General features: G+C 41.7%; 2 protein-coding genes across 3 annotated transcripts in view; one reads left to right on the forward strand and one right to left on the reverse strand.

Moving 5' to 3' along the window:
* Window positions 1-16137: 16137 nt before the first annotated feature.
* Window positions 16138-44516, forward strand: IL31RA (interleukin 31 receptor A). 2 transcript variants are annotated; one of them, XM_086629205.1, is made up of 15 exons: window positions 16138-16207; window positions 18295-18591; window positions 19995-20115; window positions 21587-21768; window positions 23147-23298; window positions 29020-29185; window positions 29795-29877; window positions 30589-30805; window positions 32293-32475; window positions 34821-34922; window positions 36301-36447; window positions 40161-40301; window positions 41650-41743; window positions 43281-43377; window positions 43926-44516. In XM_086629205.1, exons 1-15 carry the CDS (start codon window positions 16156-16158, stop codon window positions 44514-44516), a joined length of 2625 nt encoding a protein of 874 aa, XP_086485331.1. In that variant the 5' UTR covers window positions 16138-16155. The 2 variants fall into 2 exon arrangements, with proteins under 2 accessions (XP_086485331.1, XP_086485330.1); XM_086629204.1 differs by having other exon boundaries at window positions 16156-16207; window positions 43299-43377.
* Window positions 44517-71061: 26545 nt separating this feature from the next.
* The window catches only part of IL6ST (interleukin 6 cytokine family signal transducer), a 23111-nt gene continuing 22338 nt past the window's right edge, over window positions 71062-71834 (reverse strand). Inside the window, exon 11 of the mRNA XM_086629419.1 lies at window positions 71062-71834. This exon is cut by the window's right edge and continues 1396 nt beyond it. The gene's annotated coding sequence lies outside the window, so the exon portion shown is untranslated.

Genomic DNA, 71834 nt, shown 5'->3' on the forward strand with positions numbered 1-71834 from the left:
GCGCAGGCTGCTTCCCTGCAGTCACGGCTTCTTAGGGAGCTGCCACCTGCTTCGGTGTGAGGTTCTCCATGGGCTTCAGATGCCTTTCTGCCTCGTCATCAGCCTCCAGCAGGTCATGGAGACCATTCTCTACAACCTCCTTCAGGCACGGACATCTCTGCTTCAGCATGGGCTTCTCCAAGAGCAGCGAGTGTATCTCTGCTGCACTGTTAATCTCCATGGGCTGCAGAGGGGCCGCCTGCCATCTCACCACGGGCTGTAGGGGAATGTCAGCTCTGGCACACCTCCTCCAGCTCCATCTTCAGTGTCCTTGGTGTCTGTCTGGCCATTTCTTTCAGGTGTGAGTCCTCTCTCTGCTGCAGCCATGCCAGGTCTGATGAACCTCAGTAGTGGCAGCATGGGCAGCTGCCCGCCCAGGAGTCTGAGGGGGCCAGCCCTCTGCTTCCCCTCTCTCTTCAGTGTAGGTCCAGCCTCAGTTTGGGCTCCTTTGTCCCTGTCTTAAATATGGCATTTGCAGAGGCGTTGTTTGCCTCGGCCCTGGCCTGAGGGGATGGGGGGGTCTCACCTGGCCAGAGGTGTCCTGACCAGTTTTGCAGCTGGGGAAGACTTTCACAGTTACTTACAGTGGCCATCTCCACAGCCTCTCCTGTGCTACCAAACCCCATCACATAAACCCAGCACAGTCTGGTGCAACTTTTCATCGCTTTGAAATATTGAGCAGCTGTCTTTGTTTTCATTGACTACTGAATGTATAAATCTGTCAGCACAGGCAACTATTGGACCAAGCCCAGAATACAGGTCCGAATAATAATAATTAAAAAAAGTCTACTCCTGTGTCCTGGTTTCAGCTGGGACAGAGTTAGTTCTTCTTTTTAGCAGCTAGAAGAGCCCTGTGTTTTGGTGAGGGCTCATTTGTTGTGAGAAGAGTGTTTATAGTGCACTGAAGTTTGTAGTTGGCAGTGAGCCATCAAGGACTTTTCAGCTGCCCGTGTTTTTGTCAGTGTGCAGGAGCACAACAGGCTGGGGAGTCGGGGGAGCATAGCCGGCACAAGGGGTCCACAACTCTCCTTAGGATTTGAATTTAGACTTGGGATTGAGGGCCTGTTGTGGTTTAGGCTGATCCGGCAACTAAACTCCATACGTCCGCTCTCTCACTCCTTCTCCAGTGAAATGAAGAGGAGAAATATATAATAAAAGGACTGAGGGTTGAGACAAGAACAGAGGGAGCACCCACCAACCATGGTCCTGGGCAAAACAGACTTTGCTTTCTTAAAGCAAAACAATTTATTAACAGTTACTTAAAAAGGACAAAGGGAAACAAAACCGGTTACTTGAGAGGATAAAGAGAAAACAAGGCCAGATCTTAAAAACAACACCTCCCCACCCCCCTTTCCTTTTGTTCCTGGCTCTGCCTCCCCCCAGTGGCACAGGGGGACAGGGAATGGGGGAGTGCAGGTCAGTTCATCCATGTTGTTACTGCTACTCAGTTCTTAAAGGAGGAGTTGTAGGAGTTGTCCTTACACCATTTTCCCTTGCTCCAGTGGATCCCCTACTCACGAGGAAAATCCACAAACTTCTCCAGCATGAGTCCCATCTGCAGGATGCAATGCTTCCCCATCGAATTGCTTCAGTGCGGGCTTTACCACAGTCTCGGATTCTTAGGGAGTTGTTGCCACTCGCTCCAGCGTGGGCCATCCCATGGACTCTAGATGCCTCTCTACCATGTCGTGTGTCCCATGCGTCACGACCTCTCTCAGGCCCAGGCGTCTCTTCTCCGACGTGGGCTTCTCCACGGGCTGTGACCGGGTCTCTGCTCCACCAAGTCTATCCTGGCTGCAGGGGGGCTGCCTGCCATCTCACCACTGGTTGCAGGGGAAACTGAGCTCCGGCACACCTCATCCTGTTCCATCCTCACTGACCTGGTGTCGATGTGGCTGTTTCTCGCAGATCTCAGTCCTCTCTGGGTGAACTCGGCCCAGTGAGCACCCCGGGAGCGGCGTGCTCCCCGAGTTCCCCAAGCGGCTCTGTTGCTGCCATCTTGAGTGGGTGGCATGGGTAGCTGCCCAGCTGGGGGTTAGGGAGCGGGGGCAGTGCCCCCCTCCCCTCTCCTCGATCCTGGGCAAAGGCACACACCTTTCCAGTTCCTTTGTCCCAACGTAAATAGGGCAATTTTCAGAGGTGCCAATTGGGTCAACCCCGAGGGGGGATGAGAGTCCGATCTGGTGGAGCAAATTCCCTCTCCTGCACCAGAACCCCCCCCCCCCCCCCCCATCAAACCATCAGAGGGCTAAATTGGCCAATGAAGCATTCCATATTATGCAGCGTCATGCCCAGTATATAGATGAGTGTTGACTGGAAAGAAGGGCTTTTGCTCTTCCAGGGCTCCCACTCTCAGATTCTTGGAGTGCTCTCTCTCTCTCTCTCTCTTACTCTCTTTTTGGGCCTCTCGCTTGTCCAGGATTGTGGCATCGGGGCTTACTTCTTTCGGGATTGAAAGAAGTAGGACTGGCCAGGCCTTGGTCAAGGGGCGGTGAGCAATTACACTGTGCATCACTTGTTTGCATGTATTATTGTCATTATACATATATTAATATATTATTATAATTATTACCACTATTATTATTAAATTGTTCTTATCTCAACCCACGAGTCTCCTTCCCTTTTCCCCTTTGATTTTCTTCCCCATCCCCTGGGGGTGGGGGAAAGTGAGCGAGCAGCTGTCTGGCGTTTAGTTGCTGGCTGGGCTAAACCACGACATCCTGCCCTCTCATGCTCAGGAAAGGAAAAAAAATCTGGTATGTCAAGGAGAGTTTAGATTACAGTTTGGGTCTGTTTCTGTTGAATCATATTTCTGTTTTTTGTTGTATTGAGTAGTAAAATAGATGGAAGTTTTCAAAATATTGGTATACATGCTAATTTAATACAATCCTTCTAAATAGCAGAGGGAATTTAGAAACATCAGAGGAGTTCTCAGTGTAGCCTTATTCTGAGGTCATGAATGGTGAGGAGATGGCACCATCATTCAAAAAATGAAAAGGGTATCAGCAGGCTACCTGGCTGAATCTGATGATTAGCTAAAGAGGATGAAGACTAACGAGAGTTCTGAAAGTTGGAGTGGGTACTGAGCTTGTGTGTTCAAATGGTTTCTGTGACAGAAGAGGTGTTCAACATCACAAGCTGGACAAGTCACAGCAGTAGGACTGAGTCAGTGTAGTGGGCATCAGCCCACCAACAGCTTGGCCTGGAACACAGGGCTTGTGCTGGGGGGATTTTGTTCTCAGCCAGCCTGCTCATTTACAGACTGCAATCAGCAGGGACATGTCAGATTGGGTAGTTGTGGTAGGCAAAAAAAGGAAAGTGTAAATTGTGAGTGCTGACAGGTAATTACCACAAGTAATTGTGGTGCATGTGTAGGGTGAGGGTCTGAAACTGAACTTCTGAACACTCCAGTACAAATCTGCTGCTTGCTAGGTACATGTGTGGGCTGCTCGTGACTTCTTGTAACACCTGAACTAAATAAAAGGGGCATTTTCTGAATCCTTACATTCTAATGAATAGGCACGAGCCAGTGAGTAGGCTGCTGATGCTTTGGGCTTTTGCATGATGATGTGGGAAAGCCAGGGGCTTGGGGAGCAGAAAGAAGGTGAACATCCTTCAGGGAGAAAGATCTTGGAAGTGAGGAGAGATCCTGGAGGTGGGAGAGAGACATGGAGACAAGTGCTGGGAGAGCCTGGGAACCTTGGCTGGTAATGCCTGGGGCTGGTAACAGTGAGGAGCTGTGGAGAAGGGAGCCAACAGAACCTTCCCAGACTAGTGGCCATCTCCCTGACGGGAAGGGCTGGTGGGCCAAAGTGAGTGGGTGAGATAACTGATTAGAGTGACAGACCAGATATCACTAGTTTTAAAATAAACCTCTGTATCCAGCCCTACAGCTTGTATTGCCTGTGACGCTAGTGTAGGATAAACACATCTGTTGTCTATTATGGATCTCTTCTTGAATTGGAGCCACAACCTCTGGATGACATCTGTGTTGATGAAGGTACTAAAACGCAGTGTCTGTTCTTGGAGATAGTGCTTAGTAAGAGGCGCATTACTGGGGAATTTGGATTTCCGTTTACTAACTTCACAGTATCTCTTAATTGCAATATTCCTTCTAATTCTCATTCCTTTTTGTGCTGCTCATGGCTACAGTTTTCTTCTAAATCATTAATTGGAATACATTTGTTAGCTTTAAGAGGGATCATAACTTCAGCTCACAGTGCTGATGCCATAAATTATGCATGAGGTGCATACGTGTGAGTGCTCCTCGGTGATGGCTGTTACCCAACACGCTTATTTCACCGTGCACATTTATGCAATTTAAAAGCATTGTTGAACTGTCTCAGCCGCATCGGAATCTTCCCGTGTACATCGTTAAATAGCCGACTGCTTTGGAACTGCTGTGAGCCTTGTGCCAATGAATCATAGAATGGTTCGGGTTGGAAGGGACCTCAGAGATCATCTAGTTCCAACCCCCCTGCCACGGGCAGGGACACCCTCCACTACACCAGGTTGCCCAAAGCCTCATCCAGCCTGGCCTTGAACACTTCCAGGGATGGGGCATCCACAGCTTCTCTGGGCAACCTGTTCCAGTGCCTCGCCACCCTCAGGGTGAAAAATTTCTTCCTTATATCTATTCTAAATCTGCACCAATCATCTAATCAAGGCACCTAAAAATCTACAGATGCGGGAGCTGCTGGGGACAGCGAGGCTGGGGCGGCCCGGCCCGCCGCGCCCCCCGCGCTCCCCGGCGGCCGGAGCCCCGCCCGGCAGGTGGGGTCGCCGCGGGGGGCGGGCGGGCGGGGTGTGCGAGGGGCGGGCGGGAGGCGGCCCCGCCTCAGCCTCCCACAGCCCCGGGCGCGGAGGGAGGCGGGATCCGGGAGGGGCGGGGGGCAGGCGGGAGGCTTCGCCCCTCGGTCCCGCTCGGGTCCCCGCGGCGGCGGCTCAGCGGGACGGGTGGCGCCGGGGTCCCTCCGCCCGGCCGGCCCCTTTCGAGCGGTTCCGTGCCGGCAGCCGGGGCATCTGCCCTCGGTAGACCTCGCGGCGGCATCTCCGCCCGGTGGCGGTGAGGAGGCGGCTGGAGTCGGGGGGAGGCTGACACCGCTCCCCGGGAGTGCTGGCGCCGGGGGCGGTGGTTTCTGTCTCTCAGAACTACGGTAAAAAGTGTTACTTCTGCTGAGCTTAGTGACTTCCTATTTCCTTGCATCCCTTGGCAGCCGCGGGGAGGCAGAGCTCCCTGCTAAGAGAAACCCCCCTTCTGCCGCTGCGGTAAGTGAATTTTTTTTTTTTTTTTTTTTTTCTTTTTTTTGGCAGAGGTCCCTTTGCTCGTTTTTGTTAGTATGGAGCGTGGGAAAGTGTTAAGTTCTTCCCCAGAGTGTTACGCGAGTGGGTCTTTACCAGCGCTGATGCGTGCCTGCGTTTACATCTCTCCAGATGTTCAGCCCAAACTTGAGGCAGTGTGTGCTTCGTATGTCTCTCTAGGCCAAGCAACTGCTTTCAGTTTCTTTTTTTCAAGTCTGTGAGACAGTAAGGATTGAAACTTCCAGTTTAGCTGATTGTGTTTCTCTCTTTTTGGGGACAGTACGATACGGATGCTTGGCAGTGGTTTTCCTTCTGTGTGCAACGGTAAGACTTAGTTTTCAAAATGTTTGCAATATATGCATTCGTCAAAGGCAGTAAAAGCTTATTCCTAAGTGCTGACTTCTTTAATTGTTCGCATCCACTCAGATTTTCTCAAGGTGGTGTATCGGATTTAAATACGCTGGCCCTATGCTGCTGCTATGCTTGCACAGTTTCTGCCTCCTGAGAAAAAAATAATTTTCTGTTTTGTTTGTGTACACATCCATCCTGCGTATCACCTACATGCACTCGTGCTTAAACTGGGGAAGCTGAGCTGAACTTCTCATCTGTAATGGACTGTGTTGTCTTTTGAAGATGATTTTCTAAAATAGTTGAAATCCAAATTCCAGCCTCTGTGAATTAAGATGTTGGGCAAGATAATGTTTTCATGCTTGAAGAAATCTTTGCATATTAGTTAAAAGAACGGAGTGGTCAGTTCAGTTTTTTCTGTTGGATAGAGGCTAATCAGTAACAAAATAGGTCTCAAAAATGATAAAAACGGGGGAAAAAAAACCTTTAGGTTTATATCATAGAGTTTGCAGTACTGAACATTAAAGATCTTGATTTTTCTATGATAATCATGTAAGTCTGGTCGTTTTTTACATTATTGGAAGATTTTCAATTAAAAAATGCCATACTGGGAGATCTCAAAATGTGGCTGTTTTTAGTAGATCCCATGGAGTGTGGGAAACCCCCCTGGTTTCACACTACCATGACAAATTTCAGCTAGCAGTTTCAACTAAGATATAAAAATATTGCTAGTAAAGTTTGCAGTATAAGTAGTAAGCAAAAGAAAAACAGCATATATAACCTTTACAAGATGATCTAATTTAGTAGGGTGGTAAACAGGTCAGGTTTACGCAGGTCAACACCAAGATAAATATATTTGGGATCAAAGAATAGAGAGTATGCTCAACAGGACAAAAAACTCTTGGAAAGCAGTAACACAAAGACCATTTTAGGTGTCTTCGTCCTCTGTTGAGGAAGAAAAGGGCTAACGTTCTGCTTAGGTGTATAGTAACAGGAATAGCAGGTAAGCGTCTGGTAGCGATCTCTAGGTTCTTGTAGCAGGGTACATGAGGTGTTAAGCAACGAGCGGTGAAAGGTGGTGAGGAATCGGTTGAAGGTTAGCCATGCACAGTCTTCCCTGTCATGTTATACCTTCACTGCATCAATGCAATGGAGACTATACTCGCTTCTGTAAATCTAGCTCTGACTGTTCAGATACTGTGTCTGCACTTCAGGAAGGGTGTGAAATACTAGAGAACCTTCCAAAGAGAATATAAAAAAATAACCAAAGGAAATGGAAAGCAAACCTTTTAAAGAGGACTTAATGTATACTCTTTACATCTTTATAAGGTTGAGATGACTATGGAGAATATTCGATAGTGGAAGTGTAAGCAAGCTTATTCATCGTTGTGAAAAAGATAACGAGATTAAATGGTGTGTAGGTATTGTCTATATTCCAAATTATTTCCTAAAAACTGCAGTAAGTGGTACAGTAGTAGTGTAAGCACAAAACTGAAACTGAGTCTGTAATAAGTCTGAGTTTCTGATGTTTTCTAGAATATGAATTAAATCTCATTTTCAGAATGGTGTATTATGTGTACAGGTAAGCTGCGGGGTCACACTCATCTTTTCTGAGTAATAAGAAAGTATGAAAGTGAGGTTTTGTGTTCATTTTGTTCTCTTTCCTTCTTGTGTCTAGGGGTACACAGGACTACCTGCATAGTGCTCTTCATTCTTTTAACATTTGCAGCACTGCAAAAGGACAGGGATTATAATTACATCCTGCATTTTGGAGATGTAGCTGAGTCCCTGAACAATCCAGGAAAGTTTTTATTTGCTTTCTTGAGAAACACAGTTTGCTAACATTGTTTAAGTGAACGTGTGTTTTACTCTGGAACATCTGGAATTGGTCTTAGTTTAAGAGGCAAGGCTAGACAAGGTGAACTAATGCTCTGAACTAGTACTGAAAATCTTCCTTCTGATTTTCTGATGGGTGTGCGTTCTGTGCAAACTTCAGGTTAAAACCACCCGAATCTGGCAACCGTAAGAGATATGGATCTGACCACCCTCTCTTGATGAGAGTTCTACGTTTCTTTAAAGCTCAGTGCATGGATCTTCCTGCCCTGACCATGCATTTTTCTCACCCAGTTGCTTACCTTGACAGAGGCATCTTGTTCTCCACCTTCGTTTGAATAACTGAACTCAAGGGAGGCACACAAAAGCAGTCGTGCTATCTAATAATGTCTTACTAACTGAAAACATCTAACACAAAATAACCTCTCAAAGTAGACTCTTGTAGCCAAATTTGTAGTCCCTCAAACACCAGTGCTAAGAAGAAAGCTCCAAGACCAGACCGGTACATGGAGCCTGTTTAAGCCCTAGCTTGACTGTTTTTTTTCTTTCTTAGTGAAAAACGATGGTGATGTTATGAGAGCTGTAGTTCTTCCAGGTAGTATCACCAACATTCGGCTCTAGTGATGTTGGTGGCCTGGCCTTTATTTTAGTGAGCATTATTAAATTGGATATACTCATGTAGTTAAAATGAAAAAAGTGAACAATGTATAAAAATTAAGAAATGAAATCTTGTTTTGTGTTTGTAGCTTTAATCTTTCTCCTTAAAAACTAAGGTTTTATTATGATGTATAATATATTAATTAGCAAACAAATATTTGTTTTGCAGCTTTTTTATTTAGCTGAGCATTTCATGCCTTAAGATATATTTAAAGGCTTATTTGCTATGCTTGTTCAGAGAATAATGAATTGTATTCTATTTACTAAATATCGATTAATTATTTATCTGTATTAGTATCAAGCTACATTTAGGTAAAAATTTAAATTTAAATATAATATACAGCATTTTATATTAAAACATATTAATATTTGATATGCTGTTAAATATTGTTCTATAACAAAAGAAAGGGTTTATCAAGACACGTTTTGTAACTGTAACTCTAGGGTATGCTAAACAAAATAACTCTTATCAGCGGTTATTAACTGAACTGGCCTTTCCTGCTCACTGTGTCCTTCAGGATTTTATAACAAAAGTATCTTATCGTTTTGTGCCTATTTTTTTTATTTAGAGACTGAAAGAGGAAAACGGCTTTCCTGCTTTTTCAATTTCCAGTTGATTTGCAACTTTTAAATTAACAAGTCATTGAACTTGATGATAACAGTCTTTATTTCTATTTTTTTTTCCCCCTCTATGGCTTTTTTTGAACAAAGTTCTGTGGTCAAAAGTTGGCACAGCATTTTGAGGGGTTCTGCCCCATGCTGCTCCTTCAGATATGTCTGTAAGCTTAGCGGTTTCTATTTTCTCAATAAATATAAACTGTTTGAATTTACTTCATAGAATCATAGAATGGTTAGGGTTGGAAGGGAACTCAAAGATCATCTAGTTCCAACCCCCCTGCCATCGGCAGGGAAACCCTCCACTACACCAGGTTGCCCAAAGCCTCATCCAACCTGGCCTTGAACACTGCCAGGGATGGGGCACCTACAAGTTCTCTGGGCAACCTGTTCCACTGCCTCACCACCCTCTGAGTGAAAAATTTCTTCCTTATATCTATTCGAAATCTATCCTCCTTCAGTTTAAATCCATTGCCCCTTGTCCTATCACTACACGTGCTTTTAAAAGTCCCTCTCCAGCTTTCCTGTAGGCCCCCTTTAAGTACTGGAAGGCTGCAATAAGATCACCCCGGAGCCTTCTCTTCTCCAGATTGAACAGCCCCAACTCTCTCAGCCTGTCTTCATATCAGAGGTGTTCCAGCCCTTGAATCATCTTCATGGCCCTCCTCTGGACTTGCTCCAGCAGCTCCATGTCCTTCTTGTGTTGGGGACTCCAGAGCTGAACACAGTATTCCAGGTGGGGTCTCACGAGAGCAGAGCAGAGGGGCAGAATCACCTCCCTCGACCTGCTGGCCACGATCCTTTGGATGCAGCCCAGGACACGGTTGGCTTTCTGGGCTGCCAGTGCACATTGCCGGCTCATGTTGAGCTTCTCATCCACCAGCACTCCCAAGTCCTTTTCCTCAGGGCTGCTCTCAATCCATTCTTCACCCAGCCTGTACTTGTGCATGGGATTGCCCTGACCCACGTAATCACATACTTAAGTTTTGTGATTTTAGTAGATTATGATAGCATTATGTTTTAAGGTAGGCTGTCATAATTTCAAATTTAAATAGGCTTGTTTTTCAAAAGAAAGCATACCTAAGTCCTGTTTAAATCAAGTTCTATTTAAATGTTAACATTTTCGATCTTATCCATTCTGGTCTGAAGTTCAGCTGACTATTTTTAGCTCAGTTAAAGACTGTGGGTCATGAAACCATTATGCTTAGAATCTTTCACTACAGTGTCTGTCATTTTTCCCATGGATTAGCTTGTCAGTGCATGATTTATGGGGATTAGAGAGCTGGGAAAAGCCATTAACTGTCCCTCCTTTCTCCATATTGCTTTTTCCAGTATGTTTACATGTCATTCTCTTCTCTGTAGAGAAACCTCTGTATTCCTCTTCTGATGCTCACTGGTACTTGCCCTTGATGGAATCCTTATCAATCCTGGAAGCTGATGCTTCTACACCCTGTTGTCTAGGAAGGAGACTGATGTTCATATTTGGATCATTTACCTGAAATGTCCTCTTGGATTTTAATCTTGGAACTCTGAAAACTTGATGGTGGCTTGTCTTTTATGTGTGTTTAAGGCTTACTGCTTTTCCATTTATAGACTTACTGTGTTCTTTATTCACGGTGTAACAGTTACACTGTATGCAGAAGTGTGTGTTTTTGTAGTTCAAAACTTAGAACTGGATCTGAATGGAAAAAGCTTTTCTGTCCCTAAATTGGAGGAGATGGGTGATTAAGAAATAGGCCTAAGTAGAGTATGGGGAAAAGTTACTTTGGGTAATTCTTTACTCTGACTTCTTTAAATTTTCAAACTATAGATCTTCCAAACAAATTTCAAAATGAAAATGGAAAGCTAAAGGTTTTGGTATTGCGAAAGCCTTGTTTCACCAACTCTGTTACCCGATTTTTTTATTTATTTAATGAAACTTTCATTAAGATTGCCTCGTCTTGCAAGAAATCTGGCTCTGGTGAATCATTTTTTTCAATAGTTGAAGAAGCTAGTTGTGTTCATGCTATTTGCTCAGTCACCTGAATTTAGCTTTTATAGGTATCTTTAAGTGAAGCACTTTTGAATGTATGATGTGACTATCCCTCAGGAATGTTCTTTCATCACTTTTATATGTGCAATCTGTTAAGTAAACAGCCAGAGAGCCATTTAGTCACGTTATCAGTGTAGTGACAAACACGAGACATGAGCAGGGTTGTAACCTGCCGAGTCACTATCCTGGTCTCTAACATGTAGCAACTAGCAGCTGGCATGGTGACTGACTGCTACCTGGTGTTGGAGAAAGTGGAAGGAGATGCAGGGTAGCATCAGGACTGAACCAAATTAACAGCTTACTGCTGGAAAAAATGTCATGGAGGTCTCTCTCCCCAGTCCTCTCCTCCATTTCACCAACTCAGATGCCTGTCAATTCATGTAGCAAGTTGCTTACATTTGCTGAAGTAGCACAAATACGTTTTTTTACTTAGCTTTCTGCTATTTTAGCAAGTGGAAGTGACTTACTGTGTGATGAGCAATAGAGGAGTGCTAGAAGAGGGGAAAAAGGTAGGTACGTGTATAGGACGAGGAGTGCTCCCTGAGCGTGGATGGGATCTTTGACGGTTCAAGCTTTCTGGTGAGCGTGTGGAGCTAGAATTTTTCAAAGGCTTGTAACTTGGCAGCGTGGCCAGATTTACCACGCCTGATCTTTTAGTGCTGTGCTCCACTGTGGTGGTATGTGGTGGTTTTGGCACAAGCATAATTGAAAAATGTTTTTATAATTTCCCAATGCTTTTCAGTTCAAATTCCTTGCTAACAAAGTGTGGGATTGCTGGAGCCAGTCAAAGGAATTTGATAAAAAAAGTTTTTCTTGTTCTTGGAAATAGCTGAAGTATTTTGGCTGAAATGCAGCCTCTTCTGTGTCGTGTCCCCTCAAAAATAGTGACCCAGCATATGTCAGATATCAGCAGAAACTGTTGGAGCTTTGTCAAGTTGTAAGCAAAGAAAGGCAGTGGTAAGTGTTTGATAAACTTAATAGGCTCTTTCCTTTTTTCTTTTTTATATAGCAGATTGTTCTTCACCTCCGTGCTAGAGTTCTTACACCCTTTGGAATATTCTATGTATTAACCAAGGGCGTGGTTCCTCTCATACTGTCTTTTCATTTTCCTCACAAACTCTTAGCAAAAGTCTGTAAAATAATTTAATTTCCAGAAGAAGGGTAGCTGCTCCCAGATAATGTCAGTGTCCATGTCAACCCGTAGTTGCTTTTTTTGCACTGGATCTTCTATTGAAATTAACTGTTAATTTTATTAAAAACATTTTGTAAATTGATGCTTTCTGAGGCTGGAAGGGACTTTTCTAGGGAGAACCATGATCTTTGTTTTGTTCTTTGTATTAGTTGGCTTTTTTTTTTTTTTTGAGTAGTCTACAAAGTAGGAAAACCTATTAGCACTTTTTACTTAGAGCGGTGTAACCAAGTTAAGTATTGACAGCTGCTCTGTGGTGACATTGCTTTTCTCTCTTTTTGCTTGATTGTTTTATAGTTGCATGTATTTGAAATGCTGCTCCTGCCTATGTGATCTGCAAGTAGTTGTTTCTTGGCATACAGATATCTAATCTTACAGCAATTTTTACTGTTTTTTTGTCACTGTGCAGATATGTTTTGTGAATCTAAGAAGTCAATCACTCGGGGAAATTCTTTAATTAGTCACGGCTATAATATGTAAAACCTTGTATTCTGTGGTTGATGGAGACAAGTGGAAACCCTGTGTCTTGAACTATTGGTTTTATTACATGAAGTCTTTACAATAAAGAATATGCAGTAAGCTTTTATTATGTGTTTCTAGCAGTTAAGTCTATAGAAAAGAAAGAATAGAGATTTATTATTTAAGTGCCTTAAGCTCTTTCCTGTAAACAATTGTACGGCACACAGAGGATTTGGTGTTCTCATGAATGAGTATATCCTGCAAGATTAAAGCCATATTCATAGAGCTATTGCAAAAACATTTTGTTTGACTAATAAAATTATTGGCATTTTAAAGTTTTAAAAAAATGCTTATGCCAGTGTAGCATCTGTAACCCATTATTGATTTGTCTTGGGCTTACCATTCCTCCTCTGTCAGATAGTATTGATTAGGCACAACATCTTGTAGTGCTCTTGGTTATTTTGCTTGGTTTTATTGATGTTGATAATAATCTTTGAAGTGTGATGGTTTTCTGCAACCACTAGTCTCCTAGGTAGTGAAGTACTGACTACATCAGTGTTTACCACAGCTGTATAGCAATCATTGATATGTGTTCCTATAAAGTTAGCAAAGCCTTTTTGACAGTCTTCATTATGATTTTTCTTTATTTTTGAATGAATGTAGTTTTCTTGTAGCCATGACTTTGGAACTGATTTTTTTTATGTTGGTATCTTTCTTAAAATTTTAAAAATATGATAAGAATAAAAGCATACCGTAGTGCTTACAAAATATGTTCTTAGCTTTAACAGAGTGGAACTTCTCGTTTCTCATCAACATTGCTATGGCTATCTAAATTCTAAAATTTAAAAATAACTAAATATTTTAAAATCTGTATGTATTTTGAATTCGGCACCTCCTGGAACAGAATACTTGGAACAATTGCTTAAAGGTCTTTGGTTTTATTGCCATCAATAGCATAATTCATTGTTACTGCTTTGAGAACAAGAAATTACAGGCTAGGTAATTAAAGTAGTAATAAATTCTCTTTTTGTAGTTGCTTTCTTGTTGGTACACATCTTGCAACAGCTGTATTTTAGGAGTGTGTCACTGGGCAAACTCCTCCCTTGTTTCTCTTTTTATCCCATGTTTTCTTTTCATGTTTTCCTCCTGTTTTGCACTGTCATAGCATTGAAGTTTATAAAATGCTTCCTGAGACAGACTGAAGATAATGTTTAAGTTGAGTTCTGGCAGAAACTGAGCACAAAGCATTTTTTTTACTACATTTTTCTTTTTTAAATTACTATAAAACTTTGCTTTGTAGCAAAACCAAGATGTTTTTGTGGAAGGGACCATAAGGTAGGGCAGAACCCCTTCAGCCTATATCCTGCATATAGATCTCTGTCCCAGACAGTGACCTGGTGCACACCTGCTTCCTAGCATTGTCCGAACCTGTGGGAGGAGATGTCTTGTGTGGTCTGAAAGCTGCTGGTGTACCTGTTCTAGGGAGATAGCACTTGCCTCCCACCTGGAGCCCTCCTGAGATACAGGTTTGCACGGAGAGCTGAACTTCCAGCAGCTCCTCAGATAAATCTGAAAACCTGATGTGAAACAGAGACCCTAACTGACTGCAGCAATAGTAATGCCCACCTTTTATGAACATAGTGGCTAGGGCTACTTGTCCAGTAAATAATAATATAAGGCCCTAGGCCCTCATCTGCTGAAGGGGATCTGAAACCTCTGTTTCTACAGGCAGATCTCCTACTTAGTAGCCAAAGGAGTCATCTGGGTTGCAATATTTTCTGCCCTTCATGTTGGCGTTGGGCTGCTTTACAGACAGGAGTTGTTACAGACAAGCTGATGAAGTGTGGGCTGGATGAGCAGGCAGTGAGGTGGATTGAAAACTGGCTGAACAAATGGCCCCAGAGGGTAGTGATCAGTGGCACAAAGTCTACTTGGAGGCAGTGACTAGTGGTGGACCCCAGGGGTCAATACTGGATCCAGTCCTGTTTATAATCTTCATTAATGATCTGGTTGATGGGGCAGAGCATACTTTCAGCAAATTTACTGGTGACACAAAAGCGTAAGGAGTGGCTGATACTCTAGAGGGTCCCTCCAGAGGGACCTTGGCAAGCTGCGGAGATGGGCTGCCAGGAACCTTGTGAAGTTCAACATGGAGAAGTGCCAAATCCTGCACCTGGAGAGAAACAGCCCCAGGCACCAGTACAGACAGGGGGCTGACCAGCTGGAGGGCAACTTTGCAGAAAAGGCCCTGAGGGTCCTGGTGGACACCAAGTAGAACACGAGCCAGTGATGTGCCCTTGTGGCAAAGAAAGCTAATGGTATCCTGGGCTGCGTTAGGGGGAGTGTAACCAGCAGGTCAAGGGAGGTTATCCTTCCCCTCTGCTCAGCTCCGGTGAGGCTGCACTTTGAGTACTGTGTCTGGTTCTGGACTCCCCGGTACAAGAGAGATGTGGACATATTGGAGAGAATCCAATGGATGGCCACAATGATAACTAAGGGACTGGAGCGTCTGTCATATGGGAGAAGGCTGAGAGAGCTGGGACTACTCAGCCTGGAGAAGAGAAGGCTCAGGTGGGATCTCGTCAATATTTGCAGGGAGGGGCAGAGCCAGGCCCTTTCCTGTGATGCCCAATGAGGTAGTGGGGCACAAACTGAAAAACAGGAGATTCCCCCTGAACATCAGGAAACACTTTTTCACTGTGAGGGTGACTGAGCACTGGAGCAGGTTGACCAGAGATGTTGTGGACTTTCCATCTTTGGAGTTCTTCAAAAGCTCTCTGGACATGCTCCTGGGCAACTGGCTCTGGGTCGCTGTGCTTCGGCAGAGTGAGTGGACCAGAAGACCTCCAGAGGTCTCTTCCAATCTCAACTGTGTTGAGAATCTCTGTGATTCTGTGAGTGATGACAGCAGTGCTTGAGGCAAGGGGAGTGTTCGACTTCTGTCATTTTGCCCCTGGAACCCTAGATTCAGCTGTGCCTTTAGAAGAAGTCATTCTACTTCTTTGCTTCCTTTCTTCTTACCTCAGAGTTTTGGGGTTTTTTTTTGGCTGCACAGCAGGTCAACTTCAAAGAGCAAGCCGAAGAGTGGTGCCTTCCCTTGCCTTTGCAGAGTGTCCTCAATTCTGGTGCCTGGGACGCTTAGCTGGGATAAAACCAATGGGAATTCATCCTCTCTGGAGTGCGTGGTGACCTGGAGTTGTTGCCCACTTCCTGAACAATTGTTTTATTAGGTGGTGATGCACAAGAAATGCAGATCATTCCTTCTGCAACCGCTTTCCTTTTCAAAAGAATTCGCTCTGCTTAGTGAATCTGCTCAGATGACGAGGCAGGCTGGCTTTCAAGTGTGTGTGGATATATTTCTTACCAATTCTTACACGGTCCTTGGAATGTAAATTACTTAGATGGGATATCCAAGCCCTCAGAAGGATATCAGGTGCACTTACCTCTCGCTTCTTTATAGGAAACGTATACACTTATCTTAGGAAAACTGAATCAAATTTCTCCCATCATGCAGGAGAGTAACACTTAGGCAAAGCAGTACTTAACTTGAACGCGAGTGAGAAACACTGAATAGCATTATTCTTATACAAATGTTTACAAAGTATTACAGAGGCGTCTTTACTTGAAGTGTTTTATTTTTATTTTTTGACAGCATTTCCTGCCCATAGTTACTGAAAAGGAAATGTTCAGCTGTTTGATTTGGATGTTTGTCCTGCTCTGCAGCTCTATAGCAGGTATGTTTCTTGATTATTAGCACCTGTCTTGCCATAAGAAAGTTTTCTAAAAGGTGACCTTCTCCAAATGAAATTTCTACGAGTTCTGAAAATGAAAAATAATGTGTTTTAAAACCACAAGTTAGTAGGTGAGTGACTAAGTGTCCAGTATAAAGAGAGAAATTAGTTTATGACACTTCTGATGTCCTCTTGTGGAATGTTAATTGTGATCATGATAGCCTGGATTTGTTTTCTTTTATATTTAAAATATTTTAAAAATAATTTTAAAAGTATTTTAAAACTTACTTTGTTAAGTTGTTTTCCTGTTGCACAGGATATAGAAAGGGAATCTGCATCTGGAAGTCATATCTTTTTGGGTTGTAAATGCTGGGAACTTTGGAGATCTGCTGATGGAATGAATTAATGTTTGTGCAACGCGTGAACATGTAAAATGCAGTTAATATCTGCTGATTTTGGACTGTTTTAAGGCAAATATTGCCTATTCAGAGATTCATGCAGTGACTACTAATGTTCTCATTCCTAGTTTTAAAAGTCACTTAACAATGTATGACTATGATTGTGGGGTTTTTGTTGCCTTTTTTTTTTTTTTGTTAATGTGGTTGATCCACAGTCAGTTTAAGCTGGCACAGGTAACTGCTGAAGTTGGAAGAGCAGCTGGTTCTGCACTCCCTCTGCCTCTCATCTTTCTCTCCTTCTGCTGGAGTGCATGTTTGTGTAGCTAGTTGTGAAGCAGTGAGGAATCTGATCTGTGTGGAAAACTGTTATTTTTTTGCCAAGCTTTTATTTTTAATCTGTATCAGTTTCCTTTTGGTTCTCTAGGCACTTCTGGCACTTAAAGGGGATAAAAGCAGTGGAAGTGTGGTTGAGAATTCAAAATGCTTCTTGTAACAGCAGTGTCACTTTAAACTGATAAAGTTGAATAGTGCAGGTTAGAATAGGAAGTCACAAGGACTTTATTGAAATAATGACTTTGTGGCAATAACTGAAAGTTCATGTGCAATTTATCACATATGACTTAACACGCAACAGTAATTTATTATATAATGGTATTTCTGTCTTAAATTGTTTGGGGATTACATGGAAGAGGGGTACATATGTTTGTAGAAGCTTGAACATCATATGAAACAGTGCAGGTAATTGCTTACAACTGATGTACAGTAAAATTTGTACAGTGGAATGTGAAATAGCCATTAGTATGACTTAGAAACATGAAGAAATTACTTTGAAACAAAAAGGACACAAAAAGAAACAGAAAGCAATTTACAGTTAATACTCTCAAAAGGGAGAGAGTTACCAGAAAACAAGGAAGAACGTTTAATATTTGATTCCCTTTCATTCCTATATTCTAACAAAGACGTTCTCTTTGTATAAGTCAGGGGATTTTTTGTTTTATTTAAAAGATTTATTTATGAAATCTGGCTTCAAGATGAGTAGCAACAAAAAACATTAAACAGCTAGCTCCTTGCTAGCTTGGTGATTCTTGCTCTGTTTGATAACTTTGTTGCTGAATTCATTCATTCAGCCTGCTTCCATGTTTTGCTTTTATATGCATTTCATATACAATTTCTGCTGTATCTGGGAATATAAATTCTGTGAGGGGTAAAAGTACTAAAGAGATATCGACATATATTGCAGCTTAGTTATTGACATATATTGCAGCTTAGTTGTAAATTTTAAACTTAACCAGTTTGATGTATTTTCTGATATAGTGGTTAGTAATGGTAACATCTAAAGGTATGCATACCTTTTACATATAGGAATGTTTTTTAAAAACAGATTTCAAAGACAAGAGTCTCTTTTCTTCATTTTCGGCTATTAGAAAATGTTTGAGCTGAAATTTCTCCATTATTTCTGGGAAGGTGTAGAAGCATAATTCTCATATAATACCTATGGTAATATAGTAATTAATGTGAACTAAGTTTCTAAACAACAATACCTTATTTGAGTGACTAACTGAGCATTTTATTTGAACTCCATATGAAAAAAAATCTAATTAAATGATCTGTAAATAACAAAATAAGTTATCATGTTTCCACTGGTTTTTTTTTTTTCAGAAGGTTATGTGATATCTTTGATTTTGTTTTCAGATGAGGACCCTATCAGAGATGCTGACATTTTTCCTTCATCTCCTGAAATTGAAAGAGGATCCACCCTGAAACTATTTTGTGTTCTTGGAAAACGCTACACACCTCACAGAAATGCAAGCCACATCATCTGGAAATTGAATCATGAATTGATTGCTCAGGAAAACTATAACATTGTGAATGAGACTGTATCTAGTGTAATCATCCATAATTTCACTTACAGTAAAGCTCATGTGAAATGTTTCACGAAGTACTTGGGCAAGGAACAACTTTTGGTTCACACTGAAGTTAAATCTGGCTGTAAGTAGAAATGCAGAAAATGAATCTTAACTAAGTAGAGATGTGGAAAATAATTCTTAATGTTTTTTAATAACTTACTGTAAACATTTTACTTTTAAAACAACTCCTTTTTTTTTTTTTTTTTTTAGCTTGTGGCATTATGAGACACCTGTATTCAAGTATCTCTTTTTTTTTTTCCCTGAAATAAAGCATGAAATTGCAGGCATTCCTTACTGACACTGGTCCATAACCTCTCTGACCCTGACTATTGGCCAGCTGAAGTGAGTGGAGGTTTTCTGTTTAGTTCAGAGGGTACTGGGTCTGTCAATTTGGTTGTGTCTCTAGCCAACTTTAGCTTTCTCCAGGAGGATTTCCTCTCTAATCCTCTGTTCCAAAGAAATTATAATTACAGTCTCTTATGGAGAAGTTTACAGGATAAATATGTGTACAAATTCTCTAATTTATTGAACGGTTTAAGTCCAGATTGTGCTAATGTATACCAGGGGATTCTATTCTAGTAAAGAAACAAAAAATGCAGAAAAATACATCTGTGGAATAAAAACCAGCAGAAAGTATTGCCCGTCTGCAAAGTTTAGTGTTTCATAAACTTGTCAATAAAAGAAAGATCTTTTGAGTGTTTTATTAGGTGACACACAGAAAAGTACTATTCTGGGGAAAGGGCTTTTTCAACCAGTTTATTTCACTGAGCGCAAGTCCCTTCCTTTCAACTCCAGTTTCTTCTATTGAGTGAAGAAGTCTGGATTTAACAAAAGAAGTATTTAAGAGTGTTAGATTTTTGCAGGTGACTTCAGACTAGAGATATTGCAGAGGATTGTTTCCTTTGCGTTGTCTTGCTTATAAGATAAAGAGAGTCTAGAATTAGTCATATCCTCAAGGTCATAGAGGTATGTTTCCCAGGAAGTTGTTTTCTGCTGTCTGAGGTCATGCAGGCTCCTCAGATTAGGGGTTTTCATAGGGTTTGTGGTTAGACATTCTGGGAAGGAACCAAGAGGAGTGTAATCTTTCAGAGAATGACTTTTCCTGAGCTTTTGTGCTGTTTCTTTGTTTTCCTCTTACTCTATGGACTGGCCTTGAGGTACAGGCATGTTGTGAGGGGTATACAATGTATGGAGTGGTTTAATACAAGATAGTTAATGAGTTACTGAAAAAATGCCTTCAGGCCCAGTTCCTTAAATACTTCCAAGAAATAGTTGGAGAAAATCTCGCTGTCTCTCCAGGGGAAGAAAGAGTGGGTTTGATTTTGCTTTGTGAGGAGTTTTGAGGGCAGTAAGAAATTATAAAATGAACTGCTATGCAAGCAACCTAGTGTTGTTTGCCATTATCTGCTTTTTGACCAACAAAATCAGCTGTATATTAAAGTTATTTTTACTGGATTTTTTTTTTCCAAACCTTTGTCATTGTAGTTCCACCGGACACACCAGGAAATATTTCCTGCACTTATTACTTTGATGCTGAACTTACCTGCACCTGGACTTCAGGAAGAGAAACAAATCTTACAACAAACTATACTCTATACCGAAAAATGTAAGTATATGAAGTGTTGAGAAGTGTTTTACCTTCTTATTCTGTCTTCTGTTTAAAGAAGACATGGAAATATCATGGAATCATAGAATCATAGAATGGTTTGAGTTGGAAGAGTCCTTCAAGATCATCTAGTTCCAGCCCCCCTGCCACGGACGAAGACACCTTCCACTAGATCAGGTTGCTCAAAGCCTCATCCAACTTGGCCTTGAACACCTCCAGGGATGGGGCATCCGCAGCTTCTCTGGGCAACCTGTTCCAGTGTTTCACCACCCTCATTGTAAAAAATTTCTTCCTTATATCTAATCAAAATCTACCCTCTTTCAGTTTAAAGCCATTGCCTCTCGTCTTGTCACTATTTACCCTTGTAAAAAGTCCCTCTCCAGCTTTCTCACTGTTCTTACTCCTTCTAGTGTTTCCACATTTTATAACTTAGCTGCGTTTGTGAAACCATAAACTAGAACAGCTATTGAAAGTAAGTTTGATATGGTTCCTTCCTGTACCAGCACAAATTCTTTAACCGCACAGTGAATTAGATTGCAGAACTATTTCCGTTGAAATCTAACTATTAATTTTAATCCAAATAACTTCCCAGCTAAGTTTACCATATGACTACAAAAGCACTGGTATAGGGGGACAGAGTGCTGTGAATGGAAACAAACAGCTGTGCATGTTAGGGAAGGTAAGACTGCTTCCTTTTGCAGCAGTGCAGGCTTATGCTAGCTTATAAATGTTCATGAAATACCAGCTTCAGACTGTTTTTTGAGTTACCTGAACGATCTGCTTGCTTGCTGCATACTGTGAAATATTTAACACAGGCCCATATATAAGTTTTTGTTTGTTGAAGAATTTCTCTGTGGGTTGGTAAAATGAAACAAGTTTTGTTAGTTTTGCATCCCACATTACTTATTATTAAAGTATATGCTGTAAAGACTGTGTTATTTCAAGAAAATCTGTCAAATTTCTGTTACCTTGTAATAGCTTGGCAGTGGTACAATTAGGCTCTTCTTTTTTTCTATATTTAAAAGATGAATAAAAGCTTGTTATCACATAGTTCCGTGTGGCATCTGTTACTAGCTATATTTATCTATCTGTATTCTTAAAGGAGGTCTTGTGTGGAGTTACATGATTTCACTTCTCTTTGAGTTTGTAATCTAAAATAATAATAGCATGTGAATCACTCGTTAAGGCATTTTTTCCTCTTCATTACTACTCTCGGAAGTTGTCTTACTAATTGCAGTAACAACTAATTGAGTCTGTGCAGTCTATTTATACGTGTTGGCAGGAGCAGTGCAATTGGGAAGAAGTATTCGTTTGCACAAACATAATCTATGGAGATTTTCACTAGTAAAAATGTCCTGCAACCTCAAAAACATAAAAATAATAATTAAATAGTAACCCAACAATCAATTTGAGTTATTCTAAGAAAATCCTCTAACTTCTAACTCCTTTATTTTTCTCTTTTGTTTTTTAGGATGACAGAAGGAAGGGTGACTCTTCCAAATACAGTGGGCTCCTGCCAAAGCAAAACAGAGTCATGTTCATTTTATTATCCAGATACTCCATATAGTAGTTCTTTTTGTTTTCAGGTGAAAGCTGAAAATGTTTTGGGTGAAGCTTCATCAGATTGTGTTCCAATACCTATGGAAAAAATAGGTAATTAAAAAAAAGAGTTAAATAAAAATAAAGCAGTCTGTGCTGAGCTGACTGCACCCTCCTCAATTCTTTTTCCCTCTCTATAGCATACAGGCTAGAAAACTCTGAAACAAATTGTATAATCAGAGTTGGTTTATATTGAAGAAAATAATGAAGAAATACTTTTTCAATATAATAGTTTTGAAACTATTATTTGGATTTCATTTGGTTTTAAATTGGTTTCAGTTTTGAAGTGCCATCTAGTTTTAATTGTAAGCTAAAATCATGAACTCTCTGAAATTACATTTAGGGTTTAATAAAATGTTTCATACTTCTCAGGTTTTTTTTGTCAAAATTTGGATGCTTCCAATTTAGTTGAAGCAAGTGTCTTGTTATGTTTTAATTGATCGCCTTTCCGTGTAAAATTCTCCAAAGTTGTTGGTGGTACAGCAGCAATTTCCAGCAATTTCTTGGTCTTACTGAGAGGTGGTGAAAAATGATACTCTTCTGTATTCATACTATGAAACGTCTAACTACAACAATATTATTAAGTAAAAGCCATATACTAAAACTTTTTGTCAAACTAAGCAGTACTTGGACTGTACTTTTGTATTTTTGAGTGGTACTAGATATTAGTGCAATATATGATTGTAAATGAATAGTGATATTATAATTTCTCCAGGTCCCATCATTTACTCTGCTAGTCTCCTTTTTGGTTAGGAGTGTTAAAACCCACCTGTTCTATGATTCTCAGTAGCAATAATAATATTTTGTCTGCCTGTTCTCCCGCTGCGTTGTGCTGCATTTTCCTGTGTTCAGTTTGGTGTAGTTAATCAACAGCCCTTTTAATTGAGTTTTTTTTTTGCTGCAGCACTCTGTCAGTTCTGCAGCCATACTCTCCTTTACTCTCTGCGTTCAGACCTGCTGTGACTCCTCATTACTTTGCACATCCTCTATACCAGCCATCTATTTCTCAGTGCTAATCCGTTCTTTTCCCATCATCTCCTTCACACTTCTCTCCCTCTCAAATCCTTTTCAACTGAATTCTTCCCTCATCTGTAGTTCAGACAAGACTTTGGGATTCCACCTCTGCCTCGTTTCTTTTTCCTGATGTTGTCTCTGAGTAGTATTCTTCAGAGCTGATACAGACTAAAGAAGTCTGTACGTCTGTTTGAGAGCAGATTTGTCAGCATTAAATCACTTATGTGTGCAATCTCTCTTATAGATAAATTTTCATATGTAGAATTATGTCTATAAAATAGACTGTCATGTGAATACTCTGTTAGGATGTATGTTATTTGGATAATAATTAAACTTCTTGGAACACACATAGATGGAACAATTCTGAACTTTCATAAAAGTATTTTCCCCTATTAATGTTTTTATTTCTGCATTCTAGAGAAATTTGAACCTCCTGAAATACTTTCAGTTAAAAAAATCACTGGTATAAAGCAGTTGCTTACAGTAACATGGAAAATGCCTGAGAAGATTATCCCTTCACAAGATTTAATTTGCCAGGTTCAATACAGAAACTTGTATTCAAACTCTTTGGTAAGCTACATAAATTTTCTTCTGAATGTTAGCTTCTTTATGACTAATTTCTTAATGTTATAAAAATCTAAATAGAAAAAAGACAACAAGTAGTTGGAAATAATGATTAAAACTTTATTATTTTAGTGGAGCATAATTAGGTATGCATGATCCTAAGATCGTTGTTTTGTTGTTTAGAATTTATTGTTCTCTTCCTTTTGGTCAATGTCTGTTTTGTTACATACCGTACTTCTGAATAAATTTCCGTGAAAGGCTGAAGGATGACCTTAGGCTAAGGGATTACATGCACAGTCAGTCAAAATATTTTGTTTTTCTGTCACATTCTGGTGATGAAAATCGCATTTACTCCCAACCACAATAGTTGACTCAGATTGAGATGAACTAATGATAAATTAATTTTCAAGTAAATTAAAGTATAAATTTGGCAAGTTGGAAAATAAGGGAAGTTATTTTTCTGAATTTATCTTTCTGACACTTAAATGGAACTGTTATAGAAAAAAACAGTATTTAGTCATTCGCTTCTTTCAGATGGCCTATTCCAATGCTTCTCAGTATGGAAATGATTCTGTTTGCAGTTTTACTGTTTCCTCTTCCAAATTTAAGAATGGGACAGGTTACTTGGCTTGGTTTCTTAAGTTCATTAAACTGAGATGTCTACCTTGACCTTACTATTTCATAGATTAAATGTGTAATTGTGGGAGAGAAAAATTCATCAGGATATGAATAGTATATCTGAAGACTACTACCAATAGTAGTCCTCAGAGCTTTAAAAAATTTCCCGATACTAAAGATGTTTCTAATTAGCATCATCTTCACATTCTCATGGCAAGCATCTTAACCATAGATACAACATAGTAGTTGTTGGATTAAGGATATAATTTTCAGGATGATCTGGTGGGCAGGATGGCTTAAGTCTACCTGGGATGTTAGAAACTGAACTAATGTTTATTTAAAAGGCTCACTGAAGATGGTTATCCCTTTGGAGTCAAGACACTGGTGTCCTTGTGATGCTTACATGCATATGAGATCCTTCCCCTATGTTGAAAACATTCACATTTTTGTGAAATTACAGCACTATTGTGTATTGTGTCTGTTTGTCAGCACCTGCAAAAGAAATCACCTGTCTGCTTCTTCACTATCGAATACAGTCTACATCCGTTTTCTTCATCAGAACTTACCTGCATTTTTCCACAGACGTTTTAGAGAAAAAGTAGTAGCCATCATCAGTAAAGACAAAAATCCAGTGAGATTAGTTCTGTAGGATCTTAGACAGGCATTATCTATAGTTTTGTCTGTAGCCAGTCCAGTGGCAATGGCCAACAAAAAGACCCTCAAACCATCAGGTAGCTATAGGAGCTGTTTTTCTGTCTGTCAGCACATGTATGCAAAAAAAAAAATTGTTTCAGCAAATGACAGATATTTTATTGATCTTTTAAGCCTTCCTACCCAATCAACCTAAATAATTTGATGTGAACTGTTTTTACTGAGTGAAAAACAGATGACCTATTTTTCTACTTGCATAAGTTTCTAATTGTAATTAAATATTGTTAACAGCCTTTTGGCAAGTAACTAAAAGCTAGTCTGAGGTGTCTGCAGTTCTGTGTCAGGTTCTGCAGGAGGTTGATGATAGTTCTGAAGCCCTTTTTATTGCAGGTTGTCTAAAGAGTCTGTCACTTAGTGGTTTGTAGATCCATGAATTCATCCACATAGAAGCAGTTTTCTATTTTTGACAATGAGTTTCTTGACATCAGAATGGACTAAAATTTTCAGAGGTTGGAGGCTGTTTCATTAGACAGTGTGCTTACTGTTAATGGTGTTCAAAGGAGTGGGTGTCTGCATTTTGCATTGTTATATATAGTGTGATTTACTTTTCATTGAGAGGTTCAACTGGTGGAATACAATAATTTCTTCACAGGTTTTTGGCCCTGTTGTTGTAGATTTAGGTGGTGTTACTACTTCACTTTGGGTCCCAAGAGGGAGTCTTCCTTATTCTAAGACTTATCTTTGCTATCCTTGTTAGAATTTAGCTAGCTCGAACATTTATTTTAGTGTCATTCTGTTTCACTTGTCTGAAATTTGAGAGGGAGGAGAGTTGTTAATTATTGATTAATTTTTGTAATTTGGCAAAGATGACATTAATGTTGGTGTAGTGATTATATCAGTCCTTCTGTACACAAGCTCTTAAATTGTTCCATAGTTTCTGTTGTTTTCTTCTGCTTTCTGTTGTCAGTGCAGTTGAGTTGATGCATCAGCTCCAATTCCTGCTTTTCATGTCATCTTTCACCTTTTGTTTTGGAACAACAGTCTAGTTTGTGACTTCCATCAGTGAGATGTGAATAGGCTTCTTTTAAATTCAGGAAATTATTCACCTCGTCGTTACTTTTTCAAAAAGATACTGCATCAGTTATTTCTCATGTTCTTGTCTTCTTTCACCACTTAAAGGCTCTATCTGCTTTTTTTCTCTTAGTACCAGAATTCTCTGTGTTTTCATTGGTCTTTTCATTTTAATTACATGCTGATAATGTTTGGGGTGGCCTACAGCCACAATGTTACATGGGTAAGAGGTACAAGACCTGTTACTCGGTAAAGAAAAACAAGAAAAGAAACAAGTGCCCAGCTGGCTCATAAGTTGTAGGTGATCACTGGTTCTCCAGGGATGCTTCTGCTGTGAGGTAAAGCTATATCCAGGATGTTGTGGTGATACTGGCTTTAGCAATCACAGAATCACAGAATGTTAGGGATTGGAAGGGACCTCAAAGGATCATCTAGTCCAATCCCCCTGCCGGAGCAGGACCACCTACATCAGATCACACAAGAACGCGTCCAGGCGGGTTTTGAACATCTCCAGAGAAGGAGACTCCACAACCTCTCTGGGCAGCCTGTTCCAGTGTTCTGTTAACCCTTACTGGGAAGAAGTTCTTCCTCATGTTTAAGCGGAACCTCCTATGTTCCAGCTTATATCCATCTCCCCTTGTCCTATCATTGGATGCCAGTGAGAAGAGCCTGGTTCCATCCTCATGACAGTCACCCTTTCCATATTTATAAACATTAATGAGGTCCCCCCTCAGTCTCCTCTTCTCCAAGCTAAAGAGACCCAGCTCCCTCAGCCTTTCCTCATAAGGGAGATGCTCCACTCCCTTAATCATCTTTGTGGCCCTGTGCTAGACTCTCTCAAGCAGTTCCTTGTCCTTCTTGAACTGAGGGGCCCAGAATTGGACACAATATTCCAGATGCGGCCTCACCAGGGCAGAGTAGAGGGGGAGGAGAACCTCTCTCGACCTACTAACCACACCCCTTCTAATACACCCCAGGATGCCATTGGCCTTCTTGGCCACAAGGGCACATTGCTGGCTCATGGTCATCCTGCTGTCCACCAGGACCCACAGGTCCCTTTCCCCTGTGCTGCTCCCCAAAAGTTCAGTCCCCAACTTGTACTGGTACATGGGGTTGTTCTTACCCAGATGCAAGACTCTATACTTGCCCTTGTTGTATTTCATTAAATTTCTCCCCGCCCAACTCTGCAGCCTGTCCAGGTCTCTCTGAATGGCAGCACAGCCTTCCGGTGTGTCAGCCACTCCTCCCAGTTTAGTGTCATCAGCAAACTTGCTGACCATGCACTCTATTCCCTCATCCAAGTAATTGATGAATATGTTGAACAATACTGGTCCCAGTACCGACCCTTTTGGGACTCCACTGGATACAGGCCTCCAACTGGACTCTGTCCCATTGACCACTACTCTCTGGCTTCTACCCTTCAGCCAGTTCACAATCCACCTCACTACCTGATCATCCAGACTACACTTCCTCAAATTAGCTGTGAGGATGCCATGGGAGACTGTGTCAAATGCTTTACTGAAGTCAAGACAGACCACATCCACTGCTCTACCATCATCCACCCACTGGCTGATGTCCTCATAAAAGGCTATCAGGTTTGTCAAGCACGACTTCCCCTTAGTGAAGCCACGTTGACTGCCCCTAATGACCCTCTTATCCCTGATATGCCTAGAGACAGCACCAAGGATAAGTTGTTCCATTATCTTTCCCGGGATGGAGGTGAGGCTGACCGGTCTATAGTTACCTGGGTCTTCCTTCTTGCCCTTTTTAAAGACCGGAGTGACATTTGCTTTCCTCCAGCCCTCAGGCACCTCTCCCGTTCCCCATGATTTAGCAAAGATGATGGCGAGTGGCCTGGCAATGACATCCGCCAGCTCCCTCAGCACCCGCGGGTGCATCCCATCAGGACCCATGGACTTATGGATGGCCAGGTTGCTTAACTGGTCCCTAACCAGGTCCTCATCAACCAGGGTAGACTCCTCCTCTATCCTGACTTCCTCAGGAGCCTCAGGGTTCCGGGGCTCATCAAGATAGCCTCCAGCAGTATAGACTGAGGCAAAGAAGGCATTCAGTAACTCTGCCTTCTTCTCATCCTCTGTCACCAGGGCACCCTCCTCATTCACCAGTGGGCCTACATTGCCTCTAGTGTTAGTTTTATCTGCGATGTATTTAAAGAAGCCCTTTCTGTTGTCCTTGACCTTTCTTGCAAGGTTTAATTCCAAGGAGGTCTTAGCTTTCCTAGTTGTCTCTCTGTATCCTCTGACAGCAGACCTATATTCCTCCCAAGTGGCCTGCCCCTCCTTCCATGATCTGGACACTCTCTTTTTCCATTTGAGTTTGCCCAACAGTTCCCCGTTTAACCATGCAGGTCTCTTGGTGCCCTTTCTTGACTTCCTACCTGTTGGGATGCACCGGTGTTGAGCTCAGAAGAAGAGATCCTTGAAGGCTAACCAACTATCTTGGGCCCTTTTACCTTCCAGTACTCTGTCCCATGAGATTTCTCCTAGCAATGTTTGAAAAGATCAAAGTTGGCCCTACTGAAGCCCAGGGTTCTAGTTCTGGTAGGTATTCTCTTCCTGCCACATGAGATCCTGAACTCCACCATTTCATGGTCACTACAACCAAGGCTACCCTCGACCTTCAGCACTTCAACCAGACCCTCCTTATTAGTGAGAACAAGATCCAGCAGCGCTCCTCTCCTAGTAGGCTCATCCACCATTTGCATCAGGAAGTTATCATCAATGCACTGAAGGAACCTCCTGGGCTGTGGATGGCTGGCTGAGTAGGCCTTCCAGCAGATATCAGGATAGTTGAAGTCCCCCATGACAACCAGGGCCTGCATTTGCGAGACCGCTGTCAGCTGCCTGTAGAAGGCCTCATCAGTCTCCTCATCCTGATCCGGTGGTCTGTCATAGACACCAATAACAGTATCACACATGCCAGATTGTCCTTTAATTCGCACCCACAAGCTCTCAACTTGCTCCTGATCCACCTCTGGACAGAAATCAATGCACCCCAGTTGCTCCCTCGTGTAAAGAGCAATACCCAGTTGCTTCCCACCAGTGGGAGCTGCAGTCATCCAGCACCTTCTGTGCCCAGCACAGCTGCTCTAGAACCCTGCGTGAACTGCGCAAAGTTCAAGCCACAGGTTGGTCAGTACAGACCTAGTTTTGGCTCAGGTTTTTCAAACCCTGGAGTTTTACAGGCAGAATGAAGCTGCTACACAAAAAAATGAAATATGAAACAAGTAATTTTGAGTTTCAGAGGAGTAAGGTGGGAAACATGAAAACTGCATCCCTTTTTTTTTTTTTTTTTTAAAAAAACCTAAGTAATGTATCTCCATGCAATTTTATAGCATTTAATTTTTGTTCATGTATCTACTTTCAGGAATTTGTCAATGTCTCACTGAATTCTGCAGAGAAAACAGGATCATGTAATCTCACAGATCTGTGGGACTCCACAGAATATTCAGTTGCCATTCGATGTATCAGTGTTCTGTCAATATTCTGGAGTGAATGGAGTAGAGGGAAAACAGCAAGCACAGAAGAGAAAGGTAGGCTAACCATTTAGTAAGATTTTCTTTGGTTATGTTTTGGGGCTTTAGGATTTAATAATGGAAAACTATTTTCAGCATATTATCAGTGTATTGAATTTAGAATTCTATTGTTTAAACAGAACATGTGTATTTTGTTTAAATATAGAAAAGGGAAAACTGAAAGGCAAGAACAAGGAGTGGAGGAGATTTTGAAAGGTGACACAAACAACATAGGGCTAAGGAAGAAAATGGGTGAAAAGACAGACAGTGAAGAGAGGAAAAATTAAGAGTGTAGATGGAGACTGAACATTGCTAAGTAGGATAGTAGCAGAAATGTAGTGTAGCAGGTATGTCCAATAAAATGAACTATAAGTAGAGAAATTGTCAATTATAAAACAGGACTAGAAAATCTCCTCTAGAACTTAAAAAATAAAAGAAAGCAGAAGGAAACTTATGGAAGGAGAGAAGCTGTACTAATGAGGGAAAAAAGGCACATTACACAAGGGAAAACTTTTTAATAAGTTGCTCTCAGACTGCATTTTGGAAACCTTTTGATTGTTTTTACCATATTACACTATCTTTTTAATACAGCAACAAATTTAAAGATATTTTTGTATCTTTAAATAGCTCCTTCAGAAAAAGTGGATTTCTGGAGGGTAATTGAGTCTTCACACTCAGCTGGAAGTAGATCTGTGCATCTTATGTGGAAGGTATATACTCTTTTTGTGAATTGATAATCATATTGATATCCTCCAGCTGATGTTGCATGGAATATTTTAGTGTTGTAGGACATATAACTGCCAGGGGGTTTTGCTGTCATTAGAAGAAAACCTTGCCGAGCTAAAGCAGAATTGAAAAGATTTTTGTTTACTGAAAGTTAGATGAATAGAGTTTTGTAATCTGTGCAGAAAGGAAGAGTTTGATTGTGTTCAGGTCGCTGGAAAATCTGATTGAAAGTGCTTGCAATTACTTTTAAATAACACAACTTACCAAAGCTGTGTTTAAATTCACTTTAATATTCTAGTAGAGTGATCAAAGGGTCTTTGCGTTTCAAATCTCAGTGTTTGACTTTTGAACCTTTCCTTCAATGAAGTTGTTGCAGCTGACTGTCCTGAAGATAGGAGTAAAGAAAGTACCTTGCTTTTCTAAATGTAGTGTAACTCTGGTTGTCCAGAGAAGTTGTAGATGCCCCATCCCTGGAAGTGTTCAAGGCCACGTTGGGTGAGGCTTTGGGCAACCTGGTGTAGTGGAGGATTTCTCTGCCGATGGCAGGGGGCTTGGAACTAGATGATCTTTGAGGTCTATGATTCTGTGATTCTATTATAATTTTGTAATTTTGTCTGCACTCTTTAATACATTATATGCTTTTGATTATACAAATAACACTGTGAAACACTTACTACTGCATATTTTTTTAATAGCCATTAAACAGCTTTCCACCTTCTGGGAGAATTCTAGGCTACAAAATACAGTATTTTCCAGAAAACAGTGCTGCACTTAAAATTACAAACATCGCTAATGATACGAAAATTATTTTATTTTTAAACGAAGAGGCGTATATAATATCTATTACTGCCTATAACTCTGCTGGAAATTCTCCTGAAGCTATTCTGAGGATTCCATCCACTGAAGAAAAAAGTAAGATTTATCAATATCATGATATATTTTTCTCATTAACAAAAAAAATGATCTTCCTGACATCTGTGTAAGTTCTGTTATAGTGGAAGCAAAATTGTGCTAAGGTCTTTTGTCACAGATCTGTATATATAGAACTGTATTATGTACAAAGCTGTGTAGTCCATTACCTTTTACTAATATCATAATATCACCTGGTTGTTGTAGTTTCCTATCACATGTATTTTTTTGTTGTTGTAGACAATTATTGTTGGGGTTTTTCTTTCGACATATAGTTGTTGAGATATCAGCACTTTCTGATGTCTTATTAGAATTTCTGTTTTATTGCTTTCTGAGGATTTTTTGGTTTTGTTTTTTTAACCTTGGATCTCCCAAATAAATTATAGAGTCCCACCCAATTGTGTCTCATCCCTTTACTAGGTCGTAAAATTGGTTACCACAGGGCAATTATCACAGTGCATTTAACAACATCATTCAAAGATGTGTTTAATAGGAATCCCTAAAATACGTGAGCAGAAGCAGACAGAGAAACATTTATTCTCATTTCATACGCATTCTGAAAGTATCTCATCTCATCCACTGCCAGGGTCAGGAAGCTGGTCTGCTCTAGCACAACAGTTCTGTTCTTTGGTCCTTACATTTAATTCTGATAGTTCTGTGAGCCTTGAATTGCAACATCTTGCTGCCTATCCGTGATCCAGAAGAGAGATTACATTTGACGCACTTGAATCACTTCTCTTACATCAGTTGTTTGTGAAATAAGTGCAAGTGTCCCCCTGGAATTGCTCAATCAAATTCCAGTCTAATCAGAAAACTGGATGTGTAGACGTGATGTCATTTTGTCCTGGAGGTTGCTGACTACCTCTGTATCCAATTCTGTATCCCACAATAAATGTTCTTCTGATTTTTCCATGGTATGACATGCTTTTTTTTCCCCCTACATACATCTTTTTTCCCTGTGCTTCACCAGGTCTTTTTATGTTCTGCTTTGCCAGGTTGGGTTTTTGCTCAGACTTTGGTTACCTGTTCTGCAGGTTGATGGTTCACTTTTGCTTCACTGTCATTCATGACCTTGCTGACTTGATTTACTATTTTCCTATTGCCTTTATCATCTCAATCAAAACTTGCTTATCTGCCCTACCTGTAAAATTGGTAGGAAATTGTTTTGTAAAATTTTACAAAATATAAAATTTAGATCCTAAAAGAGAGATTGATCTTTGATTCCATATGTGTAAATCTCCTTGAGTATCATCTCCTCAGTCCCTCTCCCTCCCCTTTTCATTGTGGCAATTCTTATATGCTTCATTTTGAAGTATTTTGAGTACATGCATGTGAACATAGGTATAAAGTAATGGTTTAAACTTTTTTTTTTTAACTTGAAGTCCCATACCCTTCTAAAGAAGCCATCTAAGCTTTTAATAATTTAATTATTTTTCTTGCTGCAGTTTTTATGAAGATAGAATTGCTGACATTTTCTGTTAAATTTTTAGCTCCTCAGATTATTGAAACAGTGAGGACGTTTACAACAAATGAAGAAGTGATTGTGGAATGGACAGCCTCTGAACCAGAAGTAACCGAATATGTAGTGGAGTGGTATGAGGAATTGGAGACAGATCCTTTTGGTAGATCGTGGCAATATGTATCAAATTCTACAAACTGGAAAATTAACAAAAGTATGTTCATTTATCAGATACAGCTGTTACAATGTACATATATATGTATTTATGCATATTTATTGATAGGTAGATTGGAAAGAGCAAACAAGGATGAACTCATCCAGCTTTCCTCAGACCATTAAAAAAAATAATATTGTTACATGCGTTATTGAAGTCTTTGCATGTAATTTAACAGCAATTTTAACTCTCCGAAATTTTCACACAACATGCAAGATGGTGTTTGCTCCCATATAAGATAAGGTTACAGATTTCATGTTTAAGCACTTCTGTGGCTTGATCTTATGCCATGAATCTTCCAGTAGGGAGGCCTATGACAGATGTACACTATTTTAGTAGAGAAATACAGAACCAAAAAAATGAATCTGAAGATCCGAAAAGATCATGTGCCTTCTTGTGTGTTAGAGAGAGCGCAAGAAACCTGAAAGAGAATTTGAGGGAGAATTCTACTTTAAAATAAGCAAGTGGAGTGGTTGGTCAATCTGGCGTGTTAGGTGTCACATAATCATGTTTGTATTATGACCTAAGGCATTTCTAAGAGTTTTCAGTGGCCTTATGATGCACTGACAAATACGTGAGGATCTGCTCACTTTTTTAGTTTAGAGGCTGACTTTCTTTAGCAGATAATATCTCTAAGTAGTAATGTTTTGCTATGTGTATGTAGTTTCAGTGAAAAACAAAACAAAGTTCAGAGTTCAAGAGATACATGCAGAGGCAAAACCATGAATGTTGATGTCGACGTGAATATCCCATGCACATTACCTTTGGCTAAGGAAATGCATCTGCTTTTCTTTTTATATACATTTGGATTTATTTTTTTTTTTTACAATCACAGGAATAATGGTGAAAATGTTTAATATATATAATATATGTGATAAGTGAATTTTGGATTATTAGTTCTTTGGTTCTCCGTTATGAAATTAAATATATCAGATTTGAAAGTGGTTCCTGCTCATATGAAGATCTTTCTGAATCCTACCTCAAAGAAAAAGAATTTCCAAAGTTTTCAAAAAACAAGTACCCTGCATTTTCTAAAGCGAAAAGGAACACTCAGTTCGTTAATGATGAATATAGCTAGCTTGCCCATGAAATTGGTCTTACAGACTCAGACAACAGTGATTTAAATACCGTTTCTGTGCTACAGTAAAACAAATTGAACGAAAATCTGCTTAAAGTAAAATTCAAGAGCAGTTTATTACACATTGAACTGGGATGGGTGAGTCTTGAGTCTTATGCTGAAAATTACACTATTTCAGCAATTTACTATGAGGAATAAATGCTGTTTATAGCTGTTCTCAATATTTTAAAAAACCAGCTTTCCTCCCCAGCGTTATTAGGAGATCTTTGTTTACCCTAAGCACAAGTCACAGTAGAAATATTGAGGCAAGTTCAGACTTACTGTTTTTCAGGCCTGATTCTGGCATTCTTATGTGGAATTATTTTAAGGACAACATGTGGGCCATCATAACTTCTGCTGGTTGCAATAGATGTAAGGCACTGGAAAGCAGCAGAGAGCTGATATAGTACAGGCATATGTCGAAAGCCATTATTCTTGCTGAACAAGCTGCAGTGTTTGAGGAGGAATGGTCTAGGAAACCCTTTACACTGGTTTCATCCCATGGGGTATGAAGCCATAGATGTGTCCTCTTGGAGTTGATGAGAGTTGCATGCAGGTAGAGGGTGCACCCTGTTGATTACTTATCTGCTGTATTGTTCAGAGTTCAAAACTTCATTTTGAGAAGCTTGAACTATGTCTTGAAAAACATAAAATTCTACCACAGAGATTTCACTTGTACAAGTGTACTTTTGGGTCAAGCTGGTTAGAAGCAAATCTGCAGTTGGCATAACTGGATCATCAGCGCAGAGTTAAGAGCTGGAGCTCCATCGTGCCTTTTAAGCTTTTGACACATGAGACAGAACTCTCTTCTGCAGAGCAATAAACCTAAAGATATATGAAATTAAAAATATTCCTGGAAGTATCATTTTGTACTGGTTATTTGAAAATAGAAATTTCCTCCAAAACCGTAAACTGTTACGAGATGAGTAAGTGTCTTCGTATAGAGAAGCTGTATAAGGCTGAAGTATAATTACTCATTCAAAGTATTTCTAGTGAAAAATGAATCAGAAACCAAGTGCTTTTAGGAATACTACTAAATAAAATTCATTGCGTTAAGGGCACTAATGAGGATTCAAGGCAAGAAATATACATTGTGCTTGCTAAGAAGTTGAAGAAAACAGAGGTCTGTAATAGTATATTTAGAACTGCACTGTGATTTATTGTCCTTTCATTGTATTCATCCCGCATAGAGAATTGTATGTAAATATTCCCTTTCTTTCCTTTACAGAAAACTTTAAACCATTTATATGCTATAACATCTCGGTATATCCTCTCTATGGAAATAAAGTAGCAGCTCCATATTCTGTACAAACTTACGTTCAAGAAAAAAGTATGTATTTTAAACGAATAATGTTGTGAAGGGTGTGTTGTATTCTGTCTCTCAGGGTGTTTTACCTTTGAGCAATTTGGTACGGGCGTTACTGAATGAGAGATGTAGACGCTGAAAAAACCCAGGATTTGGGCTTCCTGATTTCTGTTCATAGATCAGCTGTTGAATTTTCAGTAGAGAAAATTTGTATCTTGTGATACAGGTACATTGCAGCTTAAATCCACTCTTGTTGTAAAGTTTACATACTAAACACTTGGAAAGAGTAGAGCTACAAACATGAAATATTTTTTTAAACTGGCTATCTCTTAAAAGTTACAAGTCAAATATATAATTAGACTTGGTTTTAATACTTAACTGCATTTATCAGACTTAATATATGAGGAAATTCTACTCAGAGGAAAATGGATGGTTTGAAAAAGCTTGCTTTTTGTTAAATTGTATAATGTAACAAAATATTTGTAGTCCTGCACATAAAAAAATGGTAAGAAGCCGTGAAGTTTGCGATTGCATAGAAGCTGTGGATGAAACAGTGTTTTGGTGGGGGGGAGGAGGAAGGTTTCCTTATTTGTAGAAGTTTAGTGAATTCAGTGTTTTTTACAGCCAGCTGTAAGAATGTAGTTTACTGGTAATTTTAAGATTTCAGGCAAAAATGTCAGTTTGTGTGTGTGCATATGTAGGTCTATGTAAGTGTTCACGCACACATAGTACAATGCTCTACTAAACAGCATGAATTACTAGGAGGAGGTAATGGAGTGTTGTATGTTTGAGTAATACTTAGTAGCACAATTAGAACTTTGTTTCAAGTGCTTTCCTCTTTGCAGGCAGCTGTGACAGTACTAAAGGTTGTCAGAGAATGGGAAGATAATTATTTTAAAAGTGAAGTGCAGAGAGCTCTTGCTTCGAAGTTCTGAGCAATGCATGTGAGATCATATTGTATAAGCAGAAAGACTTTGTCTAATGTAGTGGGCAAAAGCTGGGGGTGCTGGAGACCCCAGTTGAATCTCAGCTCAGCCAGAGATGTCCTGCATACACAGTGACCTTGCACCTGGGCTCCCCCATGAGTGCATAAGGACGTTTTACCCCTTGATCCCTCTCTGATATTGTGAGGATAGAGCCTTTAAATGATCTTGAGGTGTTTGGATGCAGTAACACTGAGAACTATTCAAACGCCAGAACACATGAGGGCAAGTATTATTAGAAGAAATCACATATTAGTGAGGGTGAGAAAAGTTGAGAGCTGTATCAGAGCTCTAAGATGAAGTACTTGTCCGTTTGTTGCCCCTAACGTTACCGGTATGTGTGAAGTAACACAGATGGATAACATTGCGGTACTTAGACTGTTTTACTACTTTTTCTAATTTATAATGCTTCTGTGTAGAGCCATCAGAAGGACCTGTGGCTGACACAGGCATTCCAGGGAAGTACGAAGTTACAATAAAATGGAATGAGATTTCAAAGGATAAAAGAAATGGATTTATCAGTAACTATACAATATTTTACAAACCTGAAGATGGAAAAGAATTGAGTAAGTATACATTAAACATCAACGCTTTCAACAATGTTATGACAATCTGCTGTCTGAAGATAATTATTTTCATAGTTATTAGCACACTGTTATTTTATGTTATAAATATGTCTGCAAATACTGATACTAAAATGTGACTTACAATAAAGATTAAAAAATTTTTTAGATTTAATTGAAGTGATGAAGTATTCTAGTGAATTGTCCCTGCTTTAATACTACACATGTATTCTTGCTCAGTTTCTTTGTTGTAAACTTACTTTGTACAGCACTGCTTTCACTCAATTAGTCTTTTTTACTATTAGTATTGTATTACCCATGGTAGTACAGACATGACTGTTGACCACATCACCCTTTCTGCTTCAGATGGAAATCTGATGGATGTCCAGGTGATAAATTTAGTCAGTGTATGGCAGCACTATCGTTCCTCTTCCTTTTCCAGACCAGGATGGAAACTCAGATATGAGAGGCTTTTTGCAGATTGTTCTCCATTAACAGTAAAATTTCAAATTTGCAGGATTATGCCAAATGAGAGAGAATTATTTGTTAGATACTCACTGTTTTCCCCTTTTACATATGTACTGGTTTCCCTTCCCATCGTGACTCACCTCTGAAGCCAATGGAAAAAGTCATGACAGAAGTAGAGGAGCTAAAGTGGAGCTAAAATATATAGGAGAGTCATAGATCCTGTGCTGTGCTGATTCATGAATTTGAACCTCATTGAGGGTTCAGTGAATTTATAAGTTCCATGCATATCCTTGAAAGGATGCTTTTCCCAAGCCCTAAGCTTCTAGAACAGTACAGTGGTCCATGCATATCTTTGAAAGGATGCCTGTCCTAAGCTCTAAGCTTCTGGAACAGTATGGTGGAAGTTTTCTGGTAAAGATGTTTTTACAGTCAGTTTCATAATAAAAGCAAAATAGTGAATCATAGAATCATAGAATGGTTTGGATTGGAAGGGGCCTTCAAGATCATCTAGTTCCAAACCCCTTGCCATGGGCAGGGATACTTTCCACTAGATTAGGTTGCTCAAAGCCTCATCCAACCTGGCTTGAACACTTCCAGGGATGAGGCATCCACAACTTCTCTGGGTAACCTGTTCTAGTGCCTTGCCACCCTCAGAGTGAAAAATTTCTTCCTTATATCTAATCTGAATCCACCCTTTTCAGTTTAAAGCCATTGCCCTTTGTCCTGTCACTACATGCCCTTGTAAAAAGTCCCTCTCCAGCTTTCCTGTAGGCCCCCTTTAAGTACTGGAAGGCTGCGATAAGATCACCCTGGAGCCATCTCTTCTCCAGGCTGAACAGCCCCAACTCTCTCAGCCTGTCTTTGTAGGAGAGGTGCTCCAGCCCTCGGATCATCTTCATGGCCCTCCTCTGGATTTGCTCCAACAGGATCATGTCTTTCCTGTGCTGAGGGCTCCATAGCTGGACTCCAGGTGGGGTCTCAGGCGAGCAGAGTAGAGAAGGAGAATCATGCCCCAACGATAGCCAAGAAGCTAAAATAAGCTGCCAGGAAATAGTTTATTTGGACATAGTTTTTAGATGAATTGCTTCAAATGTGCTTAATTTTCTGTGCTCGATATTGCTTTTCTGCTCTGGTAAGTGATAGCATAACTTTTCTAAGCATTTTCTTCATCTCCTGCCTCAGGAGTAGTGTCCATACAAGATGTCAATATAATCCTATCTGTTCAGAACTTCTCTAGCCTAAATCTCGGCAGAATCTTTTATGAGAAATGTTTCAGTGACCTAAATTTGTTCTTCCTGTATAGTCTGTGGAGAATGCTGTTGAATCATTCGGTGCTTCGGAAATGGTCATTTTTCCTCCTTTGTTTTAGACATCTCTGTTAGCAGACACCTAACATAATCGTTTTTTACAAAGATCTCAAACTTGCGAATCTTGTGATGTCTTCAGTTGCTCTTGGATATCCGTTTGGGCTAGGGCAAGAGTATTCTGGGTAATTTTTAAATTAGAAAGAGAAAACTGATTATTTCTATCAGATTCAGTCCTCTACATGCAGTTTTTCCTGCCATGTTGGTTTCTAAGTAATTTAATGCTGACCTCTGTGTGCGAGGTCATCCTCAAGATATGCAGCCTCATGTTAAGGAGCCGTATTTTTCCATATTACTTGTTATGTAAAGCTGACTGTGCCCATTTTGGGGGTTCAGATTAGTTCCTTTAGGAAATTACTTTTAAATAGCAACTCAAGGGAGTTAAATTTAAATGGCAAAACTCTACTTCTTCAGAGGCTTCTCTGATGTCACATTTTGGATAAGAATAGAACAGGGAGTTTGTGCCTAGGTGAATTCACTTATGGCCTTGTATCTCCAGAACATGACTTTTCTCTCCTTGATTTAAGAGAAACTCAGTTTGTTTAATCTCAGACCATATTGCATCATATCTGTTTCCTGAGTGCTTCTTGACTGAACTGAATGATGACAAGAGTTGGCTTTGACTTTATGCAGCAAAAAATGTTTTAGTGACTTTAATTTCATAATTAAATAATTCTACTTCACCAGCAGAGATAAAAGAAGTCATTATCCCACTCTTACCAGTGCTTGTTAGGCCACACCTGGAATACTGTGTTCAGTTTTGGTTCCTGTTATACAAAAAAAGATGTGGACAGGCTGGAGAGGTTCCAGAGAAGGGCCACAAAGATTACCAAAGGACTGGGAAGCCTGCCATATTAAGAGAGAACTGAGTTTGTTCAGTTTTGAAAAAAGAAGGCACTGGGGAGACCTTGTCACCATGTTTCAGTATTGAAAGGGTGTCTGCAAAGAAGATGGAGAATCCCTTTTTACAAGGAGTTACATGGAAAAGACAGGGGTAATGGTAAAAGTTACTCCTGGGGAGATTTGGTTTGGACAGAAGAGGAAAATTTTTTGCAATGAGAAAAATCAGCCATCAGAATAATTTCCCCAGGGAAGTGGTGGATTCCCCAACATTGTACACTTAAGATTTGGCTGGACGGGGTGTTGGGCTGTATTGTCTACTGTGCTTTGCCAAGAAAGTTTGGACCAGATGATCCTTGACGTCCCTTTCAACCTGGTATTCTATGATAATAGGAACGTGGTTTTAATACTGTTTGTAGACATAGAATGTTATGATATATGCCCTGCTTAAAAAAAAATAATAATTGAAGCACATCATACTAATTCCAGAAATGGAGAAGGTATGGGAAACTTTGAGTTCTATTCAGAAAAGCAGTTTGAAACTTGAAAAAAAAAATCCTATTGATTTTGACTTTCTTCTGACTTTATTGTGGTGATATCTTAGTGCTAATAGATGGCATCCTTTTGGATGATCTATGTCTAGCTGCATGTAGTAGAAATATGGTTAAATTTCATGAGCTGCAGAAACTAATTTAAGTTCTTAATTTCAGAGCCTAGGCTCCAGGAAATAAAGTTCTCAAAACACTGCATTCGATGATAAAATAAACTACAGGATGTTGTAATTTACCTATCTTTAGTATTAGCAAAAAAATGTGTTTTTAAAAAAAGCGAATACATTGTTCCTGAAACTTTTAAGTAGCATTGATAAACATTGTTTGGCGATTTCAGTTTTCCCTCTCAAAGGACTGATAATGTCACTTTCTGTTTCAATTTGTCTTTAAAATACTTTGTGATCTATCATTGTAAGAGATGATAAATAAGTGTACAATTCCTTGATATAACACTGTTTTGTGTGTTTATTGACATAAATCTTCCTCTAAAAAGATGAAACAGTGAACTCTGATGTTCTGCAATACAAACTGAAGTCCTTACAGGCTAATACACAATATACTGTCTATATCACGGCAAGCAATGCAGCTGGTGGAACCAGTGGAGAGCCAAAAACCTTCAAGACTTTGAAATTCAGTAAGTAGTATTCCAGGTTAGTTATTAGTATTTTAAGAACAAGTTTGGAAGTAAGAAATATAGGACATTTTTATTTAGGTATTTGTTAATTTATTTTTTTTTAATTAGTGTTAAACAAAACAAGGAAGAATTAACAACACTGTCTGAATTTAACTCGATTTCACTGAGCATCTTACAGACTAAAACCTCAAGATTAGAAGTCAAAATCTTTATTTTGCTGTCAATAAAGATGTCGACTATTTGTGGGAGCAAGAGTTTGTATGCTGTCAATTATGTGATGAGGTGCCTAACAGTTTATTAAAAAGCAGACATTTCTATCTGAGATGCTAGATTTAGAATAGCCATGCATTGTGTTGCATGTCTTCTGCTATATAAACTTATTTACTAAATGAGTGCACAGGTTGTGGCCAGCGTGTGAATATCTTTTCCTGTTTCTTAGTATTTGTTTTAGCCACATTTTACGAAGGAGGTTGGTACGATGGCTGCAGGCTATAGAAGTTTACTTCTCGTTTCTACTTCTGGAAGAATGTTTTCAATACATGTATAAATTGTAGTGGTGGCCAAAGTGAAATATAAAAAAGTATATAAATATATATATATATAAAGTGCATGAGCTATCCTTAAACTTGCAATGGGACTCAAAGCTAACTTATTTTTTGCCTGTAAATTCATCTGCTACTTTGCTACTCAAATGCAAGGTAAGTTAGTCTACACTGAGGTCTAGTCTCTATTGCTGTCAGTGCCTACCTGTGGTAGGTACTTGGAAGGTAGCTCAGAAATCTGTGCACTGTTTCAGTCAGAGTAACTGTATTTTTTTCTGTATTTAAAATATATCTCCTGCATTGAATTTATTGTTTATTTTGTAGTAACAGGTAGAAGCGGCATTATATGGCAGTTTTAGGTGACTGAAACAACAGATACCCAGAGAGGTGGTAGACTCTTCATCTTAGGTGACCTTCAAAGGTTGGCTTGGTATGACCCTAAGCAACCTGACTCTAATTTCAAAGTTGGAGGAGATGACCTACAGATGTCCCCTCCAATCTGAATTATTGTGTGATTCTAATAAATAAAGGAAAATTTAAAATGCAATGCATGTGTTCCTAAGATATCCTGAGAAGTCTCGTCATGAGCTGCTCAGTAACTGTGACTTGTTGGATTCAAAATACTCATCTTTTGACATGTCATACAATGCGTACCATACAGTATTCTGAGTAATTTTGGCTAGTTTTGACAGAACTCTTTAGAATTGTGCTAATTAGGTGACTTGGATGTTAAAATTTAGCTGTCTTAAGGGAATACATGAAGAAATTATAAACATCTGTGGGTTTTTTTTTCCCCTCTTCTAAAGATAAAGAAGATGTTATTTTCATTGCTCTACCCGTTGGATTAAGCATGTTTTTTCTGCTAGGCCTTTGGATAACATGCATTTTGAAAAAACACACGTGAGTACGTTTTCTACCTTCTGAAATGGAGTGAAAACAGTTTCAACTTGTGAAAGGAAAATTTTTATGTATCTTATAAATGCTTCTGTTAGGTTCCAAACGAGTGTCAAATTAAGAAAATAAGCAATTGGAGTAGCAAATAATTAAGCATACAGGTTATGTTGTAACTGCAGTTAACATGCTGTAGTCCAAAAATAAATATTAGTTTTGGAAAGTGCAGTAAATCAGAACAAAAGAAACAGTTTTACATATCATCTATATTGTTTATGGAAAACGCTGTATGCCATTTTCAGTTCTATGCTCAGTCAAGTGAGGGGAGCTTACTTTAAGTCAGTTACTGAAAAGTTAGTAATGCCAAAAATAAAGTTTCCCAGGCACTCTTACTATGTCTGCTAGTACACCACTAGAACACATTTCAGATAACCCCTATTGCTTATCTTGGCTATGTTAATATTAGTTTTATTAGTTCATGACACTTCCCTTGAGGTGTAAAGAAGTAATGAAGAAACTAGAAGTTACATCATGTGAAAGCATTTCGATGCTTGATCCATGAGTATGGATCCATATCTATACATAATTTATAATCCTTTTATCTGCCATCACGAATGTCCCCTGCCAGATCTTAAATTGCTTCCTCAGAGCGTGGGGATGCTATAACATCTCAGAGATGACTGTGAGGACTTTTTAAAGATTATAAAATGTGCTTTAGTTTAGCATGAAAAGTAGCTGGGTTGTTCAGCTGAAGCTTAATAAGAAGGTTAAAAATCTGAACTCTTTTGGGGTGTTCTAAGGTATTAGAACCAAGATTTTTCTCATGCAAAGCATCAAGTAATAAGTATAGCTGAAGTAGTAAGTATAATTTCTGACTGTCTTACATCTTCATCTGTGTTGTGTATTCTGAGTTTTTACAATAGTAGGAACCTATGTTTTGATTCTAGAGACTACTTTGAGAGGTAGTTGAGTGTTTATATTTTTGTGTAGATCAAATTGCAGTGTGAAAAGTCAAGCTATGGCCTGGTTTGCATTCACTTAGATATATGCCCAGTATCAATGAGTGATTCATTTTGTTTCCTATTTACTACTCCATTGGACTAGCATTTACAAGCTGCAGTGTCAGTTAGCACCATTTATCTGCTGCTAACTTAAGAATTCAGTGTAGCTCTATTGTGGTGTACTGCTAGGAACACTTTCCTAGAGCAAAGTTTACCTGAAGTGGCTTTTCACTGAAGAACCACCCTGAAACACAATCATGACAGGTTATTTTGGCATGCTATTATTCGATGTACTATATAATTAAAAAACTTACTTTTGTGCATTAGCAATTTTTCTGCAATGTGTCTATAACCCAAGGTTTTTACTTGTTGAGGTCTTTTGTAAAAAAAATTAACATAAGGGAAAACAATTTTAATGAAAAACATTATGTTAATACAAGAAAGACTTTCCTTGTGGAAGTTGGACATTTCAGCAGTATTTGGGCTTTCTGGAGGTCTGTTCATTTCATTTTTAATAATCTATTTCTTTCATCATTTGACTAAAATTCCTTTATTAATGATAGGTTTAAAAAGGTTTGCTGGCCTGATATACCAAATCCTGCGGAGAGCATTGCAGTGGAATGGCCTCTTGATGCATCTCTGGTAATAAATGCAATTTTATGTATTAAAGAAGGGGTCAAATAGAGACAATAGAAGTCCTTCTCTGACAGTCATTTTATGACTAAATAAAAAAAAACTGTTAAGTGTCATTTTTCTGTGCTACAAAATGCTCTTCATTGTATTTCAAACTAATAGAAAAGATGCATATGGAGTTGATCAGGTTTACATAGAAAGTCTAATCTGTCGAGAATGAGATTTTAACTTTTGTCTGAATAATGGCTGGTTAGAGTGGAAAAGGTGGAAACAGTCTGAACCCGATTCTGAGCCTTCATTTAAACTCCTTATTTTATTAAGCACAGAAAACCTAATATGAAAGTGTTTAACAAATGAACAGAATAGCATTGTCATTTTTAGTGCTCATTCACATATAGCTGCATCCCAGATGAAAGGCACATGAACTCTTTATTAATGGACTTTGAAAATTAAGAGTCAAACAAAACTCAAATGCCAATTTTTTATATATTAAAAAAGTAAACTAATACATTATCTATCCCTGTATAACTTTCCATTTTATCTCTTTGTACTAACAGAATAATTCATTTTTGAAGGAAGTGACATCTGAGGCTAAAACCATAGATGAAGATGTAAGTGTTTTGGAACATTGTTTTTCTGAAGAAAGTCAGGAAGGATCACTAATGAATTCTGAAAACCATGTTTCTGAATGTACTGATATTAATACAAAAGACATGATTAATGGAGATAAAAAGATACTGTATAATGAAGAAAATGAAGTTGCTAAATACTTTTCACCATCCATGCCTTACGTCATTACTGATCAAGATATCGGGAGTCAAATGCATTCAGCTTTGATACCAGCAAAGGAAATCCAGCCCATAGAAATGGAAAATGATTTATGTGAATCCCAGCATATTTCAATTAAAAATGAAGAAAATTGTAATGAAGAAGTTTTAAAGCTGGGAGATTTCAGTGAAAAAGTGCTGTTCAATCCATACCTTAAAAATTCTGTTAAAACAAGGGAATTTCTTATTTCTGAGAACTTGCCAGAACACAGTACGAATGAACCCAAAAGCCAGTCTACTGTCTTACCTCCTTTTCAACAAAATGTTGCCGGACAATCCTACATAACACTGGACATGTTTGGGCTGGCCACAGCTCATTAGTGTGAGAAAACTTTCCTTTGTGAAGTCCCCTTGTGAGACCTCTCCCAGCACTGCTGCTCACATGTATTCGTATGTTCTAACCTGGCTGATCTCAGTAATTTGGGTGAAAACACTCCCTTCCTTTCAACAGCTGTGAAATAATTTTTTACACTGTGTTTTTCCTGTCAGGGTTCACTTGCAGTGTGGGGTGAGGTGGGGTGCTTTTTTTTTGTTTGGTTTTGGTTTTTTACCAGATAGATGTGCCAGTAGTGAGGCAAAGGAAGTAGCTTTTCCTGCTTGTTCTTAGTTCTCCCATATCGGTCTGTTATAAGAAACTGGTCACCGATTTCCCCCCGCGCAGCCAGTTCCCGTGGCTGAGCTCTGCTGGGGAAACATGGGCTGACTTGAACAGAGCCAGGATCTCCTAAATCCTTCCTGAAGTTACATGGAGTAGAGCTACTTTCCTGTTGTTATTTCCCTCCATTGTTTTATATCTTGTTTTTATGTATAGCGTTCCTCCTGTTTCACAAATACTTGGTAGATTTCAGTAATTGTCTTTTTGCAGCCTGACTCGTGAATTGGTGGTTTGGCTCATAGTTTCTCTGTCTTTAATGAGAGGATATTTGTTATGTATATGCTATGGACTTATCTGCATTTTGGAAAAGACAGGGTTATGCTGGCTTTGCTGCTTCCTTCGCTTTCTCTTGTGTTTGTAATCGTCCTCTGCATTTTGTGCTGCTTTTGTCTCTCCTGTTTGTTTGTTGCCTTTTAAAACTCTCTTTACCGTGAGCTATCTTATTTTCTTCTTGTTCCTTTGCCTCTAATTTATCCCAGTTTAAAACTGTGTTTCCTAGTTGACGTTTTGATACTTTGAACTGAAAAAAAAAATCAGCTAAATGGAGCATCTTGTGTTGGAGTAAGCACTGAGTATGTATTTAGGAAATAATTTTTCTGGGAGGTATTGAAAAAACACTAAGTCTACAAAATATCCCCAGATATCCTCTAATTTAGGATTAGAGATTTCTACATGAAGGCTGTAACTTTTTTCATTTGTTTTATGATTTTAGTAAGTCATAAAACTACTTGTAGTTTCCATTTATATAGCAGCAATTAAGCAGGAAACTCTCCATTACACTAGTTTTTTGGGGTTTGTTTAGTTTTGTTTTGTTTTTTAGTCAGGAAAGAGGCTGTTACTGTAAAATTTTTATCAAAATATTTACTCTGTTAAGTGATAGATTAAAAAAAAGAGATGGAGAGTCAACTCTAAGGAAAATGTGTTAAAAGGGGATGTTCGGTATGACGTGTGTGGCATATAGTAATTTTAAGACTTTAAACCATTTTCACAGTATTTAAAGGCTTGACATTATCAGTCTTGTTTGCGCATAACTACAGACTTCTTTAGGAGTGAAACAGATACAGGAGTCATGGGGATAGAAAAAGGAGAGACAAATGTGAATAGGAATAGAAAACTTTTCCTTTCTGTGCAGGAAGAGAAGTTGAAGAATGGAAAATACATTGTCCAGCATGAATGAGGAGGCTGAGCCTTACCCTGGATGTATTGGCTATTACTTGCATTGTGTTGGGGAAGACAGGGTAAAGTTTGCATTTAGGATTTTAATCTATAGTCTGGAAGGTGCTTTGACTTACAGCAATGTTTGTTTAGTTTCCAAGAAAGGATGAGAAAACAATTTCTGCAAATGTTCCTTGGACATCAACAAGGGTTGGGTCAATGTTCCTGCTGCTTCACTTGCTTCCAAACTGCTCTCTCACAGCTACATTGCCATATCCTAGGGTTCAGAATTCACTGACTCAATCACAGCAGGTGGGTTTTTTTTTCCCCCTTAAATCTCAGTATTTGTTGTAATATCATAAGATTTAAAAGTAAACAGGTACAGAAATATTTTGAGGACTGTCCAGGAATTGTTTAGCAGCCGTGTGCAAGCTGCATAGTGTGAGTTGCATGATTGAGTCAGGTGAAAAATAAAAACAAGATAATCTTTAAGGGATCATTAGAAAGGGAACGTTCTTGCTGGGCAGTTTGGGTAGGGTCTACCTGTGACACCTCTTAGCTTCTAGAGAGTAAGTAATAACCTGATTTTCCATCCCATTTTATTTCCTTCTCTATTGCTATTCTGCTTTTCTCTCCTCAGCTCTGTTTTCCTTGCCCATTGTTTTATATGAAAAAGAGTAATGCAGTAGGTGGGCTCAGTACATTGGCAGAAATTAGGGCTGCGTTTTGCCCGTGCTTTGGAATGCCAGCTTCTTGGACTTGGTTTGATTTGCATTCAGAGTTGTTCTCTTTCTGAACTTTTACAGTTTGTCTTTCAAACTAATGCTGTGAACCATGAAAAAAATAAAACTGAGAGCACATTGAAAAGTTTTTTATTGATTTATACTAAATACACCATTTAGATATTTTAAATTTTCATATTCATTTAGAAATGTGATCCTACTTTGAGAGAGATCCACAAATAGATTGGATATTTGGGAAGTTATTCCACTTCTGTAATGACAAGTGGCAATGGAATGTTGGATGTTACAATGCTTTAACATTTTTGGTACATTTTTTAATAGAACACATGATTATCTTATTCCTAGAGAGTGATTTTCATGCAATCATAGAATGGTTAGGGTTGGAAGGGACCTCAAAGATCATCTAGTTCCAACGCCCCTGCCATGGGCAGGGAAACCCTCCACTACACCAGGTTGCTCAAAGCCTCATCCAACCTGGCCTTGAACACTTCCACGGATGGGGCATCCACAGCTTCTCTAGGCAACCTGTTGCAGTGTTTAACCACCCTCAATGTAAAAAATTTCTTCCTTATATCTGATTGAAATCTGCCCTCTTTCAGTTTAAATCCATTACCCCTTATCCTGTCACTACACACCCTTGTAAAAAGTCCCTCTCCAGCTTTCCTGTAGGCTGCTTCAGGTGCTGGAAGGCTGCAATAAGATCACCCTGGAGCCTCCTCTTTCTCCAGGCTGAACGGCCCCAACTCTCTCAGCCTGTCTTCATAGGAGAGGTGCTCCAGCCCTCGGATCATCTTCGTGGCCCTCCTCTGGACCCGCTCCAGCAGCTCCATGTCCTTCTTGTGTTGGGGGCTCCAGAGCTGAACACAGTATTCCAGGTAGGGGTCTCACGAGAGCTGAGTAGAGGGGCAGAATCACCTCCCTCGACCTGCTGGCCACACTCCTTTTGATGTAGCCCAGGACACGGTTGGCTTTCTGGGCTGCAAGCACACATTGCTGGCTCATGTTGAGCTTCTCATCAGCCAACACCCCCAAGTCCTTCTCGGCAGGGCTGTTCTCAATCCGTTCTCCACCCAGCCTGTACTTGTGCTTGGGATTGCCCCGACCCACGTGCAGGACCTTGCACTTGGCCTTGTTGAACTTCATGAGGTTGTCACAGGCCCACCTCTCCGGCCTGTCAAGGTCCCTCTGGATGGCATCCCTTCCCTCCAGCGTGTCCACAACACCACACAGATTGGTGTCAGTAAACTTGCTGAGGGTGCATTCGATCCCACTCTCCATGTCACCAACAAAGATGTTAAATAGCACTGGCCCCAGTACTGACCCCTGAGGAACACCACTCGTCCCTGGCCTCCATTTGGATATTGAACCATTGACATCAACTCTTGGAGTGTGACCATCCAGCCAACTCCTTATCCACCGAGTGGTCCATCCATCAAATCCCTGTCTCTCCAGTTTAGAGACAAGGATGTTGTGTGGGACAGTGTCAGATGGTTTGAACAATTCCAGGTAGACAATGTCGGTTGTTCTTCCCCTATCCATCAATGCTGTAACCTCATCACAGAAGGCCACCAAATCAGTCAGGCAGGATTTGCCCTTAGTGAAGCCATGTTGGCTGTCACCAATCACCTCCTCATTCTCCATGTGCCTTAGCGTAGTCACCAGGAGGTTCTGCTCCATGATCTTGCCGGGCACAGAGGTGAGACTGACTGGCCTGTAGTTCCCTGGGTCTTCATTTTTTTCCCTTTTTAAAGATGGAGGCTATGTTTCCCCTTTTCCAGTCGGTAAGAACTTCACCAGACTGCCACGACTTCTCAAATATGATGGATAGCAGCTTAGCAACTTCATCCCTAGATCTCTTCTTATCACTGACATACCTATAGAAGCTTTTCTTGTTGCCCTTGATGTCCCTGGCCAGATTTAACTCTATCAGTGCTTTAACTTTCCTAACCTGATCCCTGCCTTCTCGGACAATTTCTTTATATTCTTCCCAGGCTACCTGTTCTTGCTTCTGCCCTCTGTTGGCCTCCTTTTGTGTCTGAGTTTGTCCAGGAGCTCCTTGTTCATGCTGGTGTTCCTACTTGACTTCCTCTTTGTTGGGATGCACCACTCCTGAGCTTGGAGGAGGTGATCCTTAAATATTAACCGGCTTTCTTGGGCCCCTCTTCCCTCCAGGGCTTCATCCCATTGTACTCTACCAAGGAGATCCCTGAACAGGCTAAAGTCTGCTCTCCTGAAATCCAGGGTAGTGAACTTGCTGAGCACCCTCTTTGCCTCCCTAAGAATCTTGAACTCCACCATTTCATTGTCACTGCAGCCAAGGCTGCTCTTGAGCTTCAGATTCCGCACCAGCCCCTCCTTGTTGGTGAAAACAAGGTCCAGCAAAGCACCTCTTCTTTTTGGTTCTTCTAACACTTGGAGAAGGAAATTATCATCAATGCATTCCAGGAACCTCCTGGATTGCCTGTGCCCTGCTGTGTTGTCCCTCCGTTTTCCTAGATTTCATTTCTTTTCACTATCACTGATCTGAAAAATGCCCATTTCTACCACTCCTTAAAGTGCAGAAAATCACTCTCTCAGGTGTATAGGTCTTGGCAAGGTTAATAGAGACCAGCTTGTGGCATAATTTCAAGAAGATATTGATGCATCTTCACAGTTGTTATTCTTCTGTATATCATACAAATAATTCCTTTGAGACCTTAAGGCTTATGCCTTGCAAATTATTAATAGCTCATGTTTTTCACTTACCAGATTTTCAGCTAAACTAAATGTTCAGTCTTTTTTTACTTGAGTTTACCTTTAACGCCACGGAATTTTGAATTCTTTGAACAGGAATCCCACAAGCTCTTTCACATAACAGAGTTATCTGTTATAGGCAAAATTTCCATACTACATAACCTGTGATATTTCTGTGTCCCTCATGCCCTTTATGATTGCCCAAATAAGGGCAAAGAAGTATGTTAGTGGTTAATGCAGCAAAGAGAAGGAAGCTTGCTTCCTCCAGTTAGCACTCACTTGGTCAGCGCATGCTCCTCCAGACATGATGTGATTGCTGCGGAACAGCTGCTGTAGATGGACTGGCAGGAGGTCTGACCTAGCTGGTGCCATTTAGTTTTTATCTTGCTGCAACGTGTATTTCATTACAGATAACGTCTTTTCCTGTTCCTGAAAGACTGATTTATTAAAGATAGGTCTTTCTTTTTGAGATAGTTGATGACTTCTCAGTAGAGATGTTTCAACTTCCTTTCACAAGTGAGAACTTACTCGGAAGAGTTGCATCGCCAGTCTGAGTTTGGTATCTCACGTAGCAGAGGTAAGTGTTTACATGCAACAGAGCCCTAATCTGACCATTGTTGGTGGGACTCACAGCTTCTATTCTTGCTCAGCAAATGGGTTCATGTCACCAATGCAGTCATTTAAACAGTCCTGCTACAATTCCTTTTTACCAGTTTTGCACAGTGATGCCATAGGCTTCATGTTTGTTTGTTGCATTGAGATTTAACAATGCAAGATGGGCAAAGGAGTCTAGGAAGGCTGGACATTCTTCAAGAAGGGAATCTTAAAAGCACAGAAGCAGGCTGTCCTCGTGTGCCAAAAGATGAGCTGGTGAGGAAGAAGACTGGCCTGAACAAATAGGTTTGGCTGGAACTCAGAAAAAAAGTAGAGTTTATGACCTTTGGAAGAAGGGACAGGCCACTCAGGAGGACTACAAGGGTGTTGTGAGGTTATGCAGGGAGAAAATTAGAATGGCCAAAACCCAACTAGAACATAAGCAGGCTACTGCTGTAAAAGACAGTAAAAAATGTTTCTATAAATACTTTAGCACCGAAAGGAGGGCCGAAGAGAATCTCCATCCTTTATTGGATGTGGGAGGGAAACAGTGACAGAGGATGCAGAAAAGGCTGAGGTACTTAATGTCTTCTTTGCCTTGGTCTTTAACTGTAAGACCAGTTTTGTCAGAGTACTCAGCCCCCTGAACGGGAAGACAGGGACAGGGAGCAGAATGAAGCCCCCATAATCTAAGGGGAAATCATTAGTGACCTTCTACACCGACACACACAAGTCTATGGGGCTAGATGGGATCCACTCAAAGGCACAGAGGGAGCTGGCGAAAGTGCTCCTCAAGCCACTCTCTGTCATCTGTCAGCAGTGCTGGCTAACTGGGAGGTCCCACTTGACTGGAAGTTAGCCAATGTGACACTCGTCTACAAGAAGGGCCCCAGAGGGAGGATCTGGGCAACTACAGGCCTGTCAGTGTGACCTCAGTGCTGGTGAAGGTTATGGAGCAGATCATCTTGAGTGCTGTCACATGGCGCGTACAGGACAAGCAGGTAATCAGACCCAGTCAGCATGGGCTTATGAAAGGCAGGTCTTGCTTGAGCAACCTGACCTCCTTCTGTGACAAGGTGACCTGCTTAGTGGATGAGGGAAAGGCTGTGGACATTGTCTACCTAGACTTTAGTAAAGCCTTTGACGCTGTTTCCCACGACATTCTACTGGAGAAACTGGCTACTCATGACTTGGATGGGTGTACACTTTGCTGGGTAAAAAACTGGCTGGATGGCTGAGCCCAAAGAGTTGTGGGGAATGGAGTTAAATCCAGTTGGTGGCAAATTACAAGTGGTGTTCCCCAGGGCTCAGTACTGGGGCCAGTTCTGTTCAACATCTTTATCAATGATCTGGACAAGGGGATGGAGAGCACTTTCAGTAAGTTTGCAGATGACAATAAGCTGGGCAGGAGTGTTGATCTGCTTGACGGTAGGAAGGCCCTACAGAGGAATCAGCCAGGTGGGATTGATGGGCCAAAGCCAATTGTATGAGGTTCAACAAAGCCAAAAGTCATGTCCTGTCACAACAACCCCATGCAGGGCTACAGGCTTGGGGAAGAGTGACTGGAAAGCTGCCCAGTGAAAAAGGACCTGAGAGTGTGGTGTTGTTTAGCCCAGCCGGCCACTAATCATCACGCAGCCACTCGCTCACTCCTCCCCCTCAGTGGGATGGGGAGGATAAAATACAACAAAGGGCTCGAGACAAGGGCAGGGAAGAATCGCTCACTAATTATGGTCACGGACAAAACAGGCTCAACTCGGGGGTAAAAAATCAATTTAAAATCAATTTAATTTGTTACCAATCACGTCAGAGAGGATAACGAGAAACAAAACCAAATCTTAAAAAATCCTCATCTCTCCCTTCTTCCTTGGTGCAACTTCATTCCTAATTTCTCTACCTTCTCACCCTCAGTGGGCAGGAGGATCGGGAATGGGGTTTGCAGGTCAGTTAATCACGTTTCTGCCACTCTTCTCCTGCTCCAGGGTGGGGTCCCTCCCACAGAAGACAGTTCTCCATGAACTTCTCCAATGAGAGTCCTTTCCCACAGGCTACAGTTCTTCATGAACTGCTGCAGTGTGGGTCCCTCCTATGGGGTGCAGTCCTTCACAATCAGACTGCTCCAGCACAGACTTCCCACAGAGTTACGGCCTTCTTTGGACTCAGCCATCTGCTCTGGTGTGGGGTCCTCCAGGGGCCACAGGTGGATCTCTCACATCCCACTCTTCTCTCTTCTGCAGCCGCCCTGGGCCTGACCAGCCTGGCAAATCCTGGTGGCCCCAGCGCGACCCCGCAGGCACTCCAGGAGTGGGGAGCTTCAGTGTGCTCCACGCTGCAGCCATGGCTGCTGCCCATTCACCCCCAAGGTGGGGCAAGTGGGGGATGTGCAACCCAGCACAGGTCTTTCCTCTCTCTGCGCTGCAGGTCTTGCATGGCACAGGTTTTTTGTCCCTTCTTAAATACGTTATTCCCAGAGGCACTGATGAGCTTGGCTCTGGCCAGAGGTGGGTCTCACTTGGAGCTGGGGAAGCTTCTGGCATCTTCTCACAGGGGCCACCCCGGTAGCCTCTACTCCACTTCCAAAACGCCACCACACAAACCCAACTCAGGGTGTTAGTCGATAGCAAGCTAGATGTAAGCTAGCAGTGTGACCAAGGTGGCCAACAGCATCCTGGCTTGTATCAGAACAAGTGTGGCCAGCAGGACTAGGGAAGGGATTGTCCCCCTGTACTCAGCACTGATGAGGTCGCACCTCGAATACTGTGTTTTGGGCCCCTCACTACCAGAAGGTGCTGGAGCATGTCCAGAGAAGGGCAACAAAGCAGGTGAAGGGTCTGGAGCACAAGTCTTATGAGAAGCGGCTGAGGAAACTGGGGTTGTTGAGCCTGGAGAAAAGGAGGCTGAGGGGAGAACTTGTGGTTCTCTAAAACTACCTGAAAGGAGGTTGTAGCGAGGTGAGTGTTGGTCTTTTCTCCCAAGTAACAAGCAATAGGGCAAGAGGAAATGGCCTCAAGTTGAACTGATGGAGGAACACCAGGAGGCCTGCATGGATAACAAGGAGCTCCTGGACAAACTCAGACACAAAAGGAGGCCAACAGAGGGCAGAAGCAAGAACAGGTAGCCTGGGAAGAATATAAAGAAATGGTCCGAGAAGGCAGGGAACAGGTTAGGAAAGCTAAAGCACTGATAGAATTAAATCTGGCCAGGGACATCAAGGGCAACAAGAAAAGCTTCTATAGGAATGTCAGTGATAATAAGAGATCTAGGGAAAAACGTTGGCCCTCTCCGAAAGGAAATGGGGGACCTGGCTACCCAGGATATGGAGAAGGCTGAGGTACTCAACAACTTCTTTGCCTCTGTCTTCACTGGCAAGAGCTCCAGCTGCACTGCCCAAGTCACAGAAGGCAAAGGCAGGGACTGGGAGAATGAAGAACCGCCCACTGTAGGAGAAGATCAGGTTCGAGACCATCTAAAGAACCTGAAGGTGCACAAGTCCATGGGACCTGATGAGGTGCATCTGTGGGTCCTGAGGGAACTGGTGGATGAAGTTGCTAAGCTGCTATCCATCATATTTGAGAAGTCGTGGCAGTCTGATGAAGTTCCCACTGACTGGAAAAGGGGAAGCATAGCCCCCATCTTTCAAAAAGGGAAAAAAGGAAGAGCTGGGGAACTACAGGCCAGTCAGTCTCACCTCTGTGCCCGGCAAGATCATGGAGCAGAACCTCCTGGTGACTACGCTAAGGCACATGGAGAATGAGGAGGTTCATAGATTTCATAGATTTCTAGGTTGGAAAAGACCTTAGAGATCATCGAGTCCAACCGTCCCTAATCCCCATTAAACCATATCGCTAAGTAGATTATCCACCCTATTCTTAAACACATCCAGGGATGGGGACTCAACCACCTCCCTGGGCAGCCTATTCCAGTAGCTGACAACCCTACACCTGACAGGGATTGGTGACAACCAACATGGCTTCACTAAGGGCAAATCCTGCCTGACTGATTTGGTGGCCTTCTATGATGAGGTTACAGCATTGATGGATAGGGGAAGAACAACTGACATTGTCTACCAGGACTTGTTCAAACCATTTGACACTGTCCCACACAACATCCTTGTCTCTAAACTAGAGCGACATGGATTTGATGGATGGACCACTCAGTGGATAAGGAGTTGGCTGGATGGTCGCACTGAAGGAGTTGAGGTCAATGGGTCAATGTCCAAGTGGAGATCAGTGACAAGAGGTGTTCCTCAGGGGTCAGTACTGGGGCCAGTGCTATTTAACATCTTTGTTGGTGACATGGAGAGTGGGATCGAGTGCACCCTCAGCAAGTTTGCTGACACCAATCTGTGTGGTGTTGTGGACACGCTGGAGGGAAGAGATGCCATCCAGAAGGACCTTGACAGGCCGGAGGGGTGGGCCTGTGACAACCTCATGAAGTTCAACAAGGCCAAGTGCAAGGTCCTGCACGTGGGTCAGGGCAATCCCAAGCACAAGTACAGGCTGGGTGGAGAACGGATTGAGAACAGCCCTGCCGAGAAGGACTTGGGGGTGTTGTTTGATGAAAACCTCTGCTCTGAACACAGGCTGAGAGAGTTGGGACTGTTCAGCGTGGAGAAGAGAAGGCGCCGGGATGATCTTATTGCAGCCTTACAGTACCTGAAGGGGGCCTACAGGAAAGCTGGAGAGAGACTTTTTATAAGGGCGTGTAGTGATAGGACAAGGGGAAATGGCTTTAAACTGAAAGAGGGCAGATTTAGATTGGATATAAGGAACAAATTCTTCAATGTGAGGGTGGTGAGGCACTGGAACAGGTTGCCCAGAGAAGTTGTAGATGCCCCATCCCTGGAAGTGTTCAAGGCCAGGTTGGATGAGGCTTTGGGCAACCTGGTGTAGTGGAAGGTTTCCCTGCCCATGGCAGGAGAGTTGAAACTAGATGATCTTTGAGGTCCCTTCCAACCCAAACCATTCTATGATTCTATGAGGTTTAGACTGGATATCACGACAGAAATTAGAACAGGCTGCCCAGGGAAGTGGCTGAATCACCATCACTGGACATATTTAAAAGACATTTTTGAACAACAACAAGGCCAATGGGATACTGGTGTGTATCAAGAATAGTGTGACCAGCAGGAACAGGGAAGTGATCCTGCCCCTGTACTCGGCACTGGTGAGGCCGCACCTGGAATATTGTGTCCAGTTTTGGGCCCCTCGCTTTTAAGAGAGATATTGAGCTCCTGGAGCGGGTCCAGAGAAGGGCAACTAAACTGGTCAAGGGGCTGGAAAGTAAAACTTATGGGGAGCAGCTGAGGGAGTTGGGGCTGTTTAACCTGGAGAAGAGGAGGCTGAGGGGAGACCTGATTACAGCCTACAAATACTTGAGAAGGGATGGTGGGGAGGTGGGGGAAGGGCTCTTTACATTAGTGATGGGTGATAGGACAAGAGGAAATGAGTATAAGCTTAGTCAGGGCAGATTCAGGTTGGATGTTAGAAAGAATTTCTTCTCTGAAAGGGTTGTCAGCCACTGGAATAGGCTGCCCAGGGAGGTGGTTGAGTCCCCATCCCTGGATGTGTTTAAGAAAAGGGTGGATGAACTACTTAGGGATATGGTTTAATGGGAGATTAGGGACGGTTGGACTCAATGATCTCTAAGGTCTTTTCCAACCTAGAAATCTATGAAATCTATGACATGTAGATGTGGTGCTTAGGGACATGGTTTAGTGGTGGACTTGGCAGTGTTAGGTTAATGGTTGAACTTGATGATCTTAAAGGTCGTTTCCAACCTAAATAATTCTATTCTATAGGATGCATTCTAGATATAGTCTGCCCTGTCGATGTTCATTATTTCCCGGTGCAGACAGGTGCTGAGAGCTTAATGAGATCTGAAATTCGAACTGTTACAGAATTTTTGTAGGTACACACATGCTTACAACTCCTAAACACAAAAATGCCTGCAAAATTATCTTAATACTTAACAGCTTTTAAAGCTACTTGATGCACTCATGTCTTGCTTGTTCTGAGCTTCTTGCCAGCAAGTGTTAAATTACTTGTACTAGCATTTTGATTTCCGTCCCGGCCCCTTTGCTGTCTCCATAATGTTTGTTAAGCTTTACATGAAGATGTGTTCAGAGTTACCGTGTGTTACACACATATGCCTCTCTTCACCAAATCAGCCTGTATAAGAAAACTTAAGCATCCTTGTTGTGAGAACAATAAAATTACATACACAATTAGAATCAGAATCATAGAATGGTTAGGGCTGGAAGGGACCTTCAAAGGTCATCTAGTCCAACCCCCCTGCAACAAACAGGGATATCTCCAACTAGATCAGGTTGCTCAGGGCCTCGTCCAACCTGGCCTTGAATGTCTCCAGGGATGGAGCATCCACCATCTCTCTGGGCAACCTGTTCCAGTGTTCTACCACTCTCATGGTAAAAAATTTTTTCCTAATATCCAACCTGAATCTACCTCCCTCTATTTTAAAACCATTACCCCTCGTCCTGTCACAACAGGCCCTCCTGAACAGCCTCTCCCCATCTTTCTTGTAGGCCCCCTTGAGGTACTGGAAGACCGCTATCAGGTCACCCCGGAGCCTCCTCTTCTCCAGGCTGAACAGCCCCAACTCTTTCAGCCTGTCCTCATAGGAAAGGTGCTCCAGCCCTCTTATCATCTTCGTGGCCCTCCTCTGGACCCTCTCCAGCTGGTCCATGTCCTTCTTGTGTTGGGGGCTCCAGAACTGGACGCAGTACTCCAGGTGAGGTCCCACGAGGGCAGAGTAGAGGGGGAGAATCACCTCTCTCGACCTGCTGGCCACGTTCCTCTTGATGCAGCCCAAGATGTGGTTGGCCTTCTGGGCCGCAAGAGCACATTGCCGGCTCATATTGAGCTTCTCGTCCACCAGTACTCCCAAGTCCTTCTCCTCAGGGCTGCTCTCGATCCATTCTCCGCCCAGTCTGTATTTGTGCCTGGGATTGCCATGACCCAGATGTAGGACCTTGCACTTGGCCTGGTTGAACTTCATGAGGTTGACACGGGCCCACCTCTCCAGCCTGTCGAGGTCCCTCTGGATGGCATCCCTCCCTTCCAGCGTGTCGACAGCACCACACAGCTTGGTGTCATCGGCGAACTTGCTGAGGGTGCACTCCATGCCACTGTCCACGTCACCGACAAAGATGTTGAAGAGGGCCGGGCCCAACACGGACCCCTGAGGGACGCCACTCGTGACCGGTCTCCACTTGGACATCGAGCCGTTGACCACTACTCTCTGAGTGCGGCCATTGAGCCAATTCCTTATCCACCGAGTGGTCCATCCATCAAACCCATGCCTCTCTAGTTTAGCGAGAAGAATGTCGTGCAGGACAGTGTAAAAGGATGATATCCGTTGGTCGACCCTTGTCCACCGATGCTGTCACCCCATCATGAAAGGCCACCAAGTTGGTCAGGCACGATCTGCCTTTGGTGAAGCCATGCTGGCTGTCACCCACCACCTCCTTGCTCTCCATGTGCCTTAGCATGGTTCCTAGGAGAATCTGCTCCATGACCTTGCCAGGCACAGAGGTGAGGCTGACCGGCCTGTAGTTGCCCGGGTCCTCCTTGTTCCCCTTTTTAAAAATGGGGGTTATGTTCCCTCTCTTCCAGTCATCGGGGACCTCGTCAGACCGCCACGACTTCTCAAATACAATGGCCAGTGGCTTGGCAACTTCATCCGCCAGTTCCTTCAGGACCCGCGGATGGATCTCATCAGGTCCCATGGACTTGTGCACTTTCAAGTTCCTCAGATAATTGAAAGTATATTGTGCTGTTTCTGTGCACGGTATGATTTTTCCAGTATGTTGGACATCCACAGGTAAGGAAAGTTCAATTGTTACGTTCACTGGTTGCTTCCTTTAGACTTTGTGCGAGCAGAGTATCTTCAGATGTAGACTTTCAAGAAGAGGAGAGGAGGTGGCCGTGTTGCTGTTGCAAGTTGGTGTAGATTCAGCAGAAGTGATGCGGTTATGCAGATATATATCATCTATGTAACCACACTAATTTCTCTGAGAAACTGCCTGTCGAAGTGTTTGAGTACATCTAAATATGTTTGTGTATGCGTGTGCCTAAACCCAGACACAGTGAGGTATCAAAATTAATCCAGTGTTTGTGCAGCAATACATGCACAGAAGGAAGTTGTTTATATAATTTATGTTGCTGCTCAGTCTTGTTCATCAGCATGAGAATTGCAAGCTGCTTGGCTGCTGGGATTTTCTGTTTCGTGTTTTGCATGGAGTCTAGCATAAGAAACCACAAGATTCTAACCCTTGACCAGAAATCCTAATCTATGTTTTCACTGTATTTGTTGCCGTGCTTTTAGATTGACGCTCCTCGTTTCAGTGTATGCATTGCGTTCACATCTGAGTTTCCCATGTGAGGAGGTGGCTGGTTTCTACCATTTGCAGTTCAGTCCAAATCAGCACTGTAGTAGTCTGAATAGTCAAGAAGCCTGAGACACAGGCAGGCTCAAGTTCAGAACTACAGTGATAGTGTAGGTTTATCTTCCACTGCTCCCACAGTACAGAGAATTACTATGATCAATAAAAAGACAATGACTCCAAATACCCAGTGATGGCAGCTGTGACAGGGAAGGCAACCGCCATGGATGGGTGGAGCAGATCTGTGCAGACACAAAGATGTTAGGGTATTAATCCTGGGCTGTTTCATACATTTCAAAATGATGCTGAAAGGCTGGGTGGAACAAATGCCAGAGTTCATGCTATCTGCAGCCTCAGATGAACTGTGGTGCATCCAACGTGATGCGGTCATGAAAGTGAGGCTTCAGCTGGCAGGTTTTGTAGTTGAATGGCATCAAGTCCTTTGATCTAACTTGTTGGAGATTAAAAATATTACAAGAAAAAACAATGAACCAACTCTGAACTTCTATTTCAAAGAAGTCTCAGATTTTAGTTTTGAAATCTCCCCTGATGAATTTGAGTAAGAGGGCTTTGTCATAATAGGGGTTTCAGGTATTAGGTTGTAAAGTTTTAACGTTGCTAACCTAGACATCAAAATACAAAATACTGAAGATTCAACAGAACGATGTTTGGGAAGTTGTCGGTGTAACAAGCAATCCAATACTCAGTATCAGTGGTCACACAAAACAGTGTTTTTGATAATGATGTCACACTCCTTAGGATTATAAGAGCTAATTTGTGAATATTTATTCAACAGCTTTATGTTTTACTAGCAGCTATTCCGAAATACTCAGGTAAGATACTCTGCCAAAGGTTACTTGGAAATCACACGTAGAGTTTTATACCATAAATGATTTCAGACTCTATAAACTTGCGTGTAAACAGCTGAAATGTGTATTAATTTGAGCTGATGTCCCAAGTTGTTTCACTCTGGTTTCGAATCTACTGCAAAGGTAGTGGAAGACTGTTTTCGCTACTCTGTGTTAATATTTGCCATATTGATAGCAGGAAGCAGGGCACGTTCTCAGTGTAGGTACATCTTAAGCCTGTAGGTATATGGAGTTATTGCAGGTTCAGGTAGCTGTTAATAGCAAGCTGTTCCACCTTCTGGCAAGACAGAAGTAAAATATTCAGTAGTCTTATGGTGTGTTTATAGTAGGGCTATTTATTAGAAATTTATCATCATTTATGAGAAAATGTGCTATCCTTGGCTCAAAAATAGAGCACACCTGAAACAATTGTTTCGTCCCGAATATAAAGGATGATATTTGTAAATGGAGCCGACAGAAAAACATGAGGCATTCTTTTTTTGTAGTATGCACTGCTATTAGTCATAATGTTTATTAGGCATGTTTATTACAAAATACTAGCTGTACCCGTTTTGAGTACATATTGTGCTTCCCAGTCTAATAACTTAGGAGGGAGGCTTTAAGCAAAATACTCTTTTTAAGCTTTTAAGTCTTTTAGTTTTCTTCACAGTTTTCCTACTTAGCAGAGGTTGTTTTTTTTTCAGTATTCAACAAAAATGTAATTATTCTAGTGAAGTTGAATTAATTTGCCTGCTTTTTTCCTGGGCTTTCCTATGATTATTTTGTTTGCCCATTTTTCTGAGAGTAAATAGTCATTTCACTGTCACATCGCTATTTAAATTAAGCTATTGTTTTATCTAGGTCTGTTGAACCCAGAATTTGAACATGAAGAGTGACAATCCATGTGTTGGAACGGACATTTGACTGACACGTTCTTCTGTGAAATGAGATTTTTCTAAACAGAATATCAAAACATGGACAGAAAAAGATGTGGATACGTATGGTGCAGATTTGTTCTCCTAACTGTTTAAAACAGGATACTCAGAAAGAAAACAAAGAGTGATTATTCCATGCTCCCCATTCCTATTGTCAGCTTTCTTCAGCTCTTAAAAGACAATGCATTTGTAGAAATTGCTTTCCCCAAACGGAAAGGGGAGGAGTTTCAAACCAGTCATGTATCTTGAGTTTGCCTGAGAGATTAGTGCTTCAGGGCGCAGGCTGCCCTGAGCTGCCCCAACTACAGCTTAATAATGTCCATTCCCAGGGCCCTGAGTTATTCGGGTTATTTAGGTGAGCTTTGGGAGTGTGGAGGCCGGTGAAGGGTTACCCCACTGCTCATGCACTGTGGCATGAGGATGCTGGGAGAGTTCCTGCAGCCCAGCAGACACTCAGTAATAGAAGAATCCACCTAAGCCTGGACTGGGCTTGTGTTTCCCAATTCAAGCAGTCAAAGAAACTATGCTATAGAATATGGTGGTTTATATTTCAAAAGTGCTGTTTGGACATTGACTAGCCCTATTGAGTAATGAGGTCAAAACTTTCAAGTTTGATTGTCTGCCCCCAGCATTTTTCTCAACCTCTTAGATTGTCTTGATTCTCAGACATAGTTGAGCCCCACACTGATGAGCTACAAGTGCTTTATCATTGCTGAAAGCCTCCTTAGCCAACTTTTGTACTATCTAGATTTCAATGTCTGACTCAATAGAACTGAAGTTTTGAAGCGAGTACTTGTTTCTCAGAAAAGCACCCTTGTTTGGATTTCCTTGCTATGCCATTGCCATCCTGAGTGCAGCGCTGACTTACTTACCCAAGGGTAACTTCTGCAGAATTTTCAACATTACATGAGCAACTATGCGTCTAATGGAGCTTGATGAAGAAGTAACATGTTTCATAATCATGGAAAGATTACGCAATAGTATTCAGCGATGTCAGAACAATAAGCATAAGATTATAATCAGGGCAGATGCTGTGGGATGCCCACTTAGACCATAACTGAAGCTGAGAATTAAACCAATGCTTAATTCTCAAAAAAAAAAAAAAAAAAAAAGAGCTTGAAAGGCTTTCCCAAATGATGCTATGGCAAATTATGTCCTAATGTAAGAGAACACAAGAAATTTCTTCTTATCCTTAATTCTACCAAATGAGCACAGCATGCTTCTGAAATTAATCTTCTCATAGTCAGTGTCTGCTAAGTCTGGGCATGGTCTTTAGGTCACAGAATCATAGAATCATAGAATGGTTCGGGTTGGAAGGGACCTCAAAGATCATCTAGTTCCAACCCCCCTGCCATCGGCAGAGAAACCCTCCACTACACCAGGTTGCCCAAAGCCTCATCCAACCTGGCCTTGAACACCTCCAGGGATGGGGCATCTACAACTTCTCTGGGCAACCTGTTCCAGTACCTCACCACCCTCAATGTAAAGAATTTCTTTCTTATATCTAACCTAAATCTGCCCTCTTTCAGTTTAAATCCATTGCCCCTTGTCCTATCACTATACATCCTTGTAAAAAGTCCCTCTCCAGCTTTCCTGTAGGCCCCCTTTAGGTACTGGAAGGCTGCAATAAGATCACCCCAGAGCCTTCTCTTCTCCACGCTGAACAGCCCCAACTCTCTCAGCCTGTCTTCATAGCAGAGGTGCTCCAGCCCTCGGATCATTTTCGTGGCCCTCCTCTGGACTCGTTCCAGTAGCTCCATGTCCTTCTTGTGTGTGGGACTCTAGAAAGTGTGGTCTTCAGGTCATATTTTTGTTACTGCCTTTAACTTAAGCAGTTACCTGTTGTTTTTTTTTTTTTTAAGCTGAGAAGTGTTTCAGTTTTTGTTTCCTTTTCCTGTTTGTTTGGTGGGTTTTTTGTGTGTGTGTGTGTGTGTGTTTTCTTTTTTCCTTTCAGGAGTAGGAATTGATGCTAGCATCAATAGGTTATGAGCTACAGACTTTATTTACAAAATGTTCTTAAAAAGCCTCTGAACACAGGAAAAATTAAACAGCAGGAGACGGTGTCTTTGGTTTTAATGTAAAGCTTTTGCACAACTAGCTTACTGCCCAGAAACTTACATCCAGCTGCCTTCATGGCTTGCTGCCTTTGCTGCCTGCTTCTCTCTCCCATGAGCTTACAGCTCTTTCAAACAAAAGCTTACAGCTTTTACTTTCATCTCCAGTGATTTCTATTTTTTTTTTTTTACGGTTTTATAGCTTGGCTCACAAACAGACCCTGAGCTTTGCTCGTCTTTAGGGACTGCTTTTGTTTTTATATTCAGAAGGACTTAATTGCTTTCACACTTCTGATGAAGGGTATCTGCCATTTATGAGCCTAACAGGGTTTCATGCCATCTGAGCTGTGAGAGGAAGGAAGCAGGGGAGTGTTGAATCATTTTGGGTGAAAATGGACACACAGGGGTTAGGTTTTGCTAATTTTCACCTCTCTTTCAGCACACAGGGCTGATTCTCTGTCTTTAAGTACTGTCTTTATAAAGGATGATCCTGAATATAAGCTCTGCACTACATCTCTGATGTACTGGGGTGAGAGGGAGAGGAGATCTTGAATAGAGGTGTCCTCACCCTTTCGCCTCATCCCTCTTAACCCTTCTTTGTGCACACTCCCACTTCTCTAGCCCCCTGTCCTTAGGGATGCATAATTGTCTCATGCCATCAGTTTGGGTAACGGTCTCGATGCAAAAATACCAAATAAGTTGCTGTGAAGTTACTTACCTAAGCCTAGGATTTGCTCGTAGGTCTGCTAGTCTGTAGATGTGGCCCAGATTCCTGATATGAGTTTAAGCTAGGAACGAGGTAGCTCACTTCTCAGTGGAAGTGAGCTGGGAATACTGTATCTAATATGGATTAGGAGTGCAGGGAAAATCCCTTATGTGCCCCTGCTTGCTTTATGGTGAGTGGTTTTTGTTGCCATGTCCTCAGCTAAATTCTTGGATGTGTTGTCTCCAGCTCGTGGTTGTTCTGCATCCACCACTGAGGTTTACTTTTGTAAGGACTGATTTTTTCTTTAATGATAGTGCCAGCTAACTGGAGTTACTCTCTGGACCGAAACACTTGTTGCATGAGGTATCTCTGTTTACTTCAGCTTTTGTGGATGAGTCTAAGTTTCATTGCCTTTAAAGGAGTTTACGCTCTGGTAGTATTTGTTTATTTTCGTTGTGTTTCTATGCTGACATTTTTATTTAAATTACTCCACATGTTGCACTGGCACAGAGTCTGATGTTTTCCTGCGTGGCATTCAAGCTAATTTTAAACGCTGATGCGTTATTTATTTTTCATGCTTATGTGATGATTCAATTTGCTTTCATGTATGGATGTGTATCTATGCATTATCTGTCTAAATGGCATTAATTTATATCAATCCGTAAATGAAAAGGCTTTCCAACACAGACAGATGGGAGCGTTACTAGTTTCACTTAAAGAAGGAAGATATCCAGCAAATAATAGGTGAGTAAAAACACATGCAGCAAATGGAGCGTAACAGGGACTTGCTGAAAGAGCCATGCCCTGAGCAGGCTCTGCCTTTGTCCTGGGGCTATCGACAAGTGCACGTCTGGACAAATGTCTGGGAGAGGGTGATGGGGAGGGGAGGACGGAGCCTTTTCAAGTGTCTCTGACTCAACACAAGGTAAACTTCAGGTAATCCATGATAAACGGCAGTCGCCAATATGTTTTAATGGTTATTATGGTATCCCCATCTAGGCAAATTTGTCTTAGTATCAGAAGAGCGCCCTGGCCTTGTCCGTAACCGAGTCCTGCAGCGGTAGTGGAGGGAGGCAGTGTGCACGGTGAGCTGGTCCCTGCGGCTCTTTGGTGTATGTGCAGCTGTCATGTTCTTTCTCCAGTGCTCTATCTCCTCAAAACTGGGGAAAAAGCTGCAGCTGTTCAAGTAGGAAGAGTTTTGCTGCCACAGGTCTGGTCCAGAAACAGGCTCCAAGAGCACTGACGAGCCAACGGGCGTGGGACCGTGTATTGGCAGCGAACGGGGTCAGTGGGGATTACTTAACCTGGATGGTGCGGTGCCGTGATTCAGGCTGTAGCAATGCGTGAGAACGGGCTTCCTCTTAGCAACCTCTGGCGTGTTTCTGAGACCGCAGGGACAAGGCAGCAGTAATCTGGTCCCGTTTCGTGAGGACTGGCTATTGTGCGGCCCCGACGGAGGGAACGTGTGCCAGAGGGCACTGGGACGGGGACCTTCCTGGCAGCCCGTGGGCGCCGAGCCTGCCCGTGGGTCTGGATTTCATGTCCCGCCCAGGAGCGCGACTGAGGGAAGCACGAAACCAGGGTCAGAGCTTTTGCTGACAAAGAGAGAGGCAGGAGAAGACAAGGTGATTTGCTAAACCGTCAGAAAAATATTATTAAAAAACCCACATGAGTAATTCGGGCGCGGGTGGGAGTCGGGGCTGGAGCAGTCGTCCTGACCGGGTGTTAAAGGCGACACGGTGCTGCCATCTCCTGGCACAGCCCCAGCGGGCTGAGCGGGCCCCGGGCGCTGCAGCCGGGCTGGGCTGCCAGGACTTCCCAGAAACGCCCTTGGAAGGCCAGGAGTGGGGCCGTGCTGTGCTGCTGAAAGCAGGGGATCTGTAGTGCTCTGGGTCCCCAGACGATGCCCAGGCTCCTGCCCACAGCACCAGCCTGCTCCTTCAATGGTCCCAGGTAGGTTTGCCAGCATGTTTCTGCTGCTTGGATGCATCCTGGAGGTAACAAGTGCCCCAGGCATTCTCAGCCCTGAAGACCATTTTCTGAGGAGCTTTATTCGGGATTTTGGAGCCCAGAACCTGCTGGCACGACATTGTGTGCTCAGGATAACAGGCTGTGCCAGCAGTTGCAGGGGACCGGCTGTGTGCTGGTGGGTACGGGTGGATGGCTCCAGCAGAGCTGTCCCCTCACTGAAACCTGTCACTGGCCCCAACCCAGCTCAGTGCCCAAGCCTGGAGCGTGACTTACATGTTATCATAAAGGGGAAGGCAGCACGATGCCTAGCACGCCAGTGCACAGTATGTTTCCATTTTGCAGGAAAGCCTGGAGTCAGCTTACTTGCTCTGGATTTCATACTGTACTTCCCCATTGGCTCATTCATGCTCAGAGCCTCCCTGGCTGAGCCAGGAATTTCATAGCTATCTGTAGGGGGTGGGGGGATATTTTGTCTCTGCTAGATATTTCATGGTAGTTGGAGACGGCTGGGAAGACAGGAAGGCACTGGATGACCATGAACACACAAATGTCTGGAAAACACACGTTAAGATGCTTTTGCAGAGAGGTTCAATGTTACTGTGAGCATCAGTGGTCAGAAGGACGCCCCATAATCCCCCAGCAGCCCTCCGAACACCTTGCCCTGTGGCGCAGAGGGCCGGCAGGGTTCCTGTACATCCCTCTGTTGCTCTGTGGCTGTTGGGCTCTGCTGTTGCCGGCCAGACAAACTGTGGCTGTCCCAGGACTAGCACACAGGTGCCTCCCAGCTCCTCCATGGGCTCTGCTGACCCCCATGCATGGGGATGGAGAGCTGTTCCCAGGAACCTGGTGGCTTCTGGTATTCTGATGTGTACACTGCACAAGTACGTGTTTCCTGTGGAAGGCAGGGCATTCCCGTCATTCACTGTCCAGCCCTATTTCCTTTGTTTATTTTAACAGTTACAGGAAGCAATCTTGCTCTGCCAGCAGTGAGACAGTGCACAAAGACAAAGCTGCTGCCTCCTATCCTCTGTGCGCTTCCCCCGGCAGTTGTGAAGCAGAGCTGTGCTGATGCTCAGCAGCTACAGGCTCAGGTGAGGAGGACACAGAAAAACCCACCCTCTTGTAAAACTTCGTAGGCCTCATGTGGAACAGCCATGCGTGAGCTACTGTGCAGTGAACTAACATTTTCTATAAGGAATGTAGTGTTATATTTGCACCTAATTTAACACCAAATTGTTAACTAGCATGACATGTGGGGGATGGCTTTTCTGTGGCAGTGACAGAAACAACTTTTGGTGCTGGAGGTGACACATAATGTAACACCCCCATCCCCCCCCAGTTTTACATGGGTCTGTGTCTGCCTGCACAAATGAGAACTGCAGCCAGGAAGGAGAAGCTGTCTTTCCTCAGGTACCACCCTTGAAGCCTTTTGCGGATATGACTGTCCTCTGAAGATCCCACCGTGCTTTTTCAGTACTGAGACGTAAGTTCACTGAAGTTCTGTGAGGGTTCCCTGCCCATTACAAACAAAACAACCAAACCTAGGTGAGACTGAGGACAATGTCAGACATAGCCAAGTCTGTGACTCCTTTCTAGGAAATGAGTCCTATGTGAGCAGACAGCATTATACCCTGCTCTTCACTCCCATAGTGTTCCTTAAAACAACTCTGGACTTCCCCTTTTTTTAAAGGCCTAAACTCACTTGCCTGGAGTGCCAGTCCTACATCTTCAGAACAGAGCCACCGACAGACACAGCCACCACTTCCCCGGTAAGACCCCAGAGCACAAAACATACACACCCATGGCCAGCAGCAGGAACAGAGCTGGGTCCCTGGGACAGTGACCTGTCTCACCACCAAGGTCAGCCAGTCACCGCTGACACCTATTTACAGGAGCAATTGGACTAAAGAGCATTATTCACCTGCTGCCAAACTTGACCGTACACCCCTCGAAGTAGCCTTCTGTCCTGGTGTACCATGGTCATGTCTCTCTCTGGGAGTGCCTCTCCCTTTCTTGCCTACGAGGTAGCACCCAGACAGCTCCCCTTCTGTGGTTACTATCTAAGTCAGCCTTACAAAACACTGACTCCAGCACACAAGGCGAGTATGGAATTTTGTTTTCTTTTCATACATCATATACCAGACAAACGCAACACTCGGGCTCAGTTAGGTAACAAAGAGGAAGATATTCAAAACTGACCATAAAGTACATTGTAGAAAACAGAGTTTATATGACAACATGCAGCTTTGCCAAAGAATGAAGATAGTGTATTGGTATTAAAACACATTTCCGTATAGAGACAGCTTATCCAGCAACCTACAAGTTTAACCTCTGGCCAGAGTATGCAAGCCCTTTAAAGCTGGCATTCAAATTACAATTAGCTTAATCAGCCACACTTAAGTACACAGTAAAATTTGACTTAATGTTTACATTCACTAGCCGTTCTCATCCAGCGTGAAGGCACTTTCCTCTCAGTACGTCTGTCCCCGTGTCCCACGCCTCCGCTCACCCAGATGCATATGTCAGTGCAGCAACATTTGGTGACCAGCAACCTTGACCGTAGACTCCTGAACTCCAACCAGAAGCACTTAGTCACTAGACGATCCATTGCTGTAGCGAAGCATCAGGCTGTATGTGACATTGTAAAAAGACTGGTGTGTTAAAAAAGCACGGCAAGTTGACTGAATCCATTAACAAATGTGCTTTGGTATGAAGAACAGCGAGAGGTGTTACCAGTTTCAACACCGCAGAGAATGCTCATCCACCCCGCCTGCCGTCGCCGGAGAACAGCTGGTGCGGGGCACGAAGGACGCTTGGGTCTGAGCAGGAAGACGTGGAGCTCTCCAGCCGCCTGTCGACAGTTGTGCCATACGTGTTTTTCATCTATTGTTACAGAAGTGTGCTTCTGCAGAGTATCAGTGACTTTATTGCGTATATCCCCTTCAAAGTTGTCTTTGCAAATAAATACAAGCACTAGCTAAAGCTGCGTTCTGCGAGGGACTTACTGCCTGCCCTCTCTGCACTACAACTACCAGGGAGGAGAAGCAGACAATTGTGAAGATCTGGCCCTTAGTCATTAGTTCTAAATTAGTTTGTATCAAATCTTGTAGCCTTAAAAACGTATCCTTGTGCATTAAGTCAGCACTGCTTTCATTTTTAGGAATGGCTCAGATTTGTCAAATACTACAAAGGAAACAACAGGGAAAGCACATACACAGGTGTTCTAGCTTTTTTTTTTTTACCTGATCCTTTCACTTTCAAGAAATAGAAATGGGAATTTGCGAGTCCAATGCAAGATACTTAATCTACCCTTCTCTAGACTTTTGCACTTACACCTCCGTTTTACCGCAGTTTTCTAGATCAATTGCTAAGCTGAAGACTGCAGGGTTGGCTGTAATTTCCAAATTGCTGTTTCACAACAAAAGACTCAACGTTTTTGTTATAAACTGCTTCCAAATAACATCAAAAGCAACTCTTGGAATTTAAAATAGCTATCTGTATCCATTCTAGTAAACAGACAAGACGTTACAGAAGATTAACGAAGTTTTACAATCTATCAGTCAGGAGAAGTTCTTAACATAGCTAAAGGAATGTATTCAAATAACAAATCTCAATTACAACTGTCTCAGGGAAATAAACTTGTATATTTAGTCTCATTTAATATAAATAAATTACAATTTAAAACTTTTATGTCCTGGAGCAGGGCTGCCTATTAAACTTAAGGGCCTCTGGAGTTTCAGATCCCACTGTGAAGTCAATACCATAGCAGCATATATTGATGCGGGTCTTGGATACTCAAGACCTGGCACTAATTAAACAAGTTCAATTACTGAAGTTAACTCAGCACAGTGATTCCCACACACTGGGCACACTAATTTACGTTTTAACCATCTGGCAACGCTCAGGATTTACAGTCAAAGCTGACACTGCAAACCCCACCCCGGGCCCTGGGGCTTCTCCAGCGCTCACAAATGGGACTCACTGAGCCCTCGCATGCAAACTCCTTCCTCCTCCCAGGGCCAGGCTTTTTTCCAGTCCTGATAATTAGCATTTTGCAAGGCTGCTGTTGCACAGATAGGCACATGCTTGTCACAAACACTCCAGAATGAAGTTCAGAATTACTTAGGCTCTGCTGTGTTTTGCGCTGCCAGGTTAAGGCTTAAAAGGCAGTTTAGTTGACTACAGTAGGGCATATGAAACATCATCCCAAGACTTTCACTACAGTGAGAGAGGATATTCCCAGACTAACTGCCCTGAAAACAAGCCAACGTATTGCAGAATCAACCCGTACAGCCTCCTGTTCTAACAGAATCACCACAACAGAACTATGGAGATAAATATATTCACTTTCCTTGTGAACAGGGGAGCCAGCCTGCACTTGAGAGATGTTTCAAGCATGCTAATTCAGGAAAAATACCTCCTATTTCTACTAGCCTCCCTTCCCTGCCACCAAAATAACACGGTCTTTACAACTATTCTCCCACTTCTGCCTGAAAAATTCCAGTCCAGGAAATCAAGATGGACATGAAAGTGTCAATATTGAAGTGTGACTTTATTTTAATAATGCCTTTATTTTGTAAAGTGCACCATAGTTATTGGAGAGGAGGGGGAAGCTTTTCTTTTAATTACTACGATAGGGTCAAGTTCAGAGAATGTCAGTGGACTGCTGTAATTACATTACAGATACTCAGATACTCTAAAAACCTGTATGCAACTGTTTGATACAATTAGATTGTTACGATCCCCAGTACAAAATCAAGTTAAACCCTGAACACTGCATGATATAATATTTGGCACATAGGTTTATGAACAAGCTGTAAACCTGTTATTTATATGCACTGTGACTTCTACAAGCTGTTCACCCACCAGTATCTCCTGCTTAGTCTTTAGTATTTTAGCCCTAGATAAATGCACAAGCCTGAAAATTAGAATATAACTCTGCCACCCAACCAGAATTCTCTCTAGGATACACTCCTGTATGAATCTGTGAGTTTATTATCACTGGCCCAAGAACAATAAAGAAAAAATGAAGCCAGAAATGACAGGCCAGAAGTCTTGTTAGCACAGACCTTTAAAAATAAGAATCACTTGATGCTGCTTTAACATTGGAAACGGCCCATGATTAACAGCAACTGAGAACAAAACGCTTTCCCTTTACACAACAGAAAGGCTAACAGGAACTTCAGGAGTAACTTAAGTTGTCCCTCAAGTATGACACATGCTATCAAAAGTTATTATCACTAGATCACAAAAAATAACTATAAAAAAGAAAGAAATTATCACCATCACCACGTATTTGCAAACATTCAGGCCTTTGAAGCAACGTTCAGACTATGTAGTCATGTTGTGGCCTGCAGTATTTCAGAGATGAGCAGGAGGTGGATTAGATACGCATGTCTGCAGTTCTAGTAAGCACGCACATTGCTCAACAGAAACTTTCCCTTTTACTTGTGGTTTCTACAGTCACTATGAAAATTGCATAGAGAAGACGACCCATCTCCCAGAAAAGTAACTGCTATTATTTTCCAAGAGAAATGAGTTCTGACAAAGTAATGCTTCAACCTCTGAAAAAAAAGAAAAAGAAAAACCGTCTCTGCTGTCTTGCAACAGCATAATTTTGATTATGCCCTTGCCCCCTGAGAGGGAGTTTGAAGATGCTGAGGTGGAGTGGGGAAAAAAGGAAGGGGACTGGTTTGAAGAAAGGTGTAGTCATAGTAAGCTGCAACATAGCCTTCTAGTTTATAAAAATGCCCAGATACAAAAAATACTGGGAGAAAGGAACTGTGGAATACTGAAATGTTAAAGATTCTGAATTCTTTATCTGTTTTAAATAGTCCAGACTTCAAGAGGGAATCTTATTAATTTACTCTAGCATTGAATTTCTTTGTAATAAAAGCAGAAGACATGAACATTTATATGTATACCTGTCCTTCCATGCAAGTGGGCAGACAAGGACAGGGGAAGTTGAAATGATACTGACACCTGCCTTTCCAGGGCCTCTAGCAAGTGCTGTGCACAACAGCAGCACCAGAGGTCACAGCACAAAAGGTTTCAGGTGGTGGTAAACACATAGTTCTTGCTGAAGGAGAAATACAATCCTTGTTTTATTCTCACAACTCAGCATTTAGTGTTTCGAATCCAGGTTTTATTAGTGTCAGATTAGAAAGCTGAATAGACTAAGGTTAAAAAAATCCCCAAAGTTGCAAGAGTGCCATAAAATTTCTAGTTATCATTGGAGAAGGGGTTGATTTTAACGTAATTTCGTTTTTCTTTAAACCCTGGCAGACAGTCCCAAAGAAACATGTCTTCAAGAAAATGCAGACTATATGAACGAGGAAGAAGTGAGACATAAGAAAAAAGTGAGGAATTTTAACAACCGCGTAAGCATTACTCATGGCTCATGATCGCTAATAGATACGCACTACCAGTAGCGTTCAAATTCAAGGTATAGGTTTTGTTTTTTCTTCTGAGAGCTTCAATGACTTCAATGCTTTGGTTTTTGCTGCTTTCAGTTTCAAGGAGGTCCTGTGGCATTAGCAGTGAGGTGACAGCACGCTAATTGTTGCAGTCAATCAGGAAGAGCAGTTAGAAAAATGGCAAGAGCTTACAGCTCATTACTTGCCCCTCAAGCTGTATAGAGCAAAGGTGCACTTATTAAACAAAGGCAATTTATTCAACCAGAGTATTACGGTATAATCAGACAGTGATCTGGGTACAAAACCTTTGAATAACTGTTAATCTGTGTTTTCATCTGGATTTTTGAACACGAGACTGAGTTGCTGTGCATCCAGTTGCAAGGCACATTTTTAGGCCAAATTATTATATAGTTCATGTGCATGCA

This window comes from Tauraco erythrolophus, chromosome Z (genome assembly GCF_009769465.1).
Source record: "Tauraco erythrolophus isolate bTauEry1 chromosome Z, bTauEry1.pri, whole genome shotgun sequence".
NCBI lineage: Eukaryota > Metazoa > Chordata > Aves > Musophagiformes > Musophagidae > Tauraco > Tauraco erythrolophus.

Bases quoted from the DNA above. Each gene is read 5' to 3' on its own strand.
- IL31RA (XM_086629205.1), top strand. From the start codon at position 16,156: ATGTTCAGCTGTTTGATTTGGATGTTTGTCCTGCTCTGCAGCTCTATA. The intron at 23,299-29,019 runs GTAAGCTACATA...ATCTACTTTCAG, and splicing joins ACTTGTATTCAAACTCTTTG to GAATTTGTCAATGTCTCACT. The intron at 43,378-43,925 runs GTAATAAATGCA...TTGTACTAACAG, and splicing joins GGCCTCTTGATGCATCTCTG to AATAATTCATTTTTGAAGGA.